Source organism: Diabrotica virgifera, chromosome 5, assembly GCF_917563875.1.
Source record: "Diabrotica virgifera virgifera chromosome 5, PGI_DIABVI_V3a".
NCBI classification, from domain to species: Eukaryota; Metazoa; Arthropoda; class Insecta; order Coleoptera; family Chrysomelidae; genus Diabrotica; species Diabrotica virgifera.
The window spans coordinates 187,259,313-187,331,401 of NC_065447.1; the positions used below are offsets into that span (position 1 = coordinate 187,259,313).

General features: G+C 32.7%; 1 protein-coding gene and 1 long non-coding RNA gene across 18 annotated transcripts; both read right to left on the reverse strand.

The window, feature by feature from the left end:
• Nucleotides 1-24,045: 24,045 nt before the first annotated feature.
• Nucleotides 24,046-34,354, reverse strand: LOC114325198 (balbiani ring protein 3). Of its 17 annotated transcripts, none has more exons than XM_050651716.1 (15): nt 34,238-34,354; nt 31,555-31,788; nt 30,598-30,831; nt 29,418-29,651; nt 29,088-29,275; nt 28,666-28,711; nt 28,290-28,523; nt 27,914-28,147; nt 27,538-27,771; nt 27,162-27,395; nt 26,786-27,019; nt 26,410-26,643; nt 26,034-26,267; nt 25,668-25,898; nt 24,046-24,448 (listed from the first exon to the last, which is right to left on the reverse strand). In XM_050651716.1, exons 2-15 carry the CDS (start codon nt 31,783-31,785, stop codon nt 24,221-24,223), a joined length of 3,030 nt encoding a protein of 1,009 aa, XP_050507673.1. In that variant the 5' UTR covers nt 31,786-31,788; nt 34,238-34,354; the 3' UTR covers nt 24,046-24,220. The 17 variants fall into 17 exon arrangements, with proteins under 17 accessions (XP_050507673.1, XP_050507666.1, XP_050507672.1 ...); XM_050651709.1 differs by having other exon boundaries at nt 28,666-28,899; nt 29,042-29,275; XM_050651715.1 differs by lacking the exon at nt 29,418-29,651 and having other exon boundaries at nt 28,666-28,899; nt 29,042-29,275.
• A 13,157-nt stretch (nt 34,355-47,511) lies between these two features.
• On the reverse strand, nt 47,512-60,440 carry LOC126885241 (uncharacterized). Its single transcript, XR_007698349.1, has 2 exons — nt 60,336-60,440; nt 47,512-48,779 (listed from the first exon to the last, which is right to left on the reverse strand). It is a non-coding gene; the product is annotated as an uncharacterized LOC126885241 (long non-coding RNA).
• Nucleotides 60,441-72,089: the final 11,649 nt, after the last annotated feature.

The following is a 72,089-nucleotide window of genomic DNA, read 5'->3' on the forward strand; positions in this document are numbered from 1 at the left end:
ATAAAAAGTAAGTCAGTCCCTATTTTTTTCAGCGAAAAAATGATTGGAAACTACCTCCTACCCACCACCCTAATTAAAATTAGTCATTGACCTTATTTGGTCTTCTTTATTTATGTATTACTAATAGGTTCTAGAAGCTTGACCGGCTTAGAATGATCAGTTAAAAAAAATGGAGTTAAAAGCGAATATCGAATTTTTGTAGTTTGGTAAGTAATGCTTTTTTCTTCAGAACAGAAAAATTAGGATCAAAGATACGAAAAAATAATTAAATACAAAATTGTAGCTTATTTAATTCCCAAGAACATGGTTTGCAAAAATTTTTTTTACGGCAAAATTTTAGTGAGCTATTGACAATTAAATCTTATAATAACATGCAAAAACCGCCTTTACCAACCCTTTCAAAGTCATCTCTTTTTGCGACGGAGGATTTTAAAAGGATTTAATATTAAAAACCTTATAGATCTTGTAAAAACCTACAAGATTAGTTTTTACCAAACTTTTTAGTATGAAAGATAAAAAGTTACGGTTAATAAATCAATATATTTTTTGGAAAAAAGAAAAGAAGGAATCCAATTGGAAGCATAATAATGTGAGTTAGCGCTGTTTTTAGATTCTTCTTTATTTATGTATTATTAATAGATTCCACAAGTTTGACTGGCTTAGAATAATTATTTTTAAAAGAAGTGGAGTTAAAAGCGAATAACGAATTTTTGTAGTTTGGTAAAAAATGCCATTTTCTTCAGAATAGAAAGATTCGCATCAGAGATACGAAAAAATGGGTCCCGGTTAATTCGTAACTATTTTAATCCCCCATCCTAATTACAGGCCAACTGGTAACTCTTACGCGCAGGTAATTTTGCGGTAACCCATCAAGTACCGGTGAATTTGTAACTTTCTTTTCTAAGTAATTACTAACGATGTTGATAATCTAATACCGGTATTCCAGATATGTACTTGTATAAATTACCCTCTTTGAAGGTGGTGTAAAAGTTATTCATCATTTATGTATTATCTCTTGGACCAGTTACATGAGAAAGTCGAAATAAATTTTGTTAAAATGGCTGAAATACGTAGCAGATTTCGTAATGAGTGTACATGGATAAAGTTAGGTAAAAATATGCTCGGAACATTAATAAAAAAATTAAAGTATTAAAAAATTTTGAAAAACATCGATTTGTTTCTACTTTCATTGCTTATAACTTTAAAACGATTCATTGTGGAACAAAGTCGTAGTGAAATAAAATAAAGATAATTGAATTTTGTATGATATACGACTGGTTAAAAATGTCTTAAATTATTACCCTTCCTGCAAAATAGCAATAAATACAAAATAAGGGGGTAAAATAAACCTGTTTTTATTCAGTGTTTTTCAACCACTTTGGTTGCATTTGGAACCTTCTTAATTCTATTATAAAATTCTTACAAGATACTTAAATTGTCCACCAAATTTAATTAAAATGGACCTGATAGATTTTGCATAATAATTTTGCAATCTAATTTTTTTTTAATTTAAATTTTTTAAAAACTTTCTGAACAAAATGTAGACCATTTAGAGGTTTGCTAATTTTTTTACATAGGGAGCGTTCAAGTATTACGTAACGCGATTTTTGAAAATTTTTGACCCTCTTCCCCCCCTACGTAACGCACTGTAATGGGCGTTTAACTATTACGCAACGCAATTTTTGTAGATTTTTGACACCTCCCCCCCCCCACCCAGCGTTACGTAATACTTGAACGGTCCCATATAAAGAGGCACTCTACCTATCTAATACACTTTACATAATTAAAATCGGATGATCTAAGCGGCCTCAGCACTGTTTTAAAGTTATAAACCATTCTTTGGCTTATAAACAAATACAGTGAGGACACTTGAGTCGGAATAAATTCATTTTCTCGAGAATGGGCAACTCTGCAGATAAATCCGAAACAGGTCGATTTTTCTTTTTATTAATTATAAATTTTTTGGCTTATACATCAAACTAGTTACGTCATCCATCTGGGTATGGTGACGTAATCCAGTGGTTCCCAACCTTTTATGTCTGGCGACCACCTTTTGAGGTTTTTTCATATCACTCACCCATGATGATATATAATGTACGCTACTCAGGTTCTCAGCTATTGTAAGAGCCATTTAACATTTAATTTAAGCGAAAAGCAATGTTTATTTTTCAAATTCACATTTTTTCTGTTTTCTGACTGCAGTAAAATGTATTTTGCATTAAATAGATTACCTACATTATTTTTTTGTCTTAATTAAATTGAATCAAAAAACTTTTTTTGGGCACCCTGTATAAATAGTTATGTTAATGTTTATATCAGTGAATACAAAATTGAATAGCCTTTCGAATGAGCTATCACACGGCCCCTATTATCATTTAAAAAAATCATGGATTTCGTCATCACGCCCAGATGGATGACGTCACTAGTATGATATGTATACCAAAAAATTAGAATTTAAAAATAAAACGACTATTTCGAGATTTATCTCCAGAGACACCCATTCTCCAGAAAATGAATTTATTCCAACTCAAACGTCCTCACTGTATTTGTTTATAAGCCAAAAAATTGTTTATAACTTTAAAGCAGTGCTGAGGCCGCTTAGATAATCCGATTTTAATTCTGTAAAGTGTATTAGTGTATGTAAAGTTTTTAAAAAATTTGAACTCTTTTTAAACAATTTAGATTGCAAAATTATTATGCAAAATCTATCAGGTCGATTTTAAAGAAAGTTGTTGGACGATTTAAGTATGTTATAAGGATTTTGTGTGCGAATTACGAAGGTTCTAAGTGCAACCAAAGTTGTTGAAAAACACTGAATAAAAAGAGGCTTATTTTGCCCCCTTATTTTGTATTTATTTTACAGAAAGCTATTTTTTGCTATTTTACAGAAACTACAGTATTGCCCATAATAAACAGTACTGAAACTGAAACACAGATGTATCTTTGTGCGCGCTGTCATATTCAAATTAACTAGTATAGACCTGTCGAGTAATCTTTAAATAATTACTTATTAAGGCCTAATTGTTAAAAATGGTGTTAAATACAGAGGAGAAAGTGTTTCTCGTGGAGCATTATTTTCGCTCATACGGAATCGGCCGACGTAATAGTGCAAGTCTGCTATACGTGTGTGATCAATTCACACAATGTTTTAATAAACGTTGTCCAAGTAATGCTGTAATTTTGAAGGTTGTTGAAAATTACAGCATTATAACGTTTATTAAACCGTTGCGTTGTGTGAATTGATCACACACGTATTGCAATTGCAGACTTGTACTATTACCATTGATTAATAAATATAGGGGAGAAGATACGAAACTAAACGAGCGTTTATGTACGACACCAGTGGTTTTAGAAATAGATGGCGTTAGCAGCTTTCTAGGTACGAGATTGAATTTACCTGAGACAACGATGAGACGTATTCAGGTAGCTTTGGTTATCGGAATTTGGGGTCGGCCGACTGGATTATAATAGAACATATTTATTTCTTTTCATTCATTTATATTTGAGTTATCATTCAACTATTCAACGATAATAGTGGCATGAGCATGACAATCTTTAAAATAATTATTGAAATTAGCACCTATTACTTTCTAAACTCGTTTTTAAATTAACAAGAATTGTAGTTGTAATTTGTCTTTTAATTTGAATTCTTGAAAGAAATCATTGAATATTCCAAATAAAAAAATTATTTAACGAGAAAAATACTCACTGGGTAATTTTAGATATTGTACATTTATCTTATTTGCCTCATAATCTTGATAAAAAATTAGGTAGGTATTTTCGTTAATTACAGTCTCTTCTGATGATTGTATATTTTGTTTGGAGATATTGCAACGGTATTTACTTAATATAAAATTGACTAAGTAAACCGCTCGGCCACTTTAAATTCTTCGAAAAAATGGTAAGGACTTAAGTTGTTGCGATTTCCTACAATTTCTTACAAGTTTTTTCATGCGGTCGATATTTTCCGAGTTAGGGGGAAAATCGTGACTAAGTATACTTATTGAATTATTTATTATTAACTTTACTTCTTAAAGGTGCCTTGTATTTCTGCGTAGGCATCCACCCTGGATTGTATCGTCAGGTGAGATATTAGATAGTCAGGATTACCTACATTATTCTATTAAGAGTAATTTCATTAATATCATTCGGCGAACATTACGCAGCCATGACATCTTTTCCTAGACCTCTCTTACCCTCTATCTTTCATTTGATTACCAGTTGCCGTATATCGTTCTCCTCGTAATATGTCCCTAAATATGTCCATGATAAAAAAAACTAAGTTTTCAATCTAATAGCACATAAAACAACATCAAAAGATGTTACTCTATATCCTACCATTTTAAAAATAATGGGAACCTTCTCTGGTAACACCTCCGAGGCTTCTACAATTTGCAAGCCATAACGGATGCTGAGACTATGTCTCAGGTCGTTCATGTCCATGATATTTTAAGCATTCGGTGCAGGCACCTCATTTCAAAGACTTCAAGTTTGTTTAATGGAGCCGGCCTTTAATATCCATGCTTTCATTCCATACAAGAGAAAAAGCCAAACGTAACACTTTATCATATTGTATCTCAGGTAGAAATCCAACTTTCAGTGAACAGTCATAAGAGTTTGGAAGTCGCCATCCCATTTTTTATGGGAGATATTTTTCATTAAGTTGAGGCCGTTTAAGCTGACAGTCGGAGTGGGTGTATATTGTCTTACGTCAAGAATGGAGAACCACTCAAATGATAGCGTTAGGTGATAACGGTGATAGGGCAGACCACAGTAAATATAGAGGGATAAATTTACTGAGCACTATTATACTGAAACTCACAACAAAAATGCTTATGGAGAAAATAATGGTGCTTAAATATATAGGTTCAACAACAAGGATTTAGAAATGGAAGATCATGTAACGATGCAGTTTTTGTAATAAGGCAAACAGCGGAGAAATCATTAGAATATAATAAGCCAGCCTTTTTCTGTTTCATAGACCTAGAGAAAGCGTTTGATAGAATACAATTAAAAGATACGATACACCTACTATATAACAAAAATTTACCACTGGATATCATAAAACTGATAGAAAACATACATGTAAGAAATAAAATAGAAATGAAAGTCAATGAATAACAGAACCCATAGAAGCAAACACAGGAATCAGGCAAGGAGATTCACTAAACCCTCCATACTGTTTAAAATAAAGTTGGATGCAATAATAAAACAAGTGAAGAAAAAAAGAGGGTACAAAATGGGCGATAAAGAGATAAAAAAACTCTGTTGCGCTGATGACACCGTGTTAGTAGCAGAGTGCAAAGTCGACCTACAAAGAATACTGCACGAGTTCAACATTAACGCAAAAGAAATGAATATGAAAATATCAGCCTAAAAAAACAAAAAACTTAGTAATTTCCACAGAATCAATAAAATGCAAATTGGACAATCAAATTATACAACAAGTAATGACTTTCAAATACCTTGGATTAATAATAAATTAATCTATCACCCGACAACAATATCGAAGAAGAGGTTAAAGAACAAATAATTAAAGCCAGTAGAACGGCCGGATGCCTAAACGACACAATTTGGAAAAACAAACACCTAAGAGTGGAAACAAAGGCCAGAATATAATATGAGTCAGTTATTAGACCAGTTTATGACTTACACTGCAGAAACAAGACCAGATACAAGCAAAACACAAAGACATCTGGAGACCAACGAAATGAAGATCTTAAGAAGGATTGCTGAAAAAGGACTACGGGACAGGGTAATAAGTGAGGAAATCAAATGCATATGTGGGGTAGACAATATAAATGCCTGGGTAAAGAATAGAAAAGAAGAGTGGAATCAACGCTTAAGCAGGATGTCTGAATCAAGGATAGTAAGAATAGCCAGAAGAAGTATAGGACGCCCAAGGAAAAGATGGAATGACAATTTAGGGACAGAATGAAAGGCACCGTTGAAGAAAAACAGGCAGTACTGCCTATATAAAAGAAAAAGAAGAAGAACAAATTCTTTAGGTAGATTTTCGGTAGTATAATGTGCTTCTTTGGAGTTTTACTGATGATTACTGTTTTTGTTTTAGTGATTTAGCAATGTGATTGATTGCAATAAGGAAAAGTGCAACACTAAGAGTAGACCATTGAGGAATGCCGTTTAATTGGATTTTTGAGTCTAAAAGAACGTTATTTATTCGATTCGAAAGTTTCGTCTATATAGAAAATTATTAATAAATTATATATTTCCTTGAATTGAACAACTTAATAGAATTCTTATATCTAATCCCCAAATGGTACGCGTTATATAATAAAAGATAGCCATAAGCCAAACATACATGATCACATCCAAATAACCCATGAATGACTCAATATCCACTACGTTTTCTAATGTAGATGTATACTTTCTAAAGTCACTTTGTATAGGGCTAGGTAGCTAGCAATAAGTCTAATACTATCTAGTAGCTATCAAGTGGATAAACGGACTAATTCTAAGCAAGTTTTGTTCTAGAGTTTTTTCACTTTAAAAAATGGCGTTTGTATGAAATCTTTATACTCAGTATAAGCAGAGTTGTAGCTAATTAAAAGTAAGTTCTTATTCGTCAAATTCCAAATCGAATGTTTCAACGTGAAATAACAAAAAAAAATAAAGTACATTTCGGGGAAAACTCATCGCAGCTTTTTTAAAGTGTTTAAAAAGCTTTATTTTTGTTTTTAAAAAAGTTTGTAGCATTAAAAGTAAGCAAGTTACGCTGAAAATAAAGTTGGTCCTTTTTTTGTAAAACCTAGTTTTAAAAAATCGTGAAAATCACCCGCTGAAGGGGAACTTGCGTAAAATTTTTAATTCGAAAGAGATGCTATAAATCACAACAAAACACAATTTAAAATGTATCAAAGAAAAAAGTCGTTTGTGTTTTTCGTTTGGCCCCTCAAGACGAATAAAATCAAATTATCGTTACCGCTTCACAAGTTACTTTACTTATGACAAGGCGAAAATGGCGGGTTCGTTGAGAAAAATATTCACATGAAATTTTTTTGTATAATTACATTCGTGAGACATCCCAGACTAAGGTTCAAGAAGTCGCCCACGTGAAAAGTGGGCCAAATTATTTTTAACAATAATTGTTTTTAATCAAATTGCAAAAATCTATATTTTTGGCCCGGACAATTTTTTTGTAGTTTTTCTGGACCACTCTGGATAAAAAAGGTCTCTAAAAATTTTTCTCTAAAGTTGATCGTTTTTGAGTTATAAACAATTTAAAATTGAAAAAAACGAAAAATGGCGATTTTCAAGGCTTAATAACTCGGTTAAAATTTATTATTATGAAAGTCAGAAAGTGACTAAATCAAAGTTTAATGCCCCTCCTACAAGGTCCTGAAGAAATTTTTGTCATTATTTTATTACTAAGCTGTTATTTTTAAGTAATAATATTGAGCGTCATGAACGTGGTTGCCGGCCGTAAATGCTGAGTGCGAGAGAGATGCCACTCCGGCTGTCCATTGTGCATCTTACTTGCACTCACATTTATGGCCGCCTACCTCGTGCATGGCGCTCATTATTATTACTTAAAAATAACAGCTTAGTAATAAAATAATGACAAAAATTTCTTCAGGATCTTGTAGGGGGGGGGGGGACATTAAACTTTGATTTAGTCACTTTCTGACTTTTATAATAGTAGCTTTTAACCGAGTTATTAAGCCTTGAAAATCGCCATTTTTCGTTTTTTTTTCAATTTTAAATTGCTTATAACTCGAAAACGATCAACTTTAAAGAAAAATAATAAGAGACCTTTTTTATCCAGAATGGTCCAAAAAACCTACAAAAAAATGTCAGAGTAAAAAATATTGATTTTTACAATTTGATTAAAAAAAATTGTTAAAAAAATTGAACCACTTTTCACGTGGGCGACTTCTTGAACCTTATTCTGGGATGTCTCACGAATGTGATTGTGCAAAAAAATCTCATGAGAATATTTTTCCCAACGGACCCGCCGTTTTCGCCTTGTCATGATCTGTAAGTTTTATCGTAAATTTAGTTTTACAGTAATTTTTTTTGTTTTGAAAGAAAAATGCCTTTTTTTTTTTTTAAATAACTTTATAATATTATCAGTGATACGAAATATCCCAAAGTGTAAAGGTCATATTCATAGGTCTGATTAATTTCATCTGGGATGCTAATTAAGAGGTGATATTTAAGATTTTGTTTACAAAAAAAGGGATCAACTTTATTTTGTGTGCAACTTTTACTAGAAACTTAAAAAAATAAAGCTGTTTTTAAACAATTTAAAAAAGTTATGATGATTTTTCCCCGAAAAGTGCTTAATTTTTTGGTTATTTCACGTAGAAATATTCAATTTGGAATTTGACGAATAAGAACCTACTTTTTATTAGCTACAACTCTGCTCTTACTGAGTCTACGACTTCATATGCCATATATAAAACATTTTTTTCATTTTTTTATAAGCTGTATTTTTGCTATGAATATTTTTTTTTGGCGAAATACTTCCTTATTTCCTCATGAAACATACTTTTTTTGAAACATGAATATATTCAGGCGCAAATAACTCGAAAAGTATTTACTTGTGAGGTCAAGACTAGTGAAAAAACTCCCTAGTCAATTTATATTTTCAACGTTTTTGCAGAAAGCAGGTATTAATACAGATTAATATGATAGCGACCGTGCGTTAAAATTTTGAATACGGACCACGTAGAATAAGTGCTTGTTCTTGGCTAGCTTCAACAAATTTACGCTAGGCGCGCCACTATACAGGCAGATTGTAAAGGAAACAAAATAATGCACATGTTTTCGTATCTTCCTCCTATATTTATCAATCAACGCTATTACGTCGGCCGATTCCGTATGAGCGAAAATAATGCTCCACGAGAAACACTTTCTCCTCTGTATTTAACACCATTTTTAACAATTAGGCCTTAATAAGTAATTATTTAAAGATTACTCGGCAGGTCTATACTAGTTAATTTAACTATGACAGCGCGCACAAAGATACATATGTGTTTCAGTTTCAGTACTGTTTATTTTGGGCAATACTGTATTTTACCCTTTTTTACAGAAAGCTATTTTGTAAACTAGCTTTGCTATTTTACAGAAAGGGTAATAATTTAAGACATTTTTAACTAGTCGTATATCATACTAAATTCAATTATTTTTATTTTATTTTCCTACGACTTTGCTCCAAAATGAATCGTTTTAAAGTTATAAGCAAAAAAAGTAGAAAAAAATCAATGTGTTTCTAAATTTTTAAATATTTAAATTTTTTTAATAACGTTCCGGGCATATTTGAGAAGGAGCATAAGTGAATTATTATTATTGAAGTTGTCACCTAACTTTATCTGCAAAAATCCGAATGACACCTCGCACATCCTCAAATAGACGTTTTCTTACAGATCCTCCCTTGTCTATACACATAATATTGTTTCAATTATTTTATTAAGAGATTTAAATTTTTATTTTTTTATAGGTATATATTATAATACACAACATGTTTTTAAGCAAACCAAGAACCATTCGCTTACATAATAATGCTATATGCCCCGTGTTGGCTTAATCCGTTACTGTTCAAATTTATTTCTTACCTTTTAAATTAACTACCTGTGGTATTAGAATTAAACAATGGTTTCGAATTCACCTGTATAAGTTGCGAGTTGGGAGGGTCAGGTAGTAAAAAAGTTACGAATTGGCCGGTGTACATTTTGATTTGAAAAAGTTTGTCATTAAGAGTTACGAGTTGGCGCGCGCCCGAAAAAATATTGAAATATGAAACTGTAGGATATTTAATTCTCAAGAACTTGGTTTAAAAAATTTTTTTCTACAGTAAAAATTGGGTGAATCGTAAATGAGTATAATATCGAAAAACATTATTTTTTTCGATATAAAACTAACACTTTCGATAGCGAAAAATCTAAAAATATTAATGTTATCAAAAAAATGTATAGAGTATTTTGTGCTTAAAATTAATGTTTTTATCAACTTTTGCGGTCAAAATATAATAAAAAAATGCCCACCCAAAGATGGGGTGGCAACCACCCCCATGGTCAAAGCGCCTTTCGTCATCATATAGGTTTTGATCCTTGGACCATCCACTAATTATTCTCAAATTGTCAAGCAAATTGATCCTTTCTGTAAAAATTGCGGGGTGAAAAGCTTCGGTTCCTGGACTAACGCCCCACGTTGCTGTGAAATTAATAAATACTTTTTGATAAATTCGGTCAGACCAATCCGTAGAGCTTGTCTACTCGAGTGTCGAAGGTATAGAACCAGTCTTGGCGGTAGATATTTTAGTAAGTTGGTTCATTCACACAATGATACAAATTTCAACACGTCATTAGACGATCCCATAGTAAAATTATCCCGGCACTGACCGAAGCAGTCACTAGCCGACTTGGAAGGGTTTGTATCAGCTTCTGACTTCCTTTGAATCACGTTCATTTACCTACAAACGAAGGCAGACTTCCCGCCGACCCACGACGGTCATAAATAGAGGACTCGGTCCTAGGTCAAGAATCGTAAACCACATGTTTTGACGGAATAACGCTATTTCACGTTGCGTTGATTGCTGTCTTTGGTTTTATCGTTTTCTATTATATATTTTCTACTTGTCTTCATAAATATTTATAATTTGTTTTGAATTTTTAAGGAAAATGTTAATATAGTTTCTCACATCAAGAGTGCACTACATTATGTTGTATTTTGTATTTTCTCTTTCTACTTTAAGGAACTCATTACTATATACTTTGTTGTTTCTTTAAGCTGCTAGGTGCCTTTAGTAACATTAAACTCGACGCAAATAATAAACATGTTATGTTTAACTCACTTTCGTGTTTTTCTTATTTTTTTCTCTGTTATAGTCTTGCCAGAAATTCAAACGCAACTTCAAAAAACAGTTTTTTACGTAAAACTACCCATTTCCACTGGCTCAGTAATTTCCACATTTTAGTAATGTAACAGTTTTTATAGCGTTAACAAGTTCGCGGACTTGAATAAATAGTATACTATTCAACGAGCATGTAATGATGGCTATTACTCACGATGATGAAGTTTTCACTCTGATGAATTCATCAGAGTGAGTAATAACCATTACATGCGAGTAGAATACTATACATTTTCTACGACCTTCTTTTATTTTAATTAGTAAAATATATAATTATCAACTACTCGAGATTTAAATTATAATAATTTATCAAAATACATAAATGCTGTTTGCCCCTAGTACGTGGCTAAGTAATTGGTTGCCTACTATTACCCAATTCTTATTTATGGTAAAAATACAACAAGAAATAGTCAATCCAAGTTCTATTCGTTTCCGAAAAATTATAAGCATAAATTTGTATCTACTGTCAGTGAATCTAATAAATGGAAATGGCTATTTTCGGTGGACGTATGTCAATATAGTTATAATGTACACTTACATTTAACTATATATAATATGTTATAACATATTTAACACAATATAACTTGAAAAATAAACACAATATTAGTTATAAATTCCAATTAACACAAACAAAATACGCTAATGTCACTGTCACTTAAATAAATGATAAACGTCAAAATTTTTAGTAAACAAGACATAGGTAAACGTAAAAAATATACCGACATTGTTACAGTTAAAATTCCTTAAAATTTTTTGAAGTTAATTATTGATATAAATTACACTAATTATTGTATTATAACAAGTTTAGTATTGTATTTAATTATTGTATTAAATTAAACAAGTAATTTTATTTGCAGTTTATATAGATACGATTAATATTAAAAGTGGCATGCGCCATTTGAATCGAACTTCAGCCCGTGAGTAATGAATTATTACTCACAGGTACAGTAATGGGTGCTATTATCTATTAAATAATAGCTAATAATGAGCATATTATTAAACTGTCGTAGAAAAAAATATATATTTACTTGAATGCATACAGTTTTTAATGAAAAGTATATTAAATAATTTACAGTTACAGTTTATTTTTATACATTTACAGTTAAATCAAATCTGTTCGTAAAGGTGGTAAATCTCTCGAAGCGATTTTTAGTCAAAAATAGTTATTTTCCTAACAAGTGCAGAAAGTCATACTTTTCCGCATGCGACTGCAGTTTGCCGAACGACGCGAAGCGGGAGTTACGAGCCTTTAAAAAATGACCAAATCTTAATCAATTAGTTTATTTAATATGAAAATAGGTACACAAATTAATTCTTTGTCTAGGTTGTCAAAACCAAAGTTTCAGCATAATTGGTTAGCATGACGACGATTCAAAACCACTGTTATTGTCTACTGATTTGACTTACGAATATTATGTCAAAATTATTTTATTTCATCGAATTCTCACGTTAATTTCATTAAAACATGAACACAATAAGATATATTTGAAATAAATTAGTAAATAATATCTAAATATTAGTTTATTGCATGTATTATAATTACTTTAAGGCCATATTAACATATCTAAATTAACACGCGTGCGGAAAAGTAAAACGCGTGCGGAAAAGTAACACGAGTGCGGAAAAGTAAAACTTTCTAAACTAAAATGCGTGGGCGAAAGTAGACTTTTTGCACGCTCGTAGAAAAAAGTACTTTTATGAGTACAAAAAGTACAAAATAACTTGAACATGTTTTTTTCGTTTTTTCTGGGATCAACAATACTGATATCTCACGTGGTGACATTTAATTGGGTCTTTTTGTTTGGAATTTTACGGTAAAAATACATAATTTAAAATACATGGGCATCTGCTTCAGGTACATGATCTATGCGCTCCCTTTTTCTTTCACTAAACGAACCTGATCGTATTAAGGTACGTATCCATACGGGGGTGCTCCGTGCTAGGTGTAGCTGCTCAAATGGATATGGCATGCACTCCCCTACATCATATAAACCGCAAACCGGTTGAACGAAGAGGTGAGCGCCGAGCGGCGAACACCAACGTATCCACTATATCCAGTTGCTACACCGAGCATGGAGTACTCACGTATGGATACGTATCTTTATAGGTATGTCTTTCATTTTCTGCTGTTGAGACAGGTATCAATTAGCAGGTTCCTCACGGGATTAAGGTAGGGGTCGCCAAGTTCTTGAAAATTTCAAGATCTTGTCTTGATCTTGTCTTGATTTCAAGAAAAGAAATAATTTTAGATTTCAAGACAAGACAAGAAATTTTTTGTCAATACCAAGATTTCTGGTCAAGAAATCAAGAAATCTTGTAATATCTAAACTAGGTATTAATTTGTGAAAAAAATAACATATTTTAACATAAAATAACGTATTTTAATGTATTGAACACTTTTTTTGCTAAAACGATTTACAAAATGTAAATCATGTAAATGTAAAATAAATTTTTAAATCGCAATTGATAAGCCATGAATTAAGGCAGATAATACTTCTTATGCTGGGGCCACAGTAACGGCATTAGACGTTACTGTGACCCCAGCATTATGGACTCAACGTCTAGCCGATTTCTTGACTTTGTTATTGTTAAAGCTGCTATTGAAAATAGCCTTTTCGCAGGTATAGATGTTGCTGGCGTTCTGAGAAAATCCTTGGCCATTTTCGATAATAACGAGTAGACATTCTTGTGTCTTCTCTACCAATCAAGTATATTCTCAGCATCTTCTGACCTAGGCTCATTTAAGTATTTTTTGACTCTGGTATTAGATTCTGTAGGTCATTCTGGGATTTATTAGGCCGTGTCAGCACGCATCGCAATAAAAAAATCGCCGGGGAATCACCGGACCAAGTAATTAAGAAATTTCTTAAGTTAAGACAAGATATAACATGTCAAGAAAACGTCAAGGCAAGACTTTTTTGAATTTCTTGATTTTTTCTCAAGACAAGACAAGAAGTTGTTATCAAGACAAGAATTCTTGTCTTGCCGACCCCTAGATTAAGGAAAAGTCTTATTTCCCTCAAAATGCATAGAAATGTACTAGTAGTGCCAAATGGTAATATGTAACAAACAATTAAACTTCTTGAGTCCTAGGTATTTACCCAAAGTGACCGAAAGTAGAACCGGAAGTCGATATTTGAACTATAGTCTAGGCGCCAAATAGAGGTCACCGTGTCCTTTTCACTTCTGATGGACAAAATCAACGGTTTCTTATGGATTTTTGGCTGCTGATTACGAATTTCGAGGGTGGAATTCGATCCGAGTGGTCAAAAAATTGTTATAAACAGTTTAATTGTTTATAAATTGTTTATAAGTCTCTGGCTCATAAACTAAAAGAGATAAAAAAGACTATTTCAAATAAAATTTATTCGTAAAAAAAAAACGAAAAAAAAAACGTTTACTTAACTTAAATCCAACAATTAGAACTCAAGATATGGTAAAATGAGTGCACAATGCAAATTGCAAATTGCAAAATAAGTATAATAGGTCTGGATCCCGCGTATGAAAAAAAAGTTGATTAATAGCAAGCTGAAAATTTGTTAATAGCTTAAGGGTGTCTAGTCGGATAAACTTTGATATATGGGAACACTGTAACAGAGGCAGTTTTAATTGTGGAACAGGTTAAAAATTTGGAACGGTCAGAACACGAAAATGGCACATTTATTTTGTCCGACAGAACAGACATAAACTCTCCGAACAGAGATTAAACTCTCATGCAAAAATCAGACTGCTATTTATCACCTGTCATAATTCCTGTCATTTGACATATTCTACATGTTCCACTCATTAATACGCCAATTTGGTGATAAATAACAGTCTGATTTTTGCATGAGAGTATAATCTCTGTTCGGAGAGTTTATGTCTGTTCTGTCGGACAAAATAAATGTGCCACTTTCGTGTTCTGACCGTTCCAAATTTTTAACCTGTTCCACAATTAAAACTGCCCCTGTTACAGTGTTCCCATATGTCAAAGTTTATCCGACTAGACACCCTTAAGCTATTAACAAATTTTCAGCTTGCTATTAATCAACTTTTTTTTCATACGCGGGATCCAGACCTATAATATAATATAATTATTTAAGTATGAAACTGGAAAAACCTTCTCGTTCAGGAGAAATACACATATACATTTTGCATTTTGTACAAAAGAATCTCGTCTTCTTAGTGCATCCAAGAGGTTTAGGCAACGCGGTAATAATTTCTATTGCTGACAGAGCATATTGGCAAATGGTCATTACTGGTTTTTCTTACATCTATAGGCGGTAACTGGACAACTGTACATTTTTTTACAGGAATTATGGGCACTTCATCTTCAGATGTCTCCGGTTCTCTTGAAATAGACGCACTAGCTTTTCTCTCACTTGCAGGCTTACCACCTAGAGCTAGTGACCTTTCAACATACAGCTTAAATTCCTGTAAATCCATTTCCTTTGATCATTATCGTTATCTCTTCACTGACGAAAAAATCGTTATCTACCAAAATAGCCTCCAATGCACGTTCTATCAATATCCTTTTACTATCTGTAACTAAACTTAATAAACGTGAGTATGGTAACATATTTGGGTAAGTCCCAATGTCCAAAATGCTAAACAAAAAGTTTAGAGGACCGCTAATGTGTCCAGTTGTAATGATTTTCAAATATATATTTACCACAAATACGTCCAATCATCAGGTAGCATACATTAAAAACAATCAATACTTTAAAGTACAGAAAAACACTACAACTTACTGTATTTTTGTGGAGCCACCATCATAATTTAAAAAGTTTCACCACATGTAACAAGAAACTACCGAAGTAGGCGCTGTTGTCAAATTTTTCAAACGAATAAATTTTACTGATAAATAGGAAGTCCAATATGCTGCAATATAGGACGCAGCGATGCCCAACCGGAATAGTCACCGTGTAATAAATTAGTAAACACTGTCCAGCTGGCTGGACCTATGGACTTAGGAGGTCATATCTCTCAAAGCATTCTCAAAATACAAATCAAATAAATATTTTTCAACTCGTTATATTTGTTCATATTATACTATTATTATTAAGTTTAATTAAAAATATTTTACTTTGACGTTTCAATTTATATCTCTCATAGCATTCGCAAAATAAAAATCAAATAAATGAATTAAACACGTTGTACTTTGAGAACTGTTTTTAAAGTGAAAATGGAAACATCAAATAAGTAATTTTAATTAAACTCAACACAATTTATTTTTCTATCTTTAAAATTGTAACTCATACATTTTAATTTAATTTTTTACGCTTCCTCTCCGCAGAGTATAGTGCTTTCTACAAAGGCGATGAATATTTCATTTCTGGCGTTTTTATTTATTGTAAGAATGGGAAAACCTACCGGTTTTAACGTAAAACCGTTTTTTTTTTTACTTTGCAATAACCGTATTTACCGGTTGTTATTTTGTCCCAGTTATTACCGGTTTTTTCTTTTTAAAGTAAAAACCGGTTATTAGGTTTTTACGGTGATTAGGATTAGGTTAATTATTATTTTGGATCCCAATCATAATTATTAATCTCAAGTAATTATTCGAAATAAAACCATAAGTCATATTTTATTTTATAAATACAGAACTAAACTGAAAGTGCCAACTCACATCAGCCAGAAACAATTAAGTTTTATTATAATATTTCGTTGAAAAGGTATTTGTAATCATAATATTTACATAAGAATTTATCTGGTTAAAGTAGACGCAAACATCATCTATTTTTCACACTTCACTCTTGAAATTGAAAGTGGGTGAGTGACTTTTTCTGATTACCAAAAATAATGTTCTGACTATGGATATCGAATTACCGATTACGAATACGAATCTCCAAGGATTTACCTATGTTTTCAAAACGATACACCCATACAGGAAGTATTAAATGAGTTAAAATGTAAATATTATACAAAAATATACAAACGTGTTAAAAGAAATACATGATAAATTTTTTTTGATGGTAGTAAAAATAAAAGATAAATAATTGCATTATCCAATTTATTTTTAAGTAAAATATTTATGTTGATATTATTTTTTTTAAATCCCATTTGAAAGAGTCTGGGAAATTTTTTATAAGTTGAAATGGTTGGCTTAAATTGTATATTATTGCAATATGTATAGTATATTAATCTTACGCTATATTATATTTAATAATAAACAATAAATATATAATAATAATAAAATAATAAATAAATATAATAGTTAATAGAATAAAATGGTTTTATTAAAAATTGTGTTTTATATTTATTGATATTGATGTTCTTTCGATAGTACTAATTCTGTTCCTATTGATATTGAGTATCGAGTCGAGACTCTATTTAAAATAGACCTCAAAAAAGAACAAAATCTTTTGATAAAAAAGAAAACTTTGCAAGCCTGGACGCCCCCATTAAATATTGATAAATACCAACACCATATAAACGCTGCTTTGGAAAGAAATATAACTTCAGATGAAAGTATAAATAACTTAAATGAAAACATAATTAGAGCCATTGAAGAAAGTCAACAAAAAAACTGCCCAAAAAAGAAGAGAGATGAAAAAATAAGCCCAGAAACTAGAGAACTAATCAAAACTCGAAGTACAATGAGAGGAAGCGAAAACACTGAAAAAAGTGCGTTAACAGACATCAACAAGAAAGTGTCAACGGAAATAAGAAAAGATCTAAGGAAGTTTAAAACTCAAGGCATCTATAAAATCATAGAAGAAAACAAAAGTTTGAAAGTTTTACGAAGGAAATTGAACAATGGACAATGCGAAATACATAAATTAAAAAATAAAAAAGGCGAAATAACATCAAACAGAGAAGATTTACTAAATATCGTAGAAGAATTTTATTCGGAACTATATAGGAGCCAAAGGCTAAATCAAAATAATTTTGAGGGAAGCGGTTTCAAAGAAAATAATAAATCAAGCTCCGAAATACTACCAGAGATAACCACAAGTGAACTCCATCAAGCACTGAGAAAAATGAAAAATGGAAAATCACCAGGCGAAGATGGAGTCGTAATAGAGGCCATTAAAAACGGAGGCCACATTCTTATAGGTAAAATAAAAAATCTCTTCAACTTAGGCCTTCATCAAAAGTCGATACCTGAAAAATGGAAAAACGCAGTAAAAATACTTTTGCATAAGAAGGGAGATAAGACAGACTTAGAACATTACAGACCCATTAGCCTGCTAAACCAGTTATACAAACTCTTTACAAAAGTAGTGACATCAAGAGTAGAAAAGAAGCTAGATTTTTATCAGCCAAAAGAACAAGCTGGATTTCGATCAATCTTTGGAACAAACGACCATCTGCAGGCAGTAAAGGTACTAATTTAAAAGTCATTAGAATATAATAAGCCCCTTGTCCTAGCATTCGTGGATTTTCATAAAGACTTTGACACGATAGAGCTGGATAGCATTTTAGAAGCTCTAAATTAATGCCGCATTGACTATCGTTACAGTACACTCATCTATAATATTTATAAAGAGGCAACAATGAGTGTTAAGTTACATGATAAAACCAAACAAATAAGCATAGAACGCGGCGTAAGACAAGGCGACACACTCTCGCCAAAACTATTCATAACTGTTCTGGAATATGCCTTTAAGATGCTCAACTGGGACAATAAATGGATCACAATAGACGGATAAAAGTTAAATCATCTTCGTTTTGCAGATGACATAGTCCTTATAACTGATGACCTAGGAGAAGTAAAGGAAATGCTAAATCAGTTAGATGCTATCGGCTGAAACATAGGCTTGAAAATGAACTTTTCTAAAACTAAATATATGACTAATCTGATTCCTAGTGGACAGCTGATTATACGTGAACAAGAAGTAGAACTAGTGGAAAAGTACATTTACTTGGGTCACGAAATTAGTATTGGCAGAGATAACCAAACATGCGAAATAAAAAGAAGATTAACTCTGGCTTGGGCAGCCTACGGAGCTCTGAGAGACATATTTAGCAGCAATATACCGATCGGTTTAAAAAGACAAGTGTTTGATCAATGTGTGCTGCCGGTAATGACATATGGAGCAGAGACACTGACTCTAACCAAGGCAACAGCGTCGAAAATGCGGGTTGCTCAAAGGCGTATGGAAAGATCCATGCTGGGTGTAACCTTACGGGATAAAATAAGAAATGAAAATCTCAGACAAAGAACCGGTATCGCAGATGTTATAGAACGTATCACCAGGCTTAAATGGAACTGGGCAGGACACGTCGCCAGGCTGAAAGATTCAAGATGGACACGAAAGCTGATGGAATGGAGACCAAGAGAAGATAAACGCAGTAGAGAACGGGCGCCTACACGATGGACCGACGATATCAGGCGGATTAGTAAAAACTGGCAACAATCAGCACAAAACCGTGAAGTGTGGACACAATTGGGGGAGACCTATGTCCAGCAGTGGGCGTGAATTGGTTGGATGATGATGATGATGATGATGATGATGATCGAGTCGAGTGGAGTATTCGCAAACTAAAGTGCATTGTAAATGTAACATTGTAACCTATTGAATTAAAAAAAACCGAAAACCGGTTTTTGGAAAACCGGTTTTTTTGACCGGTTATAACCACCAGGTTACACCGTAAGCAAAAAACCGGTATAACCGAAAACCGGTGTTTTGTCAAAAACCGCCGTCCCTAATTTATTGTATTACGGTATGCGGCAACATAAACAGTAGTGAAATTCGTATGCCTCCAATTTGTATGTGTCATGCGCCAAAACGTACTGAGTGGTTTCAGAATGTAGTTATAACGTATGTGAAGGTCGTGATAATGTTAGGTGCTTCAGAATGGCTCTCAGTTTGGCAGAAAATTTTTTTATGGCGGAGTAGTATTTTCGGTCATACGGAAAAGGTCACGAAAAGGGTCCAAACTTAAAATCAACAATAGTTTCATCAGGACGGGACAACCTATCGCACTGCCAGGGAGTCTCTTCAAATACTGCGCTTTCATTTTGGTATTTGCCACTCACCAGAACTAACGCCACCAGATGCGTACATATGGGCAATGCTGAAGGAATAAGACAAATTCACCATCCGCCATTTCGGAATTCCGGAATAGAATTAAAGATGTTTTGATGCCAGAGGCAGTAGCGGATCTAGACATTTGCCCCGGAAGGGGAAATTTGCGTTTGGGGGAGCTTCCAATGAAAAACCAACCAAAAGACATAAAAAAGATAAACTCAGATTACATAAAAGACATAAATAATAACTTATAAGCATTAAGTTCCCTTAATATTCCTAACTAGCGTGTTTATTTTGTGGAATTTGTCTTTCTGTGGTTTCGGTTTCATATTAGCTAATATATTTTTATGTTTTAACTTTTTATTTTATTTTGGGCCTTGTTAGGAGGGGAAATTTCCTCATTTTTGCTCCCCGTAGATCCGCTACTGGCCAGAGGGCATTTTTAAAATCTGTTTTATCGGGAACGTGCGTGGTCGTGAATAATGTTTGCAAGGCTATATCACGTGTACTAGATGTATAAATAATCATACACGTTTCAAAATTCATTTCAGTACTGTTTATTTTGCCGCATACTGTATGTCAATAGACCAGACTCCTAATCAACGAAAATAAGATGAAATATATGTATGTGAGCCGCAATAATCTTAGTGTATAAAACAATCATACGACCCGTTGTGATATTTGGAAGTGAAATGTGGACGATAACAAAGCAAACGAAAAGAGACTATGTGTTTGGGAAAGAAAAATCCTAAGGAAAATCTTTGGGCCTGTGCTGGATGAAGCATCAGCACAATATAGGATAATAATTAACAACCAGCTCAAAGAAATTTATCCAGACGCCAACATCACAAAAGAAATAAAGTTAAGAGAACTTCAATGGGTAGGGCACCTCAGAAGACATTTTGACCAAATAACAGTAAGGCTGATGTGAAAGGAAGTCCCAACTGGAAAAAGACCACGCAGACGCCCTCGACTCCGGCGGCGAGATAATATAGCAGGGACTTGAGAGCTATGAACGTGGAAAATTGGATAGAGGTTGCTAAAGACAGAGAATAGTGGAGGCATGTTGTTCATCAACATCATCATTTGGCTCTACAACTCTATGTGAGTCTTGGCCGCATTTACTATTTCCCTCCATTGCTGTCGGTCCTGAGCAGATATTTCCCATTGCTGTACTTCCATTTTGCGTAGATCACTGGCTACTGCGTCCTTCCATCTCTTTCTTGGGCGACCAACTGACCTTCTACCATCGGGCCTTTCCCAGAATGTGGCGAAGAAGTCTTTCGTCACTCGATCTTCGGCTGGCGGTCACGAGCACGTGACCCGCTTATTTTATTCGGTTTGTTTTGATGTAGCGTACTATGTTTTCATCTCCATATATTGTCTGGAGTTCATCATTGTGTCTTCTTCTCCATTCTCCTGTTGTCTCTTCTCTGCAAGGTCCATATATAGTCCGCAGTATCTTTCTTTCAAGTACCAGTAATTTTGTTGTTTCCCGCTGGTTCAGAGTCCATGTCTCGCTTCCATACGTTATTGTGGGACGAATTATTGTCTCAGGAGGCATGCTGTTGAGTCGGTTAAATCCCACGAAGGGTTGTAACGCCACGGATTAAGTAAGTACCCACATAACAATGATGTTCGTATCAGGTTCTAAGCATAGACTACCAACATTCGTCGGAGTATATTCTTTTTAGTATATGCGTAGTACAAGTATAGCATGTACCTTAAAAACATTCTAAATTTCATGTTCTTTGCATATACTTTAAAGTATATTCTCGTACCGAATATACTGAGTACATTCGTGTACGTAGTAACTCGGAATATTCGTAAAAGTTTATTCTTAGAATATACCTTTATCAAATATGCTTAGCACATACTTATAAGTACATTCTTAACACATACTTATAAGTAGATACTTTTAAAATATCTTAAAAAAAATATGTATGTATAGGAAGTATAATATTAGCCTGATATATTATCAACTTTGTTATATTTTAGAATAATTAATAAAATTTATGTATGTAGGTAGTATTGGACTAATTTCATTTGAAAATTGTTGTATGGTAAAAAAGTTTAAACATTAATTGTATTAACGTTTATTATTAAAAATTCGTTTTCATAATTGAAATAACTTCACCATTTCGAGTTTATCACGAGTATTTTTACATCGTTGGAATTTGAATTTAGGTACATTCAATTCAATACGGGAGGCTGTGATACGGGCCATTCCAAAACCAAAGCATGCCAAAACCCACAACCAAAGGCTTTGGTGTTGCCAACCATCGAGTAAGCTTTTTCCGTCAACCTTAAAAATTCCCACTTTTATAAAAAAATTCCCTCCTGTTTACAAAATCTGAGAAGATATGCTTAATTATTTTTAAATATTTTGATTTTTTTTATATTTTACAATTTGGACTGGAACAAAAATTCCATTTTGAGTTAACTTTTTCCTTTATCACCTTTTATGTTGAAAATTCCCGCAAAAAGTGAAATTTCCCTCCGTTTGGCAACACTCACCGGTGCACCGATGTTGTTATTCCACTTCCACAATACATATCCCCCTAACCCCGTCTTGTCTTATTCTGACCATTTCTTACCTGAATGGATCAGGGTAGGAAACAACGGTAAAATATGAAATCGAAAATATGTATCTATCTATGCAGTGTAGCAGTGTTAAGGATGAAGACGAATGATAATAAAGTACTAGGACTAAAGAACATAAATAATCTCGTTTGTTTGCGGTGCTTCAAAATATGTATAATCTATTTTGGTAACTCTATTATTTAATAAAAACATATAAGTAAGTACATATAAGTATATAAATTTTAGTTACTCATACATAGTTTAGTTTAGCTAAATATAATAGTTTATATATATAACTAAAGTTTATAAATATGTACCTACTTACTTTTTAAGTAATATTGCATAATGTAGGTACTGACTACATTCTCATTTGCCATTAAAATATGTAAATATAATAGGTATTTGGTAGAACCAGTAGAACGTAAGATGAGATTAGGTGATGCTGCAAACATACTTCTGAGCAATATAGCACTTGATAGTACTTTCTTAGAATATCCTTAAAAATATATTCTTCTAATACAAAGATGTGCAGTAGTACGTTCTAAGTATATAAATAGAAGGTTTATAGCACTTCCTTGGAATATTATAAAAAGTACGTTCTTAGTATAAACTAAAAAGATGTGCGGTAGTACGTTCTAAGTATATAAATAGAAGGTTTATAGCACGTCCTTGGAATGTTCTAAAAGTATATTCTTAGTATATACTGAAAAGAAGTGCGGTAGTACATTCTAAGTATATACATAGAACGTTTAAGTACTGTAATGTAGTACATACTCAGTATGTGCTCTGCACATTCGCAATGGTAATGACGCATATTCTTAGTATATACTTTTCTGAAAAGTATGTTCTATGAATCTACTAAGAACATGAAATTGTTATGTGGGTAAGTCGAAAAGCGCGGTTTCGTCGAAAAATATTTCCAGGATATTTTTTGCATAATCATTTTTATCAGATACCGCAGAATAAGATTCTAGAGGTCGCCCATGCGAAAGTGGTTATAATTTTTTTAAACAATTTTGTTTTTAACACAACATAGAAATTAATTTTTTATGCGTTTTGGATCATTCTCAACAAAAAAGTTTTCTTGTAATTTTTCTCTAAAATTGGTGGTTTTTGAGTTATAAATAATTTAACACTGACAAAAAAAACGAAAAATGACGATTTACAACACAAACAAAATGTATAACAAAAATACATTTACCAAGTGATGCAGAGAATAATATATTTAATAAAATGTAAAGATGTACTACTAATAACTACCTAGATATACTGCTAATAACTCAGTAGTATCGCTAATAACTTAGTAGTTGATGCGGTTAATAAAGTAAGTGTGATTGTTTCTTGTTATTCGGTTAATATGTATTTTTGTTATAAGAATTTTCCTTGAAGAAAATAAGAGGTAACGCCCTTTTTGCCTTTTTAACTCATTCCGTTTTTTTAAAATTTCTTTGAGTTTGTATTATTTAGTTTCTTGTATCAGTAGAGGTTCTATTTATTCTAAGTATTCAGTATATACGGTTCGTGTTAGGGTGCCGATTGCACAGTGATTATAAACTTGTAATTCTGTGCACCATTCCAATACAAAGCTTCCCCTTGATTTTCCTCTTGATTTAAAAAAAAAACGCTCAAAAGATCTATATAACAATTTATTACTTAATGTGTACAAATGAAAAATTATTTTTTTTATGGCTATTTAAGATAATTCCAGACTTTTAATTAGACTCAAGCGTAGTATTTAAAGTCTTTATAATCATTACGAATTACAACGACAACAGATATTATACTGTAAAAATAAAATAATTTAAAACTAACAAGTACATTCACATGTGCATCGGTATTTTCCATCAGCTCCCAGTTTGGCAGTTTTTTCAGAGCAGTCGCAATTACATCTGTTCTTTCCAGGACAACATTGGCAGTCACATTCACATACGCATGTGCAAGTGCATTCGCAATCTACTTCAGTGTCGTCTTGCTTAGTAAACTTACATTGCTTGACAATTTTGCAGGATTCTCCTTTCTTGCAACAATCCTTTCTCTGAAATGAGAAATACAAATAAGTTAAAGTGACGAATATATAAGACTATAGTGAAAAGTATCCGTCTATATAGTTGTCAGGTATGGCCACTAAAAGAAAAAACACTGATAGCAACTGAAATGGATTATTGGTGAAGAGGCGCAGGAAGATCTAGAAGAGAAAGGATTACCAACGAACACATTAGCGAAATAATGGGAATAAAACAAACCCTCATGGATAACCTATAAAGAACTTAATATAAGATGGGACGTGAATTGTAAATTGTAGAATTCCTTATCTTCCTTAGTCTCAGCATCCGTATGGCTTGCAAATTGTAGAAGCCTCGGAGGTGTAACCAGAGAAGGTTTCTAATTGTTTTCATTCTGGTGGGATGTAGAATAGCATTATGTTGTTTTATATGCCATTAGAGTGACAACTTAGTCTTTTTGTTAGCAGTTGCCGCTAGGGCATCTATGCCATTTCGTTCGTTGCAATCCGTGACTGCACGCTGGGGTTTGTTCTGGTTGGATCAGGGAGAGCAGCATATGTGCCTCCTGATGAGAGACTAATAAGTTTCGAAACCGGTAGAGGTGCTTGATGCGCTCTCTGATTGGACTAGAATATGGTTCGGCTGTATTTTCGTTTTGCAACGAAATTGAAAATGGTTATTCATTTTTGATTTACATTTACTCTGATTAGAGTACAAAGGGAACCATTCTCGTTGGAACTTTACCGCGCTGAGCAGATGGGACGTGAATTGTAAATTGTAGAATTCCCTCATCTTCCTCAGTCTCAGCATCCGTATGGCTTGCAAATTGTAGAAGCCTCGGAGGTGTAACCTGAGAAGGTTCCCATTGTTTTCATTCTGGTGGGATGTAGAATAGCATTATGTTGTTTTATATGCCATTAGAGTGAAAACTTAGTCTTTTTTTTATAAAGAACTTATTTTGTTCGGACATATACAAAGAATTGATGAACAATGAATACCAAAGGAAATACTAAAATAGCAACCGGAAGGAAAGAGAAAACGAGGTAAACCGAGAAAAAGTTGGAGCTAAAAAATAAATAAAGAAAGGAGAAAACGGAGGAGAACGTTATAAACCGACATGTAGTAGTAGTTGTAGTAGTAAAGGGATGATAGTAAGTCATAATTTGCTTTAATAAGTATTAATAATATTTCAAAATGAGAATGAGCTAGGTTAAACTTTATTAAGACTACAACTTAAAGTATAGTACCTACCTGTGAGCTACATTTGCATTCACATGTGCATCGGTATTTTCCATCAGCTCCTAATTGGACAGTTTTTTCAGAGCACTCGCAACTACAGCTATTTTTTTCAGAACAGCCTTGGCAGTTAGCTTCATCTATGCATGTGCAGGTGCATTCGCAATTGACCTCAGTGCCATCTTGCTTAAACTTGCATTGCTTGACAATTTTGCAGGATTGTCTTTGCTTGCAGCAATCCTTTTTCTGAAATGAGAAATATAAATAAGTTAAAGGGATTGGTGTACGTTTCTAATCTAATTTAATGAGTATTAAGGATATTTTAACATAATCGTAAGCAACTTTAAGCTTTATCAAGATTAAACTAGAAGGTATATCTACCTGTGAGCTGCATTCACATTCACACGTGCATCGGTATTTCCCGTCAACTCCTAGTTTGGCCGTTTTTTCAGAGCATTCACAGTTACAGCATTTTTTTTCAGAACAGCCTTTGCAGTCATTTTCACATACGCATGTGAAAGTGCATTCGCAATCTACTTCAGTGCCATCTTGCTTGGTAAGCTTGCATTGCTTGACAATTTTGCAGGATTCTTCTTTCTTGCAACAATCCTTTTTCTAAAATGAGAAGCATAAGTAAATTAAAATGATAGATATAAATATATAATTTAATCTAAGAAGTATTGAAAACATTTTTTCAAGATGACTACAAACCAGGGTGTTTAGTTTTTTCAAGATCAAATTTGTGAAGTATATTTACCTGTGAGCTACATGCACATTCACATATGCATCTGAATTTCCCATCAGCTCCCAGTTTGGCAGTTTTTTCAGAGCACTCGCAGCTACAGCAATTTTTTCCTGAACAGCCTTGGCAGTCATTTTCACATATGCATGTGCAAGTGCATTCACAATCTACTTCAGTTCCATCTTGCTTGGTAAACTTACATTGCTTGAAAATTTTGCAGGATTCTCCTTTCTTGCAACAATCCTTTCTCTAAAATGAGAAGCATAATTAAGTTAAAATGATAGATATAAATACATAATTTGATCTAAGAGTTACTGAAGACATTTTTTCAAGATTACTAAAAACCAGGGTGTTTAGTTTTATCAAGATCAAATTTGTAAAGTATATTTACCTGCGAGAAGCATGCACATTTACATATGCATCGGTATTTCCCATCCGCTCCTAGTTTGGCAGTTTTTTCAGAGCACTCGCAGTTACAGCAATTTTTTCCAGAACAGCCTTGGCAGTCATTTTCACATAGGCATGTGCAAGTGCATTCGCAATCTACTTCAGTACCATCTTGCTTAGTAAACTTGCATTGCTTGACAATTTTGCAGGATTCTCCTTTCTTGCAACAATCCTTTTTCTAAAATGAGAAGCATAAGTAAATTAAAATGATAGATATAAATATATAATTTAATCTAAGAAGTATTGAAGACATTTTTTCAAGATGGCTACAACCCAGGGTGTTTAGTTTTATCAAGATCAAATTTGTGGAGCATATTTACCTGTGAGATGCATGCACATTCACATATGCATCGGTATTTCCCATCTGCTCCCAGTTTGGCAGTTTTTTCAGAGCACTCGCAGTTACAACAATTTTTTGCAGAGCAGCCTTGGCAGTCATTTTCATATACGCATGTGCAAGTGCATTCACAATCTACTTCAGTTCCATCTTGCTTGGTAAACTTGCATTGCTTGAAAATTTTGCAGGATTCTCCTTTCTTGCAACAATCCTTTCTCTAAAATGAGAAGCATAATTAAGTTAAAATGATAGATATAAATACATAATTGGATCTAAGAATTACTGAAGACATTTTTTCAAGATTACTAAAAACCAGGGTGTTTAGTTTTATCAAGATCAAATTTGTAAAGAATATTTACCTGTGAGAGGCATGCACATTTACATATGCATCGGTATTTCCCGTCCGCTCCTAGTTTGGCAGTTTTTTCAGAGCACTCGCAGTTACAGCAATTTTTTCCAGAACAGCCTTGGCAGTCATTTTCACATAGGCATGTGCAAGTGCATTCGCAATCTATTTCAGTGCCATCTTGCTTGGTAAGCTTGCATTGCTTGACAATTTTGCAGGATTCTCCTTTCTTGCAACAATCCTTTTTCTAAAATGAGAAGCATAAGTAAATTAAAATGATAGATATAAATATATAATTTAATCTAAGAAGTATTGAAGACATTTTTTCAAGATGGCTACAAACCAGGCTGTTTAGATTTATCAAGATCAAATTTGTGAAGTATATTTACCTGTGAGCTACATGCACATTCACATATGCATCTGTATTTCCCATCAGCTCCCAGTTTGGCAGTTTTTTCAGAGCACTCGCAGCTACAGCAATTTTTTCCCGAACAGCCTTGGCAGTCATTTTCACATACGCATGTGCAAGTGCATTCACAATCTACTTCAGTTCCATCTTGCTTGGTAAACTTACATTGCTTGAAAATTTTGCAGGATTCTCCTTTCTTGCAACCATCCTTTCTCTAAAATGAGAAGCCTTATTAAGTTAAAATGATAGATATAAATACATAATTTGATCTAAGAATTACTGAAGACATTTTTTCAAGATTACTAAAAACCAGGGTGTTTAGTTTTATCAAGATCAAATTTGTAAAGTATATTTACCTGTGAGAGGCATGCACATTTACATATGCATCGGTATTTCCCATCCGCTCCTAGTTTGGCAGTTTTTTCAGAGCACTCGCAGTTACAGCAATTTTTTCCAGAACAGCCTTGGCAGTCATTTTCACATAGGCATGTGCAAGTGCATTCGCAATCTACTTCAGTACCTTCTTGCTTAGTAAACTTGCATTGCTTGACAATTTTGCAGGATTCTCCTTTCTTGCAACAATCCTTTTTCTAAAATGAGAAGCATAAGTAAATTAAAATGATAGATATAAATATATAATTTAATCTAAGAAGTATTGAAGACATTTTTTCAAGATGGCTACAAACCAGGGTGTTTAGTTTTATCAAGATCAAATTTGTGAAGCATATTTACCTGTGAGATGCATGCACATTCACATATGCATCGGTATTTCCCATCTGCTCCCAGTTTGGCAGTTTTTTCAGAGCACTCGCAGTTACAACAATTTTTTGCAGAGCAGCCTTGGCAGTCATTTTCACATACGCATGTGCAAGTGCATTCACAATCTACTTCAGTTCCATCTTGCTTGGTAAATTTGCATTGCTTGACAAGTTTGCAGGATTCTCCTCTCTTGCAACAATCCTTTTTCTAAAATGAGAATCATAAGTAAATTAAAATGATAGATATAAGTACATAATTTAATCTAAGAAGTATTGAACACATTTTTTCAAGATGGCTACAAACCAGGGTGTTTAGTTTTATCAAGATCAAATTTGTGAAGTATATTTACCTGTGAGCTACATGCACATTCACATATGCATCTGTATTTCCCATCAGCTCCCAGTTTGGCAGTTTTTTCAGAGCACTCGCAGCTACAGCAATTTTTTCCTGAACAGCCTTGGCAGTCATTTTCACATACGCATGTGCAAGTGCATTCACAATCTACTTCAGTTTCATCTTGCTTGGTAAACTTGCATTGCTTGAAAATTTTGCAGGATTCTCCTTTCTTGCAACAATCCTTTCTCTAAAATGAGAAGCATAATTAAGTTAAAATGATAGATATAAATACATAATTTGATCTAAGAATTACTGAAGACATTTTTTCAAGATTACTAAAAACCAGGGTGTTTAGTTTTATCAAGATCAAATTTGTAAAGTATATTTACCTGTGAGAGGCAGGCACATTCACATATGCATCGGTATTTCCCATCCGCTCCTAGTTTGGCAGTTTTTTCAGAGCACTCGCAGTTACAGCAATTTTTTCCAGAACAGCCTTGGCAGTCATTTTCACATAGGCATGTGCAAGTGCATTCGCAATCTACGTCAGTACCATCTTGCTTAGTAAACTTGCATTGCTTGACAATTTTGCAGGATTCACCTTTCTTGCAACAATCCTTTTTCTAAAACGAGAAATATAATTAAGTTAAAATTATGTAATAAGTCATAATTTTAAATAAGTGTACGATATGTCATTGACCCCTATGCTCTTCAATTTAATGATGGATGAAATCATCAAAAGCGTCAACAAAGGAAGAGGGTAGAGAATGGGAAACAAAGAAGTAATAATACCTTGTTACGCAGACGACACGATATTAACAGCCCAACATGAAGATAGTCTGCAAAGGTTAGTCACATATTTAACAGAAGAACAAAAGAATTTAATATGAAATCTATCTCAGAAAACTAAAGCAATAGTAATCAGTAAAGAACCAATCAGATCTTAAATAGAAATTTATAGCATCAGTATCGAAAAAGTTATGGTAATAAAATACCTTGGAATTATATTGTCCAGCTACGCAGACCTTGATAAAGAAGTGAGAAATCAAGTACAAAAACCAAATAAAGAGAAATCAAGTACAGATACTATATGTTAGTGCATATGTACAGTGTAAGACCAATAATGACGTATGAATCATAAACAAGATTTGATAGAGCCACAAAAAAAAGACTACTGAAAACGTCAGGAATCAGAGTAGCTACTGAGAAGAATTACACGAAATACGCTGAAATATCGAAAGAGGAGTGAAGTGATTAGACGGAAACGTAACGTACAGTGTATTATAAAGGAATGGATAGTAAATAGAAAAAAAAAGGTATGGAATAAGTACATAATGAAAATGGAGGAGACACGTTTGGTCAAAATAGCACGAGATAAATCACCGATCGGTAGAAGAAAGCCGATTGCACAAAAGATGAAGTGATACACTTCCACAAAGGTATCAATCTGCCAATGAATAAGCAGAATTGCTTATAAAGAGAAGGGAGAAGAAGTAGTAAGTATATTTCATGATGACTATACAAAGCAATGTTAAGCTTTATCAATAATAAAATGTGAAGTAAATCTACCTGTGAGCTACGTTTACATTCGCATAAGCATCGATATTTTCCATCAGCTCCTAGTTTGGCAGTTTTCTCCGAGCACTCGCAGTTACAGCAATTTTTTCCAGAACAACCTTGGCAGTCACTTTCACATGTGCATGTACAGATGCATTCGCAATCTACTTCAGTGCCGTCTTGCTTAGTAAACTTGCATTGTTTGACAATCTTGCAGGACTCCCCTTGGTTGCAGCAATCCTTTTTCTAAAATGAGAAGCATAAGTAAATTAGAACGGTAGATATATAAATAATTTGATCTAACAAGTATTAAAGACATATGCATCGGTATTTCCCATCAGCTCCTAGTTTGGCAGTTTTTTCAGAGCACTCGCAGTTACAGCAATTTTTTCCAGAGCAGCCTTGGCAGTCACTTTCACATATGCATGTGCAGGTGCACTCGCAATCTACTTCAGTGCCATCTTGCTTAATGAACTTGCATTGTTTGACAATCTTGTAGGACTCTCCTTGGTTGCAGCAATCCTTTTTTTTAAATGAGAAGCATAAGTAGATTAATGATAGATATAAATACCTAATTTAATCTAACAATTATTGAAGATAGTTTTTCAAGATGACTACAAACCATATTTATTTTTATCAAGATCAAATTTGTGAAGTATATTTACCTCAACGTAGAATGAAGTAAACACTTCTGTTGTATATAGGTATATTATAAATTTATTAAAAAATTTTTAAAACTCATCCACAAGGGAGTGGTTGTACAAAACGTTTTCGGTCAAACTGACCATCCTCAGTGTAAACGTCCAGTGTACAAGTAATTGAAACCACTCCCTTGTGGATGAATTTTAAAAATTTTTTAATAAATTTATAATATACCTATATACAACAGAAGTGTTTACTTCATTCTACGTTGTCTTAACAAAGGTATACAGCCAACTACAGGGTTTACCCTTTTAATGTTATATTTACCTGTGAGCTGCATGCACATTCACATATGCATCGGTATTTCCCATCCGCTCCTAGTTTGGCAGTTTTTTCAGAGCACTCGCAGTTACAGCAATTTTTTCCAGAGCAGCCTTGGCAGTCACTTTCACATATGCATGTGCAGGTGCACTCGCAATCTACTTCAGTGCCATCTTGCTTAATGAACTTGCATTGTTTGACAATCTTAAGTGATTCTCCTTTCTTGCAACAATCCATTTTCTAAAGACAAACGTATTAATTTTATTAAAATGCGACAGAAAAAATACGAACGGTAGTGACTATTAATTCAAACGTGAGTGATTAACAAACTATATTTATGTATAAGGATTCCAATATGAAAACAGCGACAAAAAAGTTGAGAGGTAGGTATGGTCTTTGAAGTCTGAAGATAAACAAGTCATAACAATAAAATATAGTATGTGAATACCATTGACTGGAATAAGTATCACAAAATTTGATGAATACTTGTGTTATGCATCCAAAAGCTTGGGAATGACGCACAGAGATTACTCTTGAAGCTAGGATGTTAGATTAGAAAGTATTAGAAGACTCGATACGCAGAGAAATTAAGGAGGTTTCAAGCAAAACCGAAAAAATCCACTTTTTATGAAAATTTCGTTAGTGTTCAATATCGGTTCATTTTGTTAAATTACACCATACATATAACTATATATGTGCAAAAACGAATAAATTCTACTGAATTTTAATGGTGATATTAATGTTTTCTTGCGAAACCGAATAAATCCACTTTTTGTTCAAAACCAAATAAATCCAAAAATACGCATTTTTTACTTTATCTTCTTATGCAAATATTTCATTCGACCAATCGATGGTACTAGGGAGTTATTAGAGATGCGACGATTTAATATGGGTCGTCAGATATTTTGTCGTTGATTGATTCGCCTCTGCAAAATTACCTTAACAAAATTGTTGGAATATGAGACTTAAAAAGAGTCTGTTTGGAAAAGACACATATTCAAAGAACTAAAGAAATTTAAATTTAATTTCATGCTTTCAGCATTATCACTTTGAAGCCTAATCTGAATTTGTGCGCGCAATTTACAAAAAGGGAAAGTGTTTAAAAAAATTTTTGCTATCCGAAGTCAACCTGCGAATTGCCATTCCACCAAAAAGTGTTCAACACTTATGGAAAAACAATTTGGAAAGGAGTGAAAAAGTCACAAAACTTTTTTTGGTACACGAATCTTTTATGTGAAAATAATCAAGATGAACATACTAAGGAAGTACCTCAGGAAGAAGAAGTGCTAAGAAATGAGTGTGACTGTCTAAGAAGAGTTTGCACTTCATTTTTAAATGCACTATTGGATGTGCTGTTAGTCTACTAAACGCCATATGCTTTTGATTTATGTACTTCTCTAATACTATTCGCGAACAAGGTACTTTTTGCGACCCAGAAAAATCCTATTTTTCCAAAAATCGTTTTTAGTGGATTTCAAGCAAAAGCAGTTAGTAGCATAGTTTAGTAGCAAAATTTTAAGCCAATTATTTTTAAATGCATTAATTTTTTTTCGAATCCTGAGAAACTAATTAGTATTTTTGAAAAATTTAAACGAAGAATGAAAGATTACAAATGATTGCAGAGCGCTGGGATTCCGGAGCGCTGGAAAGTCCCTGAAAATTTCTATAATGTTATTAAGTTACAAGGGTGAAAAAAAAAGAGAAAATTTAGTGTGACTTTTAATTTCAAATATCTCATTCAAAAGAAACATTTTTTATTCTAAGGGACGTTCGGCCCTCGGTAACAATGTAATCTTTCATTCTGCGTTTAAATTTTTCAATTAGTTTTCTCAGGATTCGAAAAAAAAAGGAATGCATTTAAAGATAAGAAACAATTTATTATAAGTAGTTTCAGTATAAAAACAAACAAACTCAATTGGCAAATAGGAAGTTGTGGTTTAAGAACTTAATTATTTTAATAAGATTTTTTTGACTAACAGTTTTACTAACGATAATAAAGATTCCATAAACTGGAATTAATAAGCCTAAAAATAACTTTCGGTCTTAAAAAAAATCTCATAATAATGAAAATTTCTATAATGTTATTAAGTTACAGGGGTGAAAAAAAAAAGAGAAAATTTAGTGTGACTTTTAATTTCAAATATCTCATTCAAAAGAAACATTTTTTATTCTAAGAGATGTTCGGCCCTCGGTAATAATGTAATCTTTCATTCTGCGTTTAAATTTTTCAATTAGTTTTCTCAGGATTCGAAAAAAAAAGGAATGCATTTAAAGATAAGAAACAATTTATTATAAGTAGTTTCAGTATAAAAACAAACAAACTCAATTGGCAAATAGGAAGTTGTGGTTTAGGAACTTAATTATTTTAATAAGATTTTTTTGACTAACAGTTTTACTAATGATAATAAAGATTCCATAAACTGGAATTAATAAGCCTAAAAATAACTTTCGGTCTTAAAAAAAATCTCATAATAAAGACTGTTAAATAAAAAAAAAGAACTTAAAAAATAAATGATTAAAATTCAAAATATAATGTATGGCCCTCTCGATATTCTTGAAGTTGTATTAGCTTATTCAGTACTTCAAGTTTTATTAAATTTTATATTTATTTGAAAGTAAGAATATAATAATGTTGAACCCATAGAATATAAAAATTAAAACTATTTATATCTTATATAAATCTACATACCGTTAGCAATATATAAACAAACTACGTCACTTTCAATTATTACGTATTGTTTTGATAACTACAATCTGAGTCAGAATGTAGGACGGTGATCTCGGTTTTGGTTTTATAGTAGATACCGCTCTTTTCGTACGTGTCGTGTGCAGGGGATTTGCACACTAGACGCTGGTAGACTAGAAATCACTAGAACATGACCATAGTCACACGGAACTAGTGACATATGCAAGTCATTGTTTTCGGAATCCCGTATTTTGAAAATAGTTAAGTCGTGTGAAGTAAAAGATAAAGTATATGTTTGCAAAATAGTTTTTATTGATTTGTTAACATGGATAATACAGTGTTTAACAAAAATATTGGTCACAATTTCAGACATTTAATATTTTTTTTCGCTATGATGATCTGTAGCATGATCATTATTACAATTACGATCTGGTCATGAACGATCAATGAGCAATTGTAATTTAACCTAAATTACTATTGTTCCTTAACAGTAAGAGCTTACCCTATAGCGTCTCTCATCTAAGCTAAACAGATGATGCACTATTCTAATATGCATTCGACGCGCAAAAGTACTATTCTCTGCTTTTCACTATCAGTTTAACTAGTTCAAAAGGATTTGTCCTCTTTATTCTTCTAGTTTGCCCAGTAGTATCGATGAGCTGGATTGGCTCAATATTCTCGTGCCTATGAAGTCGTTCCTCGTGACTTACTGCCATCTTCTTGATGATTATGTCCACTATTTCAATTCCTACATGGAGGAAAATGGAGGTAATTGTTTGCCATGTATCAAGAAGCATCTACAATATCTCTCAGTATTTGGTTCTGGAAAGTTGATTAGTATAGATCGACAAAGTGGAGATTTTTTCAACTATCCCAAACATTTTGTATACCTTATACTTAGTTCTTCCCTTTTTTTCTTGACGTGAGCCTTTCAGCGTAGTTTGGCATTTAATGTTGTACCTAAATACTTAATAGTGCTACATATGGCACTTGGATATTGTTGATCATAACCGGTATATTTTTTTAGTTTTTTGTTGTTAAAATTAACATTAACATATTTAACTTCATTCAGACTGATTCTCTATATTTGCTTCCATTTATGGATTTGGTTAACTGCTATTTGGACCCCGTTTATCGCCTCTTTATCACTCGTTCCTACTACTTGGATAGCCATATCATTAGCAAAGGTGGCAACAGTTTTGTCTTTGAATACAGGTATATCACACTTGTATAGTAGGTACACACAACCAAGCTTATATGGAATCATGTATTATTTGTTTCTATTTCGTGCAAATTTAAAAAAACGAACAGACGAAGTCAAACTATATTTAATTTAAAGCAATTTAGTAGCAAATACATAACAATTAAATAAAGCAATATAGTATATAAAGTATGGAGAACGGTAACGGTTTTATACCGATCGAAGACAATTGTTTGGAGGAGGAGCGGAGCGACGACTCCAATTATTGTCTGAGATCAGTTACCCTTAGCGTTCGACATGCTTATACCGTTTTTTGCACGATTGATACCATTATAAATTATAAAATTAAACATTTTCGTCATATTGACTATTTTAATTCATTTTATCAAGATAGATACTTTGGTTGTTAGGTAGTAACTAGGGTGCATAACAACAATGGAGAATTGAGTTTTTATTTAGTTGTCAATAATTTTAAGTATAATTTTGATTATTATAAATTAAAATATGAGCGAAAGTGAATTTGAAGAAATTGAACGGGCTTGGGAAGAAGGGTGTTCCGCAATTATTCCCGAAAAAATCCAAACTCCGTTATCAAAATAGCTACCAAAGTTTTAAAAAATGGTGCGAAGGCAAGAATTTAAGAATCGAAGAAAAGACTCTATTGACATATTTCGTTCAAAAGCATATGCAGTTGAAAGCTCCTGGAAGCCTCTGGGCAGAATATTCAATGATTAAATCCACCGTTTTTCTTTATTATGGCATTGATATTTCCAAGTTTTCAACTTTGATCGCGTATTTGAAGAAAAAAAATGTTGGCTATAGGCCTAAGAAAGCGAGCATTTTTACACAGGAGCAATTTGAAAAATTTCTGATGGAAGCAGCGGATGAAGAATTTCTAGTTCACAAGGTAATATAAGCTAGTTTAGGTAAAAGAAATACTCTAATGAAGATTTTTTCATATTTTGTAGGTCGCAATGATATTGGGAATATCTGGTGCCTGTAGAAGAGAAGAATTATATAATATTACTATGAATGACATCCAACAAACCGATGGTTTAATGATTGTAAAAGTACCCAATACAAAGACGAACATCCAGCGTACTTTTACAGTCGTTAATAAACCAGACGATAAAATTCCATATTTAGAAATTCTGCAAAAGTATATAAAACTTCGTCCATTACAAGTAAAATCAAATCATTTGTTCTTAAGATACGCCAAAGGAAAATGTTGTGCTCAAGTAATAGGGAAAGGGACAATCGGGGGCTGGCCTTCTCAAATTGCCAAATTCTTAAATTTACCTAATCCCGAGAACTATACTGGCCATTCGTTCAGGAGGACATCAGCAACGCTTTTGGCTAATAAAGGTGTTGATGTTTTCGGATTAAAGCGTCATGGAGGTTGGCGTTCATCGACAGTGGCAGAAAGCTATGTAGAAGATTCTCTTCAAAATAAAATAGATTTTTTCGAAAAAATATTGTGCAATACTAGTAATACTACTAATGTATGCGATTCTGTAGGAGTTTCTGTTAGAAGTGAAACCACAGCCCAAACAAGTGGGATTTCATTAAATAATTTAACAAATTGTACCATAAGTTTCAATATTAATAAATAATTCGTTAGTTTTCTTTATTCTTTCAAAAAATAAATTAAAATTAAGAGATTTTTTAACTCGACGGTAAGTGAATTACTTACCGTCGAGTTGGAGTACTTACCGTCGGGTTGGATTACTTACCGTCGAGTTGCTAGTAAATGTCACCTACTGACGTAAAATCTGTCACGGTAAACAGTCAAAAATGATCAATCGTGCAAAAAAGTATTTAACAAACAAATTAAAACTAGTTGTTTTAAGTCAATAGCATAAAAAATTTTATTGTAAAGCAAATGTTTAAATTGTTTTTATTTATTTTTTATGTTTTTTTTTTTGGTAGTGAGAGGTATCACCACTAGTCCTTATGCAAGCTTCAGTTTGTGTGGGCACGCTCCTAACCAAATTATCGACATTTTTTTTTTGTGGTAGATTGCTGCATTTTTCAAGAGCAGCTTGTACTAGCCGTGCGGTGTTTTGTGGATGAGCTCTAATTTTTCTTTTAGGCATATCCCACAAATATTTTATAGGGTTAAGCTCGGGTGAGCAAGCAGGCCACTACAAACAAGGGATATCTTCTGCTTCATTGATGTCTCTAGTTACTCTAATTGTATGTGGAGGTCCATTATCATGCATTAAAATTAAATTTTTTCCTGTTGCACCTCTCCAGAGCCTAACTACAAGAACTAGAGGTTATCAAAATACCAGTGAGCAGTTAAAGTTTATTGGATGAAAGTTATAGGAGTTTTTTTAAGGATCACAACTACTCTCCAGAACATTACACTTCCCCTTGTATATTTGTGAACAGATCTGACAGTTTTCGTTCTTGCTTGTCTTCCTCGACCTCTAAGTACACGATTTCGTGGGTCATCTGATTTTACACAAATACTTTTTCTGAATATAGCACATTTTATCAATTCCCAATGTTCCAGTTTTAGTGGTGAACTACCCCCTCTGTGGCTCAGTGGTAAGGCGCCTACCTTTGGATCGAAAGATCCGAATGGTCTTGAGTTTCCTGATCCGAATCTCGGTCAGGAATTTTTCGTTTATTATAAATTAATAAATGAAAATAATTTCTGTCCTTGTGGGATCGGTACTCACCGGAGGGACCGCAGACGTTCGGATACAATAATTAGCGTCTCTTTGCAAACACAATGACGTTGACTTTGCAAAGTCACAAGACAATTACTCAACACACAAACTACACATTACTTTTTTGAGTTAGTGATAAGTTATAGTCATTAAAAATCATTATGAAGTTGAGTGGCCATTTGGTTGTGAAAACCAGTGCCAATAAAACACAAACACATACACAGTTTTGGTGGTGAAGACACCAATTTAGGCGATCAATCTTGTATTGCCTGAATAACTCGGGAACCCATGACTCTCTTCTGCTGTATACTTCTTGACACGAACTTTTCTTCTTATCATTTCATCTGAAACAGTTACGCCTGTAGCTTCCAAAAGCTGCCTTTGGAGCTGAAGGCGAGAAATGGGTAGGCGTCTTTCAGCTGATTGGAAAATTAAACGATCGTGGCGAGCCGTTGTTACTTTTTGACGACTTTCTCTTGCTTCATTTTTGATCTTTCCTAGTCCCTGTTGCCTAGCATAAGTTTTGGATAGAACGCCCTGTTACGCCTAGCTCTACAGCTATGTCCCTCTGAAAACATTACTAGCTCCACAATACCAATAACCTTTCCCCGTTGTAAGTTCTATAACCCCACATGAGGCATATTTTCATTTTTGGACGCAAAAGTTAGTTTATTTATTTTCGTTCAATTTACAACTCAAGCAAATAACCGATACCGTACCGAGCTGTACTATTTAATTGTCTCATCGATTTGTTTATTTTCAATAAAAACCTTTATTCTTCGCAACAAAAACAAGTTTTTTCAAAAGAAATAACTAATATTCCTTTGACATACATGGTGATTCCATATAAGTTTGGTTGTTTGTATATGAACGCATGCAATACATCTGCTATAATTTCTTTTAAATCAGAAAAACAGTCATCTTCCGTAAATGCTATTTATTCATGTACGACTGTAAATAATGTTGACCGTATTGTATTGGATAAAAAACTGTTCAATAATTTATTTATTAAACATTCATGCCAGATTTTATCGAACGCCTAAGCAGCATCAAGGAAGACAGTTGAACATACTTTCTTTTCTTCTATAATCTTTCGATAATATTTATTTGTGATTCTATTCACCTGGTCGGCTTTTGAGTGCTAATTTCTTAAGCCGAATTGATGTGTCGGAATTAGATTTTTTTGTTGGTTAAATAAATAATGGGTTTTATTCTCTTAATAGAGGAGAAATTTCTTAAACAGTTTCGATATCACAGGGTGCAGACGTATCGGACTCTATGATGATACCTAATTTATTGCTTCTCCTGGTTTAGGAACCATAATGACTTCCATAATGACTAGCTTAGTAACCATAATTACGTTTATAATTTAATCTAAATGCTGCATTAATTAGGTTTATTAGTTTTACGATAGGTCTTCGGGGAAAATGTTTCATTAGCTCGCCCTTACTTAAAACGTAAGAGTGACTCAACACAATAGTTGTGATACTGACTAAATATTTGACTCAATTAATTTGCGCCAGATATTAGTTTCTAAGAAAATATTAGGGCAAAATATAGGGTACGTCTGTTTCCTTTTTAATATACAGGGTGTCCCAAAAATATTGGTCGTAAATAATATCACAGATTCTGGGGTCAAAAATAGGTTGATTTAACCTAACTTAACTTAGTACAAATGTGTACATCAAAAAAGGTAGAGCCCTTTGAAGTTACAAAAAAGGAAAATCAAGTTTTTCCAATACATCGAAAACTATTAGAGATTTTTTATTGAACATGGACATTTGGCATTCTATGGCAGGAATACCTTAAAAAATATATAGTGAAACTTGTGCACCCCGTAAAAATGTTATGGGGGTTTTTTCCTTTAAACCCACCCCCCGAACTTTTGTGTACGTTCCAATTAAATTATTATTGTGCTACCATTAGTTAAACACACTGTTTTTAAAACTTTTTTGCCTCTTAATACTTTCCCGAAAAGTCAGTTTTTATCGAGATATTTTGAATACTTGACAAATCCACCACAATTTGTATGGTTATGTACGATTATAGAGACATTATGGTAATAATATGAAAATTTAAATATAATTTACATTCTTGGGTATATTTTACAAAGAAGCCACAGCTCGATAAAAGGTGCCTTATAGAAAAAATAGTAAGATGCAGAAAAGTTTTAAAAACACTCTATTTAACTAATGGTACCGCAATAATAGTTCAATTTGGACGTACACAAGCATTTGGCGGGTTTAAAGGAACGAAACCCCCATAAAATTTGTATGTAAACATAAAAAAGAAGCCGCATCTCGATAAAGACTCACTTATCGAAAAAATACTAAGGGGCAAAAAAGTTTAAAAACATTCTGTTTAACTAATGGTACCACAACAATAATTTAATTGGAACGTACACAAAAGTTTAGCGGAGTTTAAGGGAAAAAAACCCCATAAAATTTTTATGGGGTCCATTTATTGTATTTATGTCCATTTTCAATAAAAAATCTGTAAGAGTTTTGGATATATGAAAAAAACTCGATTGTTATTTTGAAATTTCAAAGGGCTGTAACTTTTTTTGTGTGCCCTATTGTATATAGGTAAGTCAGGTTCAATCAACCTATTTTTGGCCCCAGAATCTGTGGTATATTACATGACCAATCTTTTCGGGACACCCTGTATATTAAGGAAAATTGTGGCTGAATAAAATATTAAAAGGGTCAATACGTTTTAAATATCCAAAATTAAAATACTGTACGTTAAATAAAAGTGACTACTTTATAACAAGAATAGAAAAAAAATGTGGGGCAAAACAGGCAGTTACTGTTTGGTGTAGATTTATTGTCACCCTTATCACTCAGCCTGTAGTGTCCACTGCTAATCATAAGCCTCCCTTTAACGTTTCTAGCGCTGAAGATTTTGTTTTTTGAATGAATTCAGTTTATTGTGACTCTCATAATATCATCTCTAATCGTGTTTGAGGACTACTCTTACCTACATCTGCATAAAATTTAGGATGCCACTCCATTATAGGTTCATTCTCACCACGTTTCCAATTCAAGTCCACTTGATGTATGTTTTTCATTATACTGCATATTTGATTCCTGTTATCGATTTTGCTAGTGGATAAGAGAGAAAAAAAATGGTAAATGTTAGACAAGAAGTTGCAAAATGGAAATTGAGATTTGCCGGACACAATGTATAAGACAAAAAAAGACCGATGTAATAAAATTCTTATAAATTGGAGACCGTGGGAATATAGACGAGGAAGAGGAAAACTCCGAATAAGATGAGCAGATACATGGCCCGTCAAAATGGCCCTGTCAAAACAGCCCCGTCAAAAAAGCCCCGTCAAAATAGCCCGGATACAAAATAGCCTCAACAAAATAGCCCGTAAACAAAATAGCCCCGACAAAATAGATTGCACACAAAATAGCCCCGGTCAAAATAGCCCCGGTCAAGACAGCCCCGGCTAAAACAGCCCCGGCGAAAATACCCACAATAAGAACTTTTACCTTTTAACGGAGTACCATTTATTTTAAATTACTATTCTAATTGGAAAATAAGCCACAATTTAACTAAAAAAAATTGTTTTCCGCAAATCGCCAGGAAATTTTGACATTCCTGTCAAAATTTCTTGAAGAAAAAGTCAGGACTTCCTTACTGTAAGGAAATGTCATTTCCTTACTGTAAGGAAATGATATTTCCGTACAGTTGTTAGTGTTCTATTTATAAGCGTCAAGTTTGACAATTCAACCTCAATACGTTTCCATAGTAACCCAAGTAATTTTATTAGGAATTTCAAAGCACCATTTATTTGGGAATAAAATTATCGCGTTTTTTTTAAATCAATCAATATCTGTCGAATTTTAAACGATTTGCGGAAAAATAGTATGTTTACCTCGTAGGAAAAGCCACATTCCTGGACTCTGTGTTGCTAAGTCTCGGCTTGCGCCTCGACTTAGCAATCTTCACAGTCGTCCAGGAATGTTAAGCTTTTCCTACCCGGTAAACAATGTACTATTTATTAACGTTTCGACTTGCACTTCTGACGTCGTAATCAAAAAACATATTAATAAATTAAACAAAAATGTTGTTGCTTCTTAAAAAAATTCTTCAAACAATTTAATTAAATCTGGCTCATTCATATCAACAATTCAGACATGCAGTATAGTGCAAGTGAAAGGAATAAATAAGCTATAATTTCGTAAACACGCGACGTCAAGGAAAAATCCTGAAACTGGTCTATTTTTATTTTTAAATTACGATATTTTGGTATATATTTCATACTAGTGACGTCATCCATCTGGGCGTGATGACGTAATCGATGATTTTTTTTAATGAGAAGAGGGGTCGTGTTCTAGCTCATTTGAAAGGTTATTTAATTCTCTATTCAGTAATATAAACATTTACATAAATAGGTGCCCCAAAACTTTTTTTAATTTAAATTATTTGACAAAAAAAAAGGAAGAATGTATGTAATTTATTTAATTCAAAATACATTATACTGCTGTCAGAAAAGAGAAAAAAAAATGTTTATATCAAAAATAAACATCGCTATTCGCTTAAATTAAATGTTCAATCTTCCAAGAGGCAAGTGGCTGGCGCGAGCTGGCTTGATCATTGAATTTAATCGAAAAGCAGAAAACATTTAATCGAAACAGAAGAGAGGGTTTCGAGTTCTCTGAAAAGACCATTTTTTATAATGTGGTTAAGATAAACATTTGAATAGAGGATAATTACCATGATGAATTCTGAAGGGAGCTTTTTTTTCGGGGCTATTTTGTCGGGGCTATTTTGTCGGCGGGCTATTTTGTCGGCGGGCTATTATTCCGCGGCTATTTTGTCTGCAGGCTATTTTGTCGGAGCTATTTTGTGTGCGGGATATTATGTCGGGGCTATTTTGTCGGAGCTTTTTCGACGAGGCTATTTTGACGTGGTACCGGCAGATGATATCAAGAAGCATGTGAGCTCTAGGTGAATATACGTAGCGACAGAAAGGAAAGAATGGAAAATGGTTTGAGAGGCCTATGCCCAAATATGGGCCGCCGAAGAAGGCTAATTAGATAGATAGATGGCTTTTATAGGTAATTACATTCAGAACTCTATAACTTAATGTCAATCCCAACATCGATCGTTCCGTGGATCGCTGAGTACTATGACTTTTTCCTCAGATTTTTAAGTGGGTGTTAAGTCTCTACATCATAAGTCAATATTGGAAGTACGCACTGTTCAAAAACCTTACTTTTCAGGTATATCGGCAAATTATTTTAAATGGGGCTACCTGTTTTGACATAGTATAACTATTGATTTAAAAACATATATAGCAGCACCACAGCAGGTGTGAAATTTTATTAAAATACATCAATGGAACGTCAAATAGGTTAAGGCAACAATGACTCAATTGAAACTGTTATGTGGAAACAATATTAATTGGCCCGAAAATTAAATTATTGATATTGTTATGTGTTCTCTACTCTTTTGTTCAGTGTCGAGGGTTGGACTTTAACAGATACATTTCTCAATAAACTGGAAGCCTTTGAAATCTTGGTGCATCGGAGAATCATACGTATTAGTTTGGTGCATAGAGTTCGTAACGAAGTTATTTTGCATAGGGTGTAAAAAGTTATGGAAGTCGTCAGAACAATTAAAAATCGCAAACTTGAATAGCTTGGCCATGTTATGAAACACCCAGAGAGATAGAAAATACTCCATTTAATAATACAAGGCAAGGTAGACTTAAGAAGAAGGCAGATCGAAGAAGAACGTCATGGCTTAGAAACCTGAGAGAATGGTTTAACAGATCCTCTGCATCCCTTTTCCGAGCTGCTGTCAACAAAATTACTATAGCCAATATGATAGCCAACGTTTGATAATTAAGCACAGCACATAAAGAAAAAACAATGGCTGACAAAAACTGTTTACAATGCTGCAATAATTTATGATTTAAATATTTGAGTGGGGTAGTATGGGAATGACTAAACCACTTTCTTTTCGCTGAAGATGTCGGTAATATCAGACAATCTACACAAAACCCAAAAGTTATTAACAAGTGCTGCATACCTGTGGCCTACTCTACAGTCAGCTAGTACATTAATTATTATTTTGTCTTGCGCTGTTGAGTCAAACGACTTTTCGTAGTCCACAAATATTTAGAATATTGGGTTGTATTCCACTGTTTTCTTTTTCTGTAAGAGTTTTAATTTCTAATAAATGATCGATTATACCAAATCATGACTTACATCCTGCCTGCTCTTTAGATTATTAAAAGTCTAATTTAAAAGTCTAAATAATTTGTGTATGAGGAAGAAAAGATCAATTAATGGGTAGGTCTGGTCTGTTGGGTCATCTTTTTTGTGCGTGATTATTATCATAGCAATATTTCACACATCGATCAAATAAGATTTTAAGGACGTTTATTATTTTTTAAGCCTACAAGAATATAGCACTAAAATCTTATACCACAACAGATTAAACGAGAAACTATATACCTAACTGCTAAAAACAACCAATTATACGAACATATAAAGGGATGTATTCACAACGCAGCCCAAGAAGCTCTAGCCGAAGAGACCAGTACAGTCCACAGCTCAGCGGGAAAAATCACTTGGAATACACAGTTGGAAGAGCAAAGAAATAAGAAACAGAAAGCGTGCAAAAGATTGCTGAACACTAATAACCCTGAAGATATAGTAGTATACAAAGATCAACAAAGAATATTTAAAGAAATGACAAGAAACAACAAAAACGAAATATGGGATGCAAAATGTAAAGAAGTTGACTGTTACATCGGAGGAGCGCAATCATCAGCGGCTTGGAAATTAATAACAACTTTGAAAACCGACACATCAAACAAAAGTCGAATACAGCCCATCCAGAGAGATGCATGAAAGAAGCATTACGCAAGGGAACTAAATGAAGACATAGATAAATATAATACTGATTCACCCCAACGTATACGAGTACACGGCGAATGTGTAAACGTGGAAGAAGAACAAATACAACAAGCACTTAAATGCATGAAGAACAACAAAGTATACGGGCCGGAGAACATACCAGCAGAACTTCTAAATCACGGAACACCAAAACTAATAAGGTATCTTAAAGTGCTATTCACAAGATACTTGAATGGGGAAGAAATCCCGAATAGTTGGAAAGAAGCATAGATTACTCCACTTGAAAAAAAAAGGTTCAGAAGATATCTGCGGAAACTACAGGTGTATCTCGGTCACTAGTACCTTTAGCAGGCTGTTTGGTAAAATCTTAAAAAACATGATTGAGCAAGAATACGAACCTCATGAAATTGAACAGCAAGCAGGTTTTAGAGCTGGAAGATCTTGCATAGACCACATATTTACCATAACAAAACTTAATGAAAAGAAAGTTGCAAGAAGCCAGGAAATACATCTTTTATTTGTGGATCTCACAAAAGCATATGACACGATTCCTGTGAGAAAGCTGTGGCAGTCTCTTGAACGATCTTCCTTAAATAACACGATCATCGCCGCGGTCGAACAACTATACAATAAAGCCAGATCAAAAATAAAACTAAACAACACCTTATCAGAAGGATTTCCAGTAACAAAAGGATTACGACAAGGATGCTGCCTCTCTCCATTACTACTAAAGCACTGGAGAAGATCTTGTTCAGGGATGGGAATTCAACATGACGATTATACAACATTGTATACTCTACATTTCGCGGACGACCAAGTCGTAGTAGCAGCGGATCAGGAAGATTTAGAATTCATGACAAGACGGTTATTTCAAACATATGAAGAGTGGGGCCTTTCTGTAAATAGAAACAAAACGCAATACTTATGCCTCGGTACTGAAGTAGAAGATCTAATAGTTAACGAACAAGAAACAATCAAGAACTGTGAGGAATATGTATATTTGGTAACAACAATCAACAAGAGTGGTCGCACCGAAAAAGAGATAGAGCAAAGGATCGTGAAAGGAAAAAGGGTGATTGGATGCCTAAACCCGATGCTATGGTCAAAAGAACTATCTAATCAAAGAAAACATCTTACCTTTAACTCCATCTTTAAAAGTATAGTGCTCTATGGATGCAAAACATGGCAACTTACTAAATCCCGGGAACGACGCCTACTTGCATTGGAAATGGACTTCTGGAGAAGATCGGCTAGAAAATCAAGGCTTGAAAGGATACAATATGACCAAATCAGAAATATAATTGGAGTCAAGTCAACCATCATAAACGAAATTCAAAGAAGACAACTGATCTGGAATGGCCATGTAAAAAGACTGGACGAGGACAGTCTGCCAAAACAAATTCTAAAATGGACGCCAAATGAGAGAAGGAAGAGAGGAAGGCCGAAACAATCAGAAGGCGGCATTCAGAAGACAATATCGGAAAGGAATCTTCACCCTGGCGAATTGAACGACCGACGGCGACGATGCTGGAAACTGGGAACCGGAAGGCGATGAACACTATAAATAACCGGGATAATAATAATATTATTTTTTCCACTCCTGTGTTATTACTTTAAATTACAATGCCATCTTCTCCTTGGGCTTTGGTGTTTTTCATTTTTGTTTACGAATGTTTTTTATATGTCCTCCCAGTACTTTTAAGCTGTTATTCTGCTAAATTAATTTAGATATGGTTCGCGTTTTATATGTTCTTACTTTTGCACTTACATGCATTGATATTTCTTTGTTAATTTGTGTATATTCTGCTCTATTTTTTTGTTTCGTCTTCTTTTTTTTATAGGCTATTTTATTACCTTTCTTAGTTTATCAGACGACTTATATTCTTTATTGTCAGATCTTTCTACCGCCTCTGCTTAGGCTGCTATTATTTTTTTTATTTATTTCCTCTAGATGTGTATTTATTATCTAAGACCGTTCTCCACATATTTGGTGTTTTCAGAATTTTTTATGGGGTTGTCCATTTGTTAGTTTTCCCCTCCTTGCAAGTTGGTTGTTTCCCTCTTAACATTTATTATTACTTTATACATACCTACTAAAAACTCCTTCAATATGCTTTAGTTATTTTTAATATAAAGCTTGTGTTTCAATGTAAACTAGGTACACCTAGTCGTGTGCTCCTCTTTTACCCATTGTACTTAGTCCGTAGTGTATTGACATTTTGAGTAACTTATTACATATTGGCAAATAACCTAACACGCTGTGAGATTTGGATGGTGGAAGAAAGAGATAGAACGAAGGATAAAATTCAGTTATGGTCTAGTTTCTCAAGGCAAGTAGTAGAGGAAAAACACAGGAGCTCACGTAGGCATGGGTGCTAAATCCCTGAAGTAGATCTGCCATCTACCAGAACCATAATAGAGGAGTACCTACCTACTGCCTCGATCTAGAATAATATATATTAATTGTTTAATTGTTTTTGAATAGATAAGTCGGTGAAATATAAGAAATAAAGGAAATATAAATATTCAAACTTTATTCGTTACTCTAGTTCAATACATACGTATTAATATAAAAATACAGTCTTTACCAAAAAAGGCAATAAAAAATTACAAACTAAATATATACAGTGCGGTGGAATAAGTGTTGCCCCCCCCTGTTAACTTGTTTATTTTAAGAATATAAGCAAAGCGCTTGGACAGGTCGATTTTTAAACTAACCATAGTATATTATACCATCAACGTTTCGAACTTTACGCGATCCCTCTTCAGGTGACAGCCATAACTTTGATTTTTTAAATGGGAAAGTACATCACGTGACACCTCATTTAAAGGATCTTAAAATACTGAGTTCAAAAATGTATAATAATTTAATCCTGTTTGAGAGCGTAGGCCAAGAATTTCGGTCGAATTCTGTCTAAATGCAATCATTTTTTTCGAATCCTCAAAAAACCAATAAATATTTTTGAAAAATTTAAACGCAGTATGAAATACTACAGTATTCTCGATGGTCCAAAGCCCCTGAGAACTCCTATAATGTTTAATTTAATAACTCACAGTGGTGGAAAAAAGAGAAAATTTAGTGTGATTTTTAATTTCAAATATATCATTCAAAAGAAACCTTCTGTTTATTCTAAGGGACTGTTAGCCCTCGGTAATAACCTAATATTTCATTCTGCGTTTAAATTTTTCAGAAATACTTATTAGTTTTCTCAGAATTCGAAAAAAATAAATGCGTTTAAAAAGAGTTCGACCGAAATTTTGGGCCTGCGATCTCAAAAAAGATTAAAGTATTATACATTTTTGAAATCAGTATTTTAGAAGCTGTTAAATGAGGTGTCACATGATGTACTTTACCATTTAAAAAAATCAAAGTTATGCCTGTCACCTAAAGAGGGATCGCGTAAAGTTCGAAACGTTGATGCTATAATATACTACGATTAGTTTAAAAATCGACCTGTCCGAGAGTTTTGCTTATATTCTTAAAATAAACAAGTAAACAGGGGGGGGGCAACACTTATTCCACCGCACTGTATGAGATAAAATGAAGCCCTACATTACTAACATTTGCATTCCCAAGTGCAATGATATTTTCCATCAGGCCCTAACTTTACTGTTTCCTCAGAGCAGCAATTGCCATTTTTGCAAGGACAGTTTTCGCATTTACAGTCATCTCCACAATTGCAGGTACAGATACATTCACAATCTACTACAGTGCCATCTTTCTTTGTGAATTTGCATTGTTTAACAACGGTTTGAGATCCTCCCTTCTTACAGCAATCCATTTTCTAAAAACAAAATGATTATCAATGAGATTCGAATTGAATTTTGATTAAATTGCTAAATTATTAACTTTTGATACTTTTATATAGTCCTAATAAAAAAATCATATAACTTATAGTACATTCTTTCACGGTTTTTGCGGTAAATTTTAAACAACCGCTTGCATTGAGATGAAATTTGGCATACGCATTGCTAACATGTCAAAGAAAAAAGTGATATTTTGCAGATGTGTGCTTTTGCCCTGTGGATGACTTTCACCCCCCGTTGGGGGTGAAAAAATGTATGTCAAAAATAAGTGCGGAAATAGATAAATGACTAATTTTAAGTAACTTTTGTTCTATAGAGTTTTTTCGCCAAGTCAACACTTTTCGAGTTATTTGCGAGTAAATAAGTTCATTTTTCAACAAAATAACCGCATTTTTAGACGGTTTTTCGCAAATAACTCAAAAATTAAGTATTTTGTCGAAAATAACTTTCTTAGGAAAAATATAGCCTATGAAAAAATAAAAAAAAATGGTGTAGGCTTGAGGTCCCTGGACCTCGTAGAACCAGAGTTATAGCCAATGAAAAATAGGTTCATATTCGCCAAATTTCAAATACGCTATTTCGACGTGAAATATCCAAAAAATAAAGCACTTTTTGGGGAAAACCTGTTATAACTTTTTTAAAGTGTTTAAACAAAGCTTTATTTCTGTTTTTATAAAAAGTTTATAGCATCAAATTTAAGCAAGTTACGCTCAAAATAATGTTGCTCCCTTTTGTTTTCGCAAAAAAAAATCGGGAAGATCACCCCCTAATTGGCAACCTAACTGAAATTAATCTTTACCGCTAACTGAAATTATTTAGCTTAAGTTGTGTTTATATGATATGTAAGTTTCATTGACTCAAAGTGCTTATTTTTGAAAAAATTTGGTTTTAAAATAAAATTTTTAAAAATTTTAATTTTGAAAATTATTATGCTTTTTTTCAAAATAACTTAAAAATTATTAGAGATACCAAAAATCTCAAAAAACAAAACGTCAGTATTACTTTTCTAAATATCTTGTATTTTTTGTTTTTTTTTTGTAAGACAAAAATTGATTAAGATTTGGCGTTTCTAAATTTGCATACACTCGTGATCAGTGACTTGTTCAAGCCCTTTTAACTACAGCTCTTTCAAAAATAAGGACTTTGAACCGATGAAACTTACAGATCATATAAACAATACATACACGAGTAAAGAAACTTGTGAAGTGGTAACGATTATGTTCATCTGAGATACTAATTAGGAGGTGATTTTCTGGATTTTTTAACAAAAAAAAAAGGGACTAACTATATTTTGAGCGCAACTTGTTTACTTTTGATGCTAGAAATTTGTTTTTTAAACAAAAATGAAATCTTTTTTAAATACTCTAAATATCTTGTAATAAGTTTTCCCCAAAAAATGCTTCATTTTTTGATTATTTCACGTTAAATATTCCATTTGGAACTGAACGAATATGAACCTATTTTTTATTAGCTATAACTCTGCTTTTACCAGGTGCAGAGACCTAAAATATACACATTTTTTTTCAATTTTTTGCGGGCTACATTTTTGCTAAGAATGGTTTTTTCGACAAAATACTTACTTTTTTAGTTATTTGCGAAAAACCGTCTAAAAGCGCGGTTATTTTGTTGAAAAATGAACATATTTACTCGCAAATAACTCGAAAAGTATTGACTTAATGAAAAAACTCTATAAAACTAAAGTTACTTAAAATTAGTCAATTTATCCATTTCCGGACTTACTTTGGACGTATATTTTTTCACCCTCCAGAAGGGGTGAAAGCCACCCCCATGACAAAAGCACACATCGGAACAATATCACTTTTTTTCTTTGACTTGTTAGCTATGTGTATGCCAAAGTTCATGTCATTCCAAGCGGTTCTTTAAAATTTAGAGGTTTTGCAATATTTTACCGTTAAAGAACGTACTATTAGTAAATCAGCAACATTAAAATGGCAACCATGATAAACTTCTAAAAGCTATAAAAGCCTAATGAGACAAGTCACGCAGTCTGTCCGGTACATTTCTTAACCCGCCGTTACACGTGTCTTCTATTGTGACGTGGTTGCACGCGTAGGAGCGTCGCCCTCACCTACATAAATTTGACTTATTTCGAGGAAGAATGAATGTCAACATGTATAAATATAAAATGGGTTGTACTCACATATTATAGAAAGTCTCGTAAACCAATTTTTTTTATTGATTTAACAAAACAAAAGTAAAAATAATATACATAGATCAAAAGCAAGTTTTCTTAATTGTCAATTTTAGCAAGCCACTGAAGGAATTAACGTTCTTTACGCGAATTCATTTTACTAAAAATACAAATTAAAATTAACAACTGTTCTGAAGCTATTTCTTTGTGGCATTTATGTTATTAACTATTAATATTTTGTATTTTGATAACGACGTCCGAGGTGGAATTCGAAACGTCAATAAAATTAATTTTTCAAGTTAAATTGTGGCTTATTTCCCAATTAGAATAGGTAAATTTAAAAATGGGTTCTTAACCAGTGGCGCACCTAGAATTTTCCTCTGGGGGGGGGTTGCTTGGGCACCGAAAGTTTTTTGTATTATTTGTGAAAGACAAGTTACATTTTCCTACTTTCTTTTATATATATTTCTATATGCTCTGGGTGGGATTTTAACCCCCAAACCCCCCGCTCGGTGTGCCACTGTTCCTAACCTAATCCAAAGAATAATATTTTAATTAAACCTACCTGAATATTAAATAAAAACCTAAAAGTTTCTTTGAGATAACAGAAACGTGATTTCACCTTGATTGCACGCGCAGTGAGGAATTTCCTCACTTGAAGAGGGATGTCTCTTCTTTCAACTATCATACAGCACACTGACCGCATGAAATATTCTATAACTTTTTCAAACCCTTTCATGAACCATGCTAAAGGCATTCCTGGGTGCTTAAGGTTATCGTATTAGTTTACACAATTTCATTGGTTATAAACAAATATGGTGAGGGATTCCCTCATAGCGCGTGTAATGGCGGGTTAATATATAAACATTAAATGACGTTTAAATAACGTGATTTTATTTTTTTTATATATTTTTATAACAGCTCCAGAATGACTGAACGGAATTAACTAATTTCGATTTTGAAATATTTGTAGAAATACAAGAAATGTTTAAAAGGTGAAAACTGTGATGAAATTGAAGAGTACAGGGGAAAAACAAGGAATGTCACTTTTTCAGGAATTTTGGCTTTTCTCGCCGTGTGGTAGCAAAAACTGAGTACTATCGACTAGCCTATCGATTCAGAACAATAACCAGAAAGATCATTCTATATAAATGCTTTAAGAATTTGTATTCAGGCAAAGGACCAAAATTGTCCGCACGCCACTGGACAAAAATAAGGAATGTTTTCCTGGAAGCAGCTGTTTTGGAAGCAGTTTTTTGGCACATTATTAAATTAATAAGTTATTATATATTAATATTATATTAACATTATAGACTAATAATTGCTAGAATTCTGCTAATAATTTCCTATACCAGGTTAGCTTTCAAGATGCAGTAGAAATAAACAAACCAAGACACGTTAAATGCTACTAGGAGCACTCCCGAATCATAATTTACAATGTATAAATTTTGGAAATCATTTGGGATTTACAATGTACAGTGGAACCCCGATAAGTCGGCCCCCGATAACCCGGAACTCCGGCTAACCCGGACCGATTTTTATCAGACAAACATTTCAACAATAAAAATGTATTGCTGTTACAAAATCTCGTGAACCTAATTCATTCATTTGGTGACGTCAATATACGAACGAAACGATTGATGAATCCGACATTACTGAAAATATCAGGGTGCAGATGGGACCCTGTCGCGCAATTCGCAGCAAATAAAATAGTCGTATGTTTTTGGCTTCATTTTAATTCGGTTATACATACGCATTTTCAAAGTTCACGAGGTTTTGTACCAACTCTATGTAATATAATATTTGAGAGATAATGGAACCGGATTGAACTACATATACTATAGTAAAAATGACTCATGGTACACCACATTCATTGTCGAAAACAACAGGCACCTGTATTATCCTTTATTTTTTTGAAACTGTCTGTGTTAGAATTGTTTAGAAAAGACTATTAAAATTCTTTTTTTAACAATGGTCTTAGTCATCAGTGTTATTAAATAACATAACATCAGAGACGGTATTGTGTGTAGTAAAGTCGTATTATTGTTCGCTTCCGTTTTGTAATCGTTCGTAAATTTATTCAGATTTTGTGTTTGCGTGTCTTTTGTCTATAAGGGCAACAAAACGTAAAAATGTTGTAGTGACAATGGAAAAGAAACTAGAAGCATTAAGTAGAATTGATAAAGGTGAATCTTGCAGCATTATATTATGGTGTCGGTACATCTACAGTATCGGATTGGAAGAAAAATAGAACTAAAATCGAAGAATTTTTTTTTAAAATGATAACAAAAGAGAGTTTAATCGGTGCAAAGCTAATAAAGCTAAGAATGAGACTTTTGACAACGCTTTGTATGTGTGGTTTTGTGTGGAATGCGAACGTGGTTTACGAGTGTCTGTGTGACAATTATAACGGAGTTTATCTGTAGGCATACCATATTTTATTAATTTTTACCAGTTTCTCTGGCTAACCCGGATTTTCGATAACCCGGATCGGCCGCGGTCCCAATTAATCCGAGTTAACGGGGTTCCACTGTATATACATTGTAAATTATGATTCGGTTGTGCTCCTAGTGGCATTTAACGTGTCTTGGTTTGTTTATTTCTACTGCATCTTGAAAACGAACCTAGTGTAAATAGTTTTAAATATTATTAAACCTTTATTGGTGTCTATCTCAATAAGTATACAAATGTGACATTCCTTGTTTTTCCCCCTGTACTCTTCAATTGTAAAGAAAATACTAAAAACAACAATGTCATTGTCATATACAAACAGTTACAAATATACGGTTATATTATGCTCCTTTTGATTTACGTCATAAAACTGCGGCTACTTTCGCGTCTATTTTACTTTTTTATGATATCCGTGAAATCCATGATTTTGGTACTTTGTTTGATCTAAATATGGTAATTAAGCAACAATTTAGAATTGTTTCACTAAATTTGTATTTATTAAGATGTATTGCATTAATGCACAAACTTGAATTTTTAACTTTACCGCAGAGAAAATGTAGAAAAATAGTTTTTATTAGAGTAACTAAACAATATTTTAAAATTATTTTTAATTATAAACATATTTTTTTGTAAGTATATTAATTTTCGATATTGTCAAAAATATACAGTGCGTCCATAAAGTAACGAATAACTTTATTAGCTGAATAAACAGCATTATTAGAAATTCCAGAAACAGGTCGATTTTTATTTTTAAATTACCCTTTTTTTGCATATACATATAATATTATATTAGTGACCCCATTTATCTGGGCGTGATAACGTAATCGGTGATTTTTTAAATAAGAATGGGGGTCATGTACTAGCTTATTTGAAAGGGTATTCAATTCTATATTCAGCAGTATAAACATTAAATTAATTGTTTATACAGGGTGTCCAAAAAATTAGTGTTTAATGAAATTATTTGAGACAAAAGGAAGAATGTTTGTAATTTATTTATTTTAAAATAGGTTTTACTGTTGTCAAAAAACAGGAAAAAAATGTTATTTGACAAATACATATTGTTTTTCGCCTTAATTCACTGTTAAAGCTGCCACCCATCTGCCTTTTGGCAGTTTTAACATTTCATTTAAGCGAAAATCAATGTCTATTTGTCAAATAAAACACTTTTTTTTTCTGTCAGTATTAAGATGTATTTAGAATTAAATAAATTACATACAGCTTTCCTTTTTATGTAAATTCATTTAGTTAAAAAAATGTGAATACCCTTTGTAAATTATTATATTAATCTTTATAGTTTCTATTAAAGACCAGGATTTTCGACTCACATAAATTATTAAGTAAAATTAACAGTCTCACTGAATATAACTTAACAAATTCTTATTGGAGAATTAAAACTTCTCCCCCTCTTACAAATGCTTATCTAGAAACTTACAACTTTAGCATTAACACTAAAAAAATATTACCCATATAAAATTTTTCTATTGAGGAAATCGAAATCTTTCCAAAGATCATAAAACCTAGATACAGAAACTTACCATTCCAAAACAATCGAATTATAAAATTAATTTTATCTGAATTTTCTAATTATAAATACATCTATACAGATGGTTCAAAAACATGTAATAGTGTAGGTAGCACTTATTATGCTTCTAATATAAAAAGTGGTAATTCTTTTAGACTACCTAAATTCACATCTATCATTACTGCCGAACTTTATACTATTGAAAGAGCTCTAACTTACGCGGTTGAACAGAACTTTGGAGACACGGTTATACTATCAGATTCTTTATCTGCTCTTGAGGCAATATCACAACCAATAATCAAAAAACAAAACAATGAGTTGTTATGCCATATTAAAAGGACAATTGCTCGATTTAAAAATAATAGCAGTGACTTGGTCTTTATCTGGGTAAAAGGGGATGCCGGAATCAAAGAAAATGAGATAGTGGATGAAATGGCAAAGAATTCAGCAACTTTAAATGAAATAGTAGACTTAACAATCTCCAGCGATTACATTCCAGAAATGCATAAAAAATTAAGAAAGAAATGGGAAACTATTTGGCTTAAGTTTTTACAAACTTCGAGGAATCCATACACTTACATATACTCACAACTTCCGCAAAATATCTCACATATATTTGATTATCACGTTGCTCGATTTTATTCCACATCCCTAAGTCGCTTAAGATCAAACCATGGTAATTTTCCTCCATAATTAGCTAAAATTGGAATGCGTATCAACTCTCTCTCTGTTCATAATGTGATAACTACTCTACTGCAGATTTAAATCATATAATATTTAATTGTGAACTTAATAAATACCATACGAAAACACTAATTGCTAGACTTCAGGACCAGAATGTAAGTTTACCGCTGAATATTTCACACCTACTAAGCTTCAACACCAAAACTATTAATGATATTATCATACAATTTCTTAAAGATTCTAAAATAAAAATTTAATATGGCATCTTCAATCTTCAACTTTCAAATATCTGTGGCAAAAAGTTTATCTAATGCCATCCCCTCTTTGTGAACACACACACATTAATCTTTATATTACTGGATAGACAAATAAATACTTTTTGGACTTAAGGGAAATGGACCGATTTCGGGAATTTCCAATAGTGTTATTTATTTAGCTAAGTATAATTTTTTGCGTTAATTTGTGGACGTACTATATATTGTATAAAAAATAGATATTGTACATACAGAAGATAAATATAAGATATTGTGTGTGTATATCTTCTTCTTAGAATTCTACAAAGATTTGAAAATCAAATCACAAAATGAATCTAGTCCTTGTTGAGTTATAAAATAGAAAATGTATAAAAAAATAAGTCACAAACAATTGGAGGGTGCTAGATAAAATTGGACGGAGCTTGAAAAATTTGGGTAAGTCAGAAAAATAATGAAGGGTGTCAGAAAAAATTGGAGGGAGATACGATAAAATAGGAGGATTTCAGAAAAAATTTAGTGCGGTGACTGTAGCGGGCAATTGATTGTATCCCACGTCGCTTGGGACTAGGACAGTCTGGATTCAGAAAATATTTTAGTTCTATAGAGCACATATGTGTAGAGCCAAAAGACCATAAATCAAGAAATTAGGATAGATGCTAATCGCTTCTACTCTAGGGACTAGGATAAAATTTAGAAAACATTTTAGTACTATAGAGCACATGTACAGTAAGGGTACCAATAGAGAAATCTAAAGAGTAGGTATAACGTTTCAATTTATATGGCGTTTCTGGATTTTTAAAAAGGTAGGTAGGCTTAAAAATGAACTACAATAAACCAAAAATAATGATCCATTACCACACAAATATAATAACCATAATATTTATGTTCTGGTGGTGGTGAAATATTAAAACCTTTATCTATATTTGGACCATGTCAGCAAGCTATGAAAAGCAAATCAAGATGTTTAAATCAAAAGAAATCAACAACTGCCATGGGCTGATTTCCACAAACCAGCAAATATCTAGGAAGACACCTACATTACTATGAACTTAAAAAAGGTGTATACCAGTTTATACCAATGGTTTGGATACCGTAAACCGTACCAGAAAATATGTTAAAAATACAACGAAAGAGTCAATGGGACGAAATATGCTTGGAATATTATTTAGAGACAATATAAGGAATACCCAGATAAGACGTAGGACGAAGACTGGAGATATCGTGGATGAACTTAGAAAAATGAAATGGAGCTGGGCCGATCACACAGCTAGGTATCAAGATAACAAGTGGACTCGGAGAATTATAGAATGGAGACACACGAAGGAGGACAACAAGAAGCATAAGAAAATGTCAAAACAGATGGGAAGATGACATTGGAGCAGTAACAAGCAAACGGTGGATTAGAATGGCGCAAGATATAGCAACATGGAAGCAATTGGAGGATTTATTCAGAATTGGATGAAAAAAGGTTGACGAAGAATAAAATAAGACAAGTGTCCTTAAAAATATGTTCAATATGGATAACCACCAATACACATAAATTGATTATAAGGCCTATCATAGAATGGTAACAGTTTCAATAAATCTTTTGCTTCTATTGAATATTTTTATAAAAATTTTAATAAAAATGTATTTTAAGGGGCTATTCTAGTGTAAAAATGAGGCAGTCAGAGAAGCAGTGGCCTAAGTCACAAATTGAGCATTTTTAGGTTAATGTGTCAATAAAAGCAGCAATTTTAAATCTTCGGATTAATAAGGGTCCCCCAAATTACCTCTATATTTGGCTACAGTGACGCTACAAACTTTGTAGCGTCATCCCAATAGCGTAATGGAAATATGAACGCAATTATTGCATTTATCTCAAAACACCGTTTTTGGGGTTAGGCCACTGTTGCTCTGAGCGCCTCAAATGCGAAATTCATATATAGTGGAGTCACTGAAGGTTTTCACCTCCGATTTCGTTGTACCTTTAATGATCTTCATGAAAATTGGTGAGTAGTTAGAAGATAGTTCAAGGAACAATGGTGACATGATGCCAACTTGCGCTTTTACCCAGGGGGTGGATGCCACCCCTTCTCGGGGGTGAAATTTTTGTTATTAAAAATAATACCAGCAAAATACTAAGCAAAATTTGTTATATAAAGTTATTAACATAAATCAATAGTTTTTGAGTTATTTAATATCAAAATTTTTATTTTTTCTTTAAAAAAATGCATGTTTTAAAGCTGTTTTTCACGTATTACTCAAAAACTATAACCTTTTGAAAAAAAATATTATTACCAAAATTAAAGATAATAGAAAACTTAATACACTCCCCACTTGAAGAACTAAACTAATGTTATTTCGAAGTGAGTTATGGGTAATTGAATGTATATTTTTTTCGACGAGTAGGTACTCAAATCTAAGTATTCAAGCTTACATAACGGGAAAACGATGCAATTTATATAATATACTTGTTAAGAAATTGTCAAAGTACTTCGCAATATCTATTAATGAGCTGTAGTAGAAGTTAATAGCATCAAAAATTAATCAAGTTATGATGAAAATAAGAAAACCCTTTCGATTTTTTTAGGAAAAAGTGAAAAATAAAACATACGCCATTTCCACAAAAAATAAATTTGTAGTAATCCTCACAAGAATTTCTTTAGGTTAACATAGTTAATGATTTCAACAATTTTGACCGGTTTGGAATGCATATTTTTGAAAAAAAAAGATATAATTTAAAAAAATCAGAATTTTTAAAATTATCGTACTTTTTATTTTCTTTTGATAATACATAACTTCAAAAATACTCCATATACGTAAAAAATCATATATAACTAAATTTTCGTTTTTTTTTTGTTCAAAATACTGTATCCATTTTTCTATTTCCGTAGAGTAAAAAATAACTGGGATAGAAACGTTTAATATTTCAATTTTGCTGCGAGAATCATGTAACCGGGGCCATTTAACTTTTTATTAAAAAAAAGTAAGAGGTTTAAAAGACTAATTTTGACGTTTTTTAATAGCTCTTGGAATCAACTTCTAACTAGTTTTTAGGTGAACCTTATATCTTAAAAATTAACGGAGTTATTTACAAAAAAAAAACAATAACATTTTTGGTGCATATATTTTAATGCTATCAACTTTTTCGAGCGCTTATTTGATAGATATTTCTATAAACTTTGACAAATTTGTAATAAGTTTATGTTATAAAATGCACTATTTTAACGGTATGTAAGCTTGAATACCTAGATTTGGGTACTCGACGAAAGAAATATACATTCAATTATATATAACTCACTTTTAGTTAACATTGAAAGGTTTTTATAGTGAGGAGTTTATTTGATTTTTTATTAGCCTCAATTTTGATAATAATAACATTTTTTGCAAAAATTATAGTTTTTGAGTTATTTATGAAAAATCGGTTAAAAACATACATTTTTCTCACGAAAAATTAAAATCTTTGATCTTTGATAACTCAAAAAGTTTTGATTTATTTTAATAAATTTATATAACAAATTTTGCTTATAATGTTTCCTTCTATCGAATTGTTGGGTATTTTTAATAAAATAATTTATTTTCACCTCCGAGGAAGGGTGGCATCCACCCCCAGGGTAAAAGCGCAAGTTGGCACCAAGTCACCTTTGTTCCTTGAGATATCCTCTAACCACTCACCAATTTTCGTGCAAATCGATGGAGTTTCAACGAAATCGGATGTAATAGCTCATATCCACCTTCAGCGACTGCACTAATACTTCCTTGGAAATTTCTAAAATAAAGAGTACTCTTCCAATTATTTTGAAAATTTGCACGAACATTTATTATAAAAAAAGTACATTTAAAAAAAAATTTCATAAAAAATATTGACAATTAAACGATTTATGCGCCATCTGCTTGAACCGTGAAAAAAATATAGTCCCACTGCTAACAGAGATACTGAAACATAAAATTTCAAAAGTAATTTTTGAAACGTTTTTTTCTATATCATCGACTAGGATTTTTGAAAAATGTTAAAATTTAGAAAAATGAAGTGTTGAAATTTTTTTTTAAATTAGTTAAAAAATTCTCAGTCAAAAACCGCCAAATTAACATTTCTTATCCAATCAAAAAACCCCTAGTTGATGGTATAGGAAATAACTTATATTTCAATAACCACTTTTGAAATTTTATGTTGCAGGATCTCTATTAGCTCCAATCACTGCTTGCAGCAGTAGAGCGATGTTTTTTTCACGGTGACAATTGGCACATAAATCGTTTAATTTTCAATATTTTTTTATGAAAACTATTTTACATGTATTTAGTTTTTTTTATAATAAATGCTCATGCAAATTTTCAAAAGAATTGGTAGGTATAGTACTTTTTATTTCAGAAATTCCCAGAAAAAAAAGTATATGAACTTCGTACTTTTACTCTAGGATAGCCCCTTCAGTAAAATTGTATATAGTACAAATTAATATTAATACATTATAATGAAAGTTTAAATACATACCGATAAAAATATACAAACGTAAACAAACTAGTACAATAATTTTAATTGCACATGAGCTCGACAGCTAACAGCTAACTAAAGTAGAATGGAAAACATTATCTATGGGTTAATGGGTTTTATAATAATTATTATTATGTACTTACTGTCGTGTCGTGTGCAGGAAGGTTTCCACACTGATGTTGACAAGCCCCACACCGAATGGGTGATTAATAGATTTCTGGGATGTGCAAAATTCTTATTATTCCAATGGTATTCTAAGTATCCTGCCTGGAAATGTTTATTCATTGTGCCATAATATAATATTATACAATGTGACATATCTGAGTTAGTTTAGAGAAATCTAATACTTATTTTACTTAATTTAACTTGTAACTGCTGTACCCTCATTTTCTCTAAAATGATTAATTATTAAGATAATAAGTCTTGGAGAGCGGCGCTAGCTATACAGTCAAGGTCAAAATTACGGAATAAATTCATTTTATGTAGGTATTCTAATAGGTCGATTTTATTTTAAATTATGATTTTTTGGCATTACAATTAGATTCTATATATCTTGTTCAGGATCCAATTCCTCCAGGTCAGGATCATTGGCGAAATCATTTTTCGTTTTCAGATTTTGATAAAATGCATGGAATGAAGGATCTATTAAAGGCAATAAAGACAATAAGTCTTCTTTCTTTTCTGTGGCTATCGGCACTGATTTCTTGCCAATGTTAGGTAAACAAAAAATAATATAGTTGGACGTCGTCTATGAGCAACATTTATTGTTTTAAAACGATCTTCTTGTTTTAATGACCATTTAAATGAAATTTGGTCGTCGCTTTTAACATAGTAAATCCATTGGACTGGTTTTCACAGAAACCTTTCGCCATCATTATCAATTTTTTTAATAATCTTAATAATCTAAGGGCCATATTTCGTCACAAGTAAATTGAAACCGAAGAAATTATCTTTCAACATCATCACAATTTCAAAGGGATGTTTCTGTCTAGCATTTCTGATTACCTGTACAAAGTTTTTAAGATGATTGATGATTTATTTACATTGTTTTGTTTTCTTGGCTCTTTCAATAACGGAGTGGTCAATATCACACTCCATATGCGTATGACCACTAACCAAAAATTTGTGTTTGATCTTCAGGTTTGCTTTTTGATTAACAAAATTAAGAAACATTATTACAATAACATTAGTTTTATTCTGACCACCATAAGTATCGGAATAAAATTTTACTTCCGTTTTCTCATAGAGCAAGTGTGTTAAAAAATGATTAAGGCATGAGGCGATTTCATTGGCTCCCCTGTCAGATATAGTTTCATCCCACACATAGCAAGTTGCTTTGTATGTTACCATGTCATGCACCGTGAGGTTAAGGCTCCACAGCTGCCCCTTATGGAATGAAACTGAGGTTTTAATGCAAGGGATAGGCTGGCACTGTTGCAAGTCAAATGCATAAACTTCTTTCGATTAATTTTCTTTAGCAATTGCCTTGTATTCACTTTTCTGTTCATAAGCAAATTGGGCCATGCTGTGATGTTCGTCTCTTTCGGCTATTAATTGTGTTTTAGTTTCTCATGAGGACAATTTAATTTGTACATTAAAATTGTCACATTTGTGACATGTGTGCTGCTTTTTTAAAATCTAAACTTAAATCACGAAAGATTTTAGTTTTTTATTAGTTCGATTTTGACAATATTGGCTCTCGTAAGTGGGGAATGACAAAATATATCTGCTTTATATTGTAAATTAGTCATAAAATGTAATTAACTATATTATAGTTAACCAGTTATGTACAGTGGCCAGAGTGGACCAAAAGACGTCAACTCGAGTTAACCTGTTAAGCACAGTAAACGATAAATAATTGGTCATAACTGGGCAGGTCAATTTAACCATATATTTCCTGAGATATTATTTTATTAAATTTTTAGGTAAGTCGACTTAATCTAAATAGTACATAAATTTCAAAGATGGACAAAGATACACATACGTATAACCTTGGCTAGAGTCCGATCACAGCTTAACTACTTATTCACAACATCTGAGAAGTCATTATGTACTCATTAGTGCACTTAACCCATTTTGGCAAAAAATCGACTTAACCACTTATTCACTGGACTAACAGAATATCATACTCGGGACGTGATCTATCTGGGCATGATGACATAATCGTTGATTTTTTAAATGATAATAGGTCCTGTGGTATCTCATTTGAAAGGTTATTCAACACTCTATTCAGTAATAGAATCATTAACCCTAAAAAGGTGGACTATTACTTACTGGCGGTTAGGGTGGAATTTCCTCGTTTTTAAATCTATGAAAAATTTTTAAAAGAAATACAAAAAATATATTTATAAACAGTTTTATTAAAAAATTTCAAAAAAATGTACATTTTAGTAAGTGGCATAAATATAAATAGAGTCGATGTGTTTTATTAAAACATGTCGAACAGTTTTATTAAAAAAATTCAAGAAAATGTACATTTAAGTAAGTGGCATAAATATAAATAGAGTCGATGTGCACTATTTGTTTGAACATATTGTACATATACTATTTCGGTGTTCGCTACATAATATGAGGTGTGGCTGCAATAGAAAGATATGTAGATATTATGTAGTAAACATACGGCTCTTTTTACTCGGACCAATAGAAACATAATTTGCGTTTTTTTTCTTCAAGTAACCGACGTTCAACCTCTTTCCAAATTTTGAGCAAAGGCGTAACTGTGCTCAATAACATTTTAAAATAAATTTTAATTAGATATATAATATAATTATGTAAGATTATATGTAATTTAATTCATCCAAGCTATATCCTACTGCTCTCAGAAAACAAAAAAATGTTTACCTCACAAATAAACATTGCTTTTGGCTTGAATTAAATATTCAAACTGACACCCACTTACCTCTTGGTAGTAATTGAGACGATGACGATAATCTTCTTGAATGTTGTGGATCATTTTTGGTGTTACAGGCATTATGAATTTCCAATTAATTCAGCTTTTTTAAATCTTGTAAGTTTTTTGCTTGGTCGGAGATACAGATCATCTTTATAGCCCGATCAAAGAACAATCTGACCTCAAAAAAAATAAGAAAGGATGAAAATTTGGGAATAGGTAGTTGAAATTGTCTATTATTGTATAAGAAAAAGTTTACAACTCTGCATCTCCTCCATTTTACAAAAATGAAGGGGAATACCCCCCTCTCGAAGGTGAAAATTATACATTCAAAATAAGTCCGGAATTGGATAAAATGACTAATTCTAAGCAATTTTTGTTCTATAGAGTTTTTTCCCTAAGTCAATACTTTTCGAGTTATTTGCAAGTGAATGTGTTCAGTTTTAACAGAAAAAAACATATTTTTGGACGATTTTTCGGAGATAACTCAAAAAGTAAGTATTTGAGCGAAAAAAATATTCTTAGCAAAAATATAGCTTATAAAAAACTGAAAAAAATGGTTTATGCTTGGGCTCTGTAGTCCCAGCATAAGCAGAGTTGGAGCTAATGAAAAGTAGGTTCTTCTTCATCCAATTCCAAATCGAATATTTCAATGTGAAATAACCCAAATACGGAGCACTTTTTGGGAAAAATTCATTTCAACTTTTTTAAAGTGTTTAAAAAAGGTTTATTTTTGTTTTTTAAAAAAACTTGTAACATTTAAAGTAAGTGAGTTACGCTCAAAACATTGTTGGTCACTTTTAATTTTTGGTAAAAAAATCGCAAAATCACCCCCTAAGTAGCATCACAAATAAATTTTATCCTTACCACTTCACAAGTTACTTTGCTTATGTATTATTTATATTATCTGTAAGTTTCATCGGCTCAAAGTGCTTATTTTTGAAAAAGCTGTAGTTCAAATAGCTTGAACGAGTAACTAATCACCAGTTTAGGCAAATTTTGAACAGCCATAGCATAACCAATTTTTGTCTAACAAGAAAACAAAAAAGCAAAAATATTCAGAAAAGCAAAACGTACATTTTATTACTCCTTAAGATTTTTGGTATTACTAATAACTTTTAAGTTATTTCCATGAACAATTCCATTTTTTTTTCAAAATTAAAAAAAAATGTTTTATTTTAAACACAGTTTTTTTTTTCAAATTGAGCACTTTGAACCAATGAAACTTATAGATAATATAAACAATACATAAGTAAAGTAACTTGTGAAGCGGTAACGATTAATTTTATTTGGGAAGCTAATTAGGAGGTGATTTTCGCGATTTTTGTACCAAAAAATAAAAGGGACCAACAATATTTTGAGCGTAACTCACTTACTTTTATTGTTAGAAGTTTTTTTAAAAAACAAGAATACACCTTTTTTAAACACTTTAAAAATGTTGTTACGAATTTTCCCCGAAAAGTGCTCTGTTTTTTGGTTATTTCACATTGAAATATTCGATTTGGAATTTGACGAAGAAGAACCTACTTTTCATTATCTACAACTCTGCTTCTACTGGGTCTGCAGACCTCAAGCGTACACCATTTTTTTCAGTTTTTTATAAGCTATATTTTTACTAAGAATATTTTTTTCGCTAGAGTATTTACTTTTTGAGTTATCTGCGAAAAACCGTCCAAAAACATGTTTTTGCTTTGTTAAAAATTAACATATTCACTCGCAAATAACTCGAAAAGTGTCACTCAACGAAAAAGGTACGTAATATCAATAAAAATGTTAATTCAGACAACAAACGCAATACTTAAAATTTGTCCAATTCTTGGTTTTATTGGAACAACAAAACGATGTTCATCAATTCATTATTTTCGTTCGTTGAGCCAATGTATTACGTTTATTGAATGGATCAACATTCATTATGTATACCATAATATCACTTTATTGGTATTACGAACTCTGTTCACTGAGTCAACGAACACTATTTATTGATATTACGAACTCTGTTCACTGAGTCAACGAACACTATTTATTGAAACAACAACGTCGTTAATTGACCGACGAAGACTATTCGTTGTGTCACTAACAGTGTTATTTCTCCTAACGTATTTCGTTTATTTCTACAATTATTTCCGTTTATTGTTACAATTAATTCCGTTCATTCCCACAATAAAAACGGTTTTTCTTACAATCAATTCTATTCCTTCTTACAATCAGTTTCGTTCATTCCTACTATGAACGTATTTTATATTAATAATTACTGAATGCAATAGCCCAATGTATGATATTAATTGATTAATAATATTTTTTTAAATCCCCCTTTTTTGTCCTTAACCTAAAGGACTTTACACTGTGTGATTTTTCATTTGATTTCACTTATACAGTGTACTGGAATAAGTGTTACACTCCCACCGCCCCCTTATTAACTTATTTATTTTTAGCACATAAGCAAAACGCTCGGACAGGTCGATTTTTAAAATAATCAAAGTATTTTATAACATCAATGTTTCGAACTTTACACGATCCCTCTTCAGGTGACAGGCGCGGCGTAACATTGATTTTTTTTAATAAGAAAGTACGTCATGTGACAGCTTATTTAAAAGCGTTTGAAATAGTGATTCCAAAAATGTATAACACTTTAATCCTTTTTGAGAGCGCAGGTGCAAAATTTCGATCGAATTCTTTTTAAACGCATTCATTTTTTTTGGAATTCTGAGAAAACTAATAAGTATTTTTGAAAAAATTTAAACGCTGAATAAAATATTACATTATTACCGAGGGCAGAAAGTCCCTTAAAATAAACAAAAAGTTTCTGTTAAATGGTATTATATGCCTATTTGAAATTAAAAATCATACTAAATTTTCTCTTTTTCACCCCTGTGACTTATTAAAATAATCATTATAGGGGTTCTCAGGGACTTCAGGCCCTCGATAATACTGTAATATTTTACTTTGCATTTAAATTTTCAAAAATAATAATTAGTTTTCTCATTACATAAGGCTCATAAATAATATCATACAAATACATTATAAAAGAGAATATGTGACTTAAAACTTTTTCACCAGAAACTTTAAGCCTTCCCCTGTAAAATTTTTCTTATTTTCAATTTAAGACTTAAGTGTTTATTCCTTCCGGGTCTAGATTTATTTCTTAAAATGTATTGAATTAAATCGGAAGTGAATGAGTATTGAAATATTGAAGTATTGAAATACTAGTGCTGATTAAATGTTTAGTTCTTTCTACTCTTATAAAAAGAAAAAATACATTTTCATATTAGCCACCTAAATAATGAGAACTAAAAAAAGTCTTTAAAAAATCAAGTTGGCCCGAGTAAAATTTACGTGGGTTCATTTAATTAAAACGTTTTTATATACTTGGCTTGGTCTTTGTCACTGTCTCCACATATTTTTTAAACCATTTTAAACATAGTTTTATGTTTTATAGGCACCTGAAATTTTGAGAATAGCTCGGAACTAGCTAACAATGCAATATTTAATTGCTATTATATGGATATATCGATTTTTTTTAATTTAAAACTATTTTAAAAATGTGACTATTGCAATGACATTTAAATACCATTTTATAGTACGTTAACGAATCGATACGTGGTACCTCAGTAGCAGCGTGGTAGACTGGAGATCGAGAGGTCCTGAGTTCGAAATCAGTCTGTTACGTATTTTTTTTATTTTTTTAATAAATGATTAAAAGTTAATAAAATTAAAATTCAAATTTTATAAGATAATGGTTATATATAAATATTATATATACAGTGGAACACCGATAAGTTGGCCTACGATAACCCGGAAGTCCGGCTAACCTGGACGGAAAATGTAGTGTGATTTTAATTTCAAATATCTTAATCAAAAAAACTTTTTATTTATTTTAAGGGACTTTCCGTCCTCGATAATAATTTAGTCTTTCGTTCTGCGTTTAAATTTTTTAAAAATATTTATTAGTTTTTTCGGGATTCGAAAAAAATTGATACCATGGCCGTGGAGATATTTTCCAAATGGAACGTTCGCTACCTTTGTCATACAACGCACTGAGTTGAATAGATTATGGTGACAAGATAGTGATAACTTTAAATATTTGACATGGCATCGGCAATATTTTGAGTGGTTGATTAAATAATATTGATAGTGTATTTGATAAATAATTGATTTAAAAAGGAAACTTAATAAAAAGTTATTTATTGTTTATTATTTATGGAAGATCCAAGCGATAAAAGCGTATTCAAACCTATACGATCAACTTGATACCAGGGAAGGCGAAGCAAAGAAATATAAAATAGCCAAACAGAGAGCAAAGAAAGCAACAGATTTTAATCAAATTAGATGTATCCGAGATGAAAATAATAAAATACTAATTCATGAAAAGGATGTCAAAAAGAGATGGAGAAAGTATTTTGACAGTTTATTAAATGAAGAATATGACAGACAGCCTGTGGAGTTAACGGAGACAGTAACAGCAATGGTTACCAGAATAACAAACGAGGAAGTGGCTCAAGCGCTTCAAAAAATAAAGAAAGGAAAAGCAGTCGGACCAGATGATATTCCTGGGGAAGTATGGAGAGCATTGGGAGAGACAGGAATAAGTTGGCTATCAGGTCTATTTAATAGAATTATGGAAGTTGGACAAATGCCAGACGAATGGAGAAGCAGTATATTAGTACCTGTCTACAAAAACAAGGGAGACATACAACAATGCACAAACTACAGGGCTATAAAACTACTTAGCCACACCATGAAAATATGGGAGAGAGTAATTGATAGACGGATACGTGAAGAAACCGATATATCCGATAATCAATTTGGCTTTATGCAGGGCAGATCAACAACAGATGCAATTTTCATTGTAAGGCAACTGATGGCAAAATACAGGAATAAAGAAGCCAACGCTCATATGGTATTCATTGATCTTGAGAAAGCATATGATAGAGTTCCTCGAGAGATTCTGTGGTGGGCACTCAATATGAAAGGAGTCCCTGGCGAATATGTAAAGATTGTGAGAGATATGTATGAGGGAGTAACGACTAGTGTTAGAACAGGTGTGGGAGAGACTGATAAATTTCAGGTGAAAGTAGAATTGCACCAAGGCTCGGTGCTTAGTCCTTATTTATTCTCATTAGTTTTGGACCAGAAAACAGCGAAACTACAGGGTAGAATTCCATGGTGCCTAATGTATGCTGATGATGTAGTGTTAATAGGAAATAGTGAAAGAGACTTAGAACAAAAACTGGAACAGTGGAGACAAGCTCTGGAGGAAAAAGGTTTAAAACTTAGTAGGACAAAAACAGAGTATTTGGAATGTTCATTTAAAGATGGACTTACTACGAATAAAATGGTATCTTTGGATGGTGAAATGATTGTGAAAAGCAATAGTTTTAAGTACCTAGGATCGGTATTACAGAGTAATGGAGAAATAGATGGAGATGCATGCAGTAGAATTAGGGCTGGATGGATGAAGTGGAAAAAAGCGAGTGGTGTGTTGTGTAACAGAAAAATTCCAATGAAGCTGAAGGGAAAATGTTATAAAACAGCCATAAGACCGGCTATGATGCACGGAACTGAATGTTGGGCAGCGAAAAAGAAAGAGGAACAACGAATTCATGTGGCGGAAATGAGAATGCTTAGATGGATGAGTGGAGTGACAAAGAGGGATAAAATTAGAAATGAGTATATTAGGGGAAGTCCAGGTGTGGCACCAATTGATACCAAAATGAGAGAGCATAGGTTAAGATGGTTTGGCCATGTTCAACGTCGAGACGTTAATCACCCAATACGAAGAATAGCTGAAGTGCAGATTCCTGGAAAGAGTAGGAGAGGAAGGCCAAAGAAGACCTGGGGGGAGACGATAAGGCAGGACATGTTGGTAAAGGGGATTAACATTGATATGACCCAAGATAGAATTGTGTGGAGAAATGCAATTAGGGAAGCCGACCCCGCATAGGGATTAGGCAAAGAGAATGATGATGATTTATGGAAGATCCAAGCAGAGAATACACCATGATATATTCTGTGATCCAACTATTTTGTTGCTAAAGATGTTCAAAATTGTAAGCGTTCCATAGTAACAATATATTATTAAATAATCATTTTATCACTTTTCCTCTATTCTCGCGTGAGTATTGGTTTTTGTTGTACAATATATAAACTATTACAATCACTGAGTACATAGTTAGTGAAAAAATTATCAGTAGTAATTGCACAAGAGCTCTGAAATTATTGAATTTTTCCCGAGTGACACTTTGACAGTTTTAATTTCACGAGCCGAAGGCGAGTGAAATTATATCAAAGTGTCACGAGAGCAAAAATTCTATATTAATTTCAGAGGTCGAGTGCAATTTGTTGCGATTATTTCATGAATAAAACTGTTCAAAACCAAAATTTTATTGTATTTTTATAAATATTTGACGATTGAAAGTCATCACTTTTATAATTTTTAAAACATTAATTGTCATTAATGTCACTGAATGTATTTTTTCGTAGCAATGAAGGGCATCTGACGTAATATACTTAACGACGGGAGATTATCAAAAATTATCGATTTAATTCAGATTTCTGTAGCTTTCTATTGGTCAGAATCTCCTATGAATGAAATAATCACATTAATTAACTGAATTAATAATTTAAGCAATTATACAAGTAACAGTTATCCAAGAACCTTCAAAAGCCATCTCTTTAAAGTTAATGATGACATTGACAAGTTATGTTTACATATCCACACCAGTGAGAATTTTACTACACGTAACTTGTCGTGTAAAGACAGAAAAAATAGGGATAGTCGTAAATTATTAGCGCCTACACCCTTAAAATAAATTGCAGGAAAATAATTAAACCAGAATTAAAACACAGAGAGTACAGGACGACAGGAAACAACATTAATTAAAGATTTCATCCGTAGTGATAACAAAACAATAATAAAGATAAACGTTTGAGGACTGTCTACAAAAAACAAACGATTTTCTAAACTTAAACTCTAGCCAGAATTTCTTATTATACATACAATAATAACAATTCCTGTTTATATCAATAAACAAACAATTTTCTATAAATACTAATCAAACAACAAATACCAATAGACGATTGCAGGCATACTGATAAAAATATCAACAGACTAGTTCAGTTCAAATACATAATAATATTATTCATTACGAAAGAGTCTCAAGAAGCGACCATAAACAAATCGAATAGGTATACGAGCATTGACTGCGTTCACCAGATGCAAACACATTCACAAATGTTTGCGCTTTGATTCTAAATTTGTTGACAGCGAACTGAACGGTTGGTTGTTTAGGTTAAAATTTGACATTTTGCTTGCTTGGTTTGAACGTAACCTAAAATAAATTTTCTCAATAAATACGTTTTTGAATTTATTTTTTTTAATTAAGGAAAAAAGAAAATTTATTTAATAGATAATAACGTAGCAGAATGTCTTCAGTAGCCTTTATTTTATATATAAAACCCTTATCAATATATTTTACAATATATACAATTTAAATTCCCGCCATATTTCAACACGTTTGCAAAGTTCAACTTAAATATCTTATGTTTGCAAAAATGGCGACCGCTTTCCAAACATGTTTGACGTTAGCAAGTCGTTCAGAACCATAAAGCGCAAACTGATTGCCAACGTTTGCATCTGGTGAACGCGCCCATTATTTCTCTCTTGTCAATCCTGCCCCCCGGAGGAAATGTAGTGGCCGACGTGATGCCGTGTATTGTCTGTCTCCAAAGATCTCTGTCTCTGGTCATTTCTTCTAACTCATGCATAGGTCTTTTGCATATTCCTGTAATTTGAACGAGCATATCTATTGTTAGTATATTTCAGTGGCTTAATAATAATTTTCGTATTTCACCGGAGGGACCGCAGACTTTCAGATTCAATTAGTGTCTCTTTGCAAAGATAGTGACGTCGACTTTGCAAAGTAACAAGACACTTACTCAACACACACACTACACATGACACTAGGTACCTAACTGCAAAAATTCACCGTACCTACCATGCCAATTACCATTAGTTGTCGAGGCATTAGCTAAATAAAAAAAAATAAATAAATAAATTTCCGTATTATAGCACAACAAGAAATTAAGGAGGATGACGCATACCTGCAGAATCTACTAATTGTACGAGGTGCAAATTAAATATAGCATTACGTTATTTACATATTTCATTTTAATATCGTCACTCTTATTTCGATATCTCAGAGTATTTCCTGTAATTCTTCTTAGTAGGTACTCTCGTGTCTGCCTTTTCCTGGAACCTTTGTATTCTTTCTGTATCGGCTCTTGTTTCTGATGCATATGTCATTATTGATCTTACATGATTTCATATATGACTTTCTAAATTCTTTACTGCATCTGTGTTAATAAATGCCGGTTTCGCCATATAGTATGGTAAAACCAGACCCAAACCCAGACATCCAAAGTGAAAGTTATCCTTCAACACCAAATTATTCTATATGGTCCACATAATGTTACACCATTTTGAGCGTCGGGATTGGAGGGGACAGTAGGAGAAATCCGTAAATTCGTAGTTTTTTACGTTTTTACCGATTAACCGTTCTATACAAAACCGTTCTATACAAAAATGTTCTGCATTAAATTTGAAACAAAAAAGCCCTATGCGTAATCTTTCTAAAATGAACGGTTTCAAAGTTACTGAGGTAGTATAGTATAATTGGTCCAAAAAAAGGCCTAACCTAAAAACGCAAAGTAAAAGTTTTCCTCCAACACCAAATTGTTCTATGTGGTCCACATATTGTTCAGTAAAAAGTTACCCCATTGTGAGCGTCCGGTTTGGGGGAAGATGGGGGAGAAATCGGTAAATTAGTAGTTTTTTTAAGTTTTTCGTCAATATTTCTAAAACTATG

What these genes read in the sequence shown, in the direction of transcription:
- LOC114325198 (XM_050651709.1), bottom strand. Translation starts at nt 31,785, where the DNA reads ATGGATTGTTGCAAGAAAGGAGAATCACTTAAGATTGTCAAACAATGC. An exon ending in AATGTGCATGCAGCTCACAG is followed by an intron (nt 30,832 to 31,554) that starts GTAAATATAACA and finishes TTCTCATTTTAG; the next exon opens with AAAAAGGATTGCTGCAACCA. An exon ending in AATGTGCATGCATCTCACAG is followed by an intron (nt 28,524 to 28,665) that starts GTAAATATGCTT and finishes TTCTCATTTTAG; the next exon opens with AAAAAGGATTGTTGCAAGAA.